General features: G+C 56.4%; 2 protein-coding genes and 2 long non-coding RNA genes across 4 annotated transcripts; 1 reads left to right on the plus strand and 3 right to left on the minus strand.

Annotated features, from left to right (window-relative positions):
* Window positions 1-292: 292 nt before the first annotated feature.
* On the minus strand, window positions 293-4,833 carry COPS9 (COP9 signalosome subunit 9). Its single transcript, XM_043462165.1, has 3 exons — window positions 4,678-4,833; window positions 2,801-2,873; window positions 293-570 (listed from the first exon to the last, which is right to left on the minus strand). Exons 1-3 carry the CDS (start codon window positions 4,738-4,740, stop codon window positions 533-535), a joined length of 174 nt encoding a protein of 57 aa, XP_043318100.1. The 5' UTR covers window positions 4,741-4,833; the 3' UTR covers window positions 293-532.
* Window positions 4,834-7,541: 2,708 nt separating this feature from the next.
* Window positions 7,542-11,094, plus strand: LOC122437320. The gene is made up of 3 exons (XR_006268221.1): window positions 7,542-7,776; window positions 7,982-8,085; window positions 10,957-11,094. It is a non-coding gene; the product is annotated as an uncharacterized LOC122437320 (long non-coding RNA).
* OTOS (otospiralin) lies at window positions 10,287-11,756 on the minus strand. The gene is made up of 4 exons (XM_043462164.1): window positions 11,628-11,756; window positions 11,185-11,273; window positions 11,069-11,095; window positions 10,287-10,550 (listed from the first exon to the last, which is right to left on the minus strand). The coding sequence occupies exons 2-4, from the start codon at window positions 11,240-11,242 to the stop codon at window positions 10,366-10,368; spliced, it is 270 nt and encodes an 89-aa protein (XP_043318099.1). The 5' UTR covers window positions 11,243-11,273; window positions 11,628-11,756; the 3' UTR covers window positions 10,287-10,365.
* A 10,934-nt stretch (window positions 11,757-22,690) lies between these two features.
* LOC122428395 lies at window positions 22,691-27,117 on the minus strand. The gene is made up of 3 exons (XR_006265694.1): window positions 26,773-27,117; window positions 23,737-24,253; window positions 22,691-22,865 (listed from the first exon to the last, which is right to left on the minus strand). It is a non-coding gene; the product is annotated as an uncharacterized LOC122428395 (long non-coding RNA).
* Between the last annotated feature and the right edge of the window lie 42,129 nt (window positions 27,118-69,246).

Consider the following 69,246-nt stretch of genomic DNA (forward strand, 5'->3'; position numbering starts at 1 on the left):
TTACCAAGCTACCCGTTTCCTGAAGCCTCGGGTCTGGGGGCAGCAGCTGCTCTGACGTCAGAGCCAGAGAACACGAGGCCCATGGGGGTAGGACACGGGGCAGGAGAAGGTCTCACACAAGCACCACCTCAGCAACTGTGAGCTGGCAGAATCACTCAAGGTCACAATGCAAAAAGCGCACTGTGTTTCTATGTGGAGACCTGTTTCTCTTAGCATGCAACACACACAGGAGCATACATACGCACGGGATGTCCAGGGATTGCAACATTCACTCAAAATGCAAGAATCAAAGTTACCCTGCAAGTAGTAACATCACTTTATTTTAACTGAAGTTAAGGACAAAAGCTGGCCACATTCAGAGTTTAACAGGCCTCCTCCAGATGGTTAAAACTTTCTTCTCTTTCTTGGCTAATCATCTCCTAAATTCTAGCGATTCCCACAAGTTCTCTGGAACCACCTGAAACTGTCCTTTAAGGAGACCCACCACACCACCACATGGCGAAGCTTCACCAAATGCACCGCTGGACACACCTCACTGGATATCATCATCGTCAAAGAGATCTTCAAAATCTACAAAATGAACAAAACCACAAATTGATCACACAAGGTCAGTAACTGAGGACATAACATAAAGGGGTTATGCGGTCGTTCAAACCAGAGAGAAAACAGAAGACAATCTGATCAACGACTTCCCCATGATGGGCTCTCAGCTTCGCCCAACTGGGGCTGACGCAGCCCAAGAGGACAGTGGTCCAGCGGGCACCTTCAGTCTGTTTCCATTCAGACGACAACCTCGAGAACACACGCAGCAGGCTCTGGACCCTGCGGGCGACCCTCACAGCCAGGACCGTGAGGGCAGCGCCTGCACCTGTGAGCCCGGCCAGGGCCCCCCTCGTGTGGACGCTGCGTGGAGGTGAAGGGGCGGCTGGCAGAAGCCCCCGGAGGCTCGCAGCCTGAGAGAGGAAACGCAGGGTGGCCAGGAGGAAGGTGGTGGAGGGAGGGAGCGCTGTGAGAACTCAGAGCCCAGGAGGCTCCCGTTAAGAGTCGGACCTATAGTTAGCTTGAAAGTCACAGCCCGAGCCCATTCCCACTGGAAGGGTGCACTCTAATCCCATTCCCACTGGAAGGGATAAAACCTAGTTCAGGGTTACCGTGTCCTTCCGCGTAAATCTTCTGAACGTCCCCCACGGGCATGTGTTACCTTCACAGTGAGGGGGAGAACACTAAAATCCCGCTCACGTGTACCGCGCACTGCGGAGGTGCTGAGTAAACGAGCCAGAAAGAGGGCCTGGCCCCCACCCGTCCCCCCAGCACCCGCCTCCTCTCGGGGCCTGGCCTGGCCTGGGGTCCTGCAGCCCGGACCGTGCAGATGCTGCCTCCTGAGACCCGCCCTGGAGGCACTATGCCTCCCCATCAGGCTCCCGGCCCAGAGCTGTCCCGGCCCGCACCCTCTCAAGCGCTGCTGTTTTCTAAGACGTGAGTGAGGACAGCAGGCCCGCTTCAGGGCCAGAACCCACTGCCTGGGGGACAAGAGACCATCAAAACCGTCTGTTCGGTGAGTGAAAAGGGCTCAGGACAAGCCCCTCCACACGCCACTGGGCTTCCTGGCAGGGAAGCGCCTCCCGCACACCAGGGCCGTCACAACCGGCCGGGCAGCGTGCCCAAGCTCCTTCCCTTTTCTGCCAGAATCGGCCTCTGGGGGAGAAAGGCCCTCAACCACCCCTGTGCTCATCAGGCAGGGCGGCCTGGGTCCCTCCCGCAGAAGCTTCTGTCAGAACTAAAGGGCTGCTGCTGAGAATCCATGAACGTGAACCCTAGATACAGCCAACTGCCTCCAAGCCCCCAGGCTGGCAGGTGGAGTGGGGTTGGGTCATGCCGGGTTGGCGAGCACACACCCTTGCCCGGGTGAGGCTCACGGGCAGCTCCGGAGAACGTCCAGACCGCTGCACCCCGTGCCCCCCACACCAGCTCCCTTAGAAAACTCAAATGCTACTCAGTTCTGGGGGCCCAAATGTCACTTCCTGTCCTCATGAAGCAGCCTGGCTTCTCTGTTAAGCCAACGGGGGCCTGAACAGAACAGAGAAAATGGGCTCAGGCATGAGAGCTGTCTGGGGCCAGCAAAACCCAACAGGGCAAGATAACATCCTAGCTGCCACTGACCAGTGACCAAAGTCCTTTGTAGTGACAGGCACCCTGCATGAAAGAAGGATGATGAGAGAGAAAACACCACTGAACTCTCCTGAGAGAGCAGTCTTGTGTTTCTACTTAAGATTTAACCCTCAGTAAGGATTAATAAATCTGTAGGAAAAACGTCCTAAGAAATCGGAAGGCAACAAGAGAAATACCCCCTCAAACGTGGATGAAGACTTCCTATAAAGTTTTTTTTCACTGTTATTTTGTAAAACTCCACCCACGTTCCTCAAACGAGCACTGAACTCGAACATGAACAGCTGCTGGTCTCAGAGAAGAGGCAGGGGGAGCAAGAGGACGGCTGTCACTCTGCATAGGCACCCAGGACAAGCACCCGGGCGAATAGACAGGAGCACAATCGTCAGGGGAGCGGAGAGAACCTGGCGGGCGGACACCGCCCCAGTCTCAGACTCCACACTTGGCACGCGGGACGGGAGCACCTCTCCCTCCTGAAAACCAGGGCTGCCCATTTCCCACAGCTGCACCGCAGTCCAAGAAAGACAGAGGACCTGGCCACGACCCACGTCACTCATCTTGCAAAGCCGCTCCACCCCATAACCTGCAGAAGAAACACAGGCTGAAACTGGTAGGCCAATCCCAGCGTCCTTACCATTGAAAAAGTCTGCGTGAACTGCCTTTTCATTGGCTGCCAAGTCCATCAGGAGCCCAGTGCTGCCTCCTGCCTGGGGGGGACGGAAAGGTTATGTCAGCGGGGTTTTCAGAGAGAACGAAGGATAAGTGCCTCATGGGCTCCACACCACTGCTGGGCAGAAAGTGTCCAGGTCAGGGACCAAGTTCAGTCCAGGGAGGGAAGTGGCTGGAGCAGGGGTGAGGGAGGCAGCATTTGGAGGAATGACGGGAAGGTCCCTCGGGTCTTGGGTTCCTAGGCTCGTCCTTGCCGTTTACAGAGACTCCTGCCTGGACGGCAGCTCTCCTGCACACACCGCGGGCGGGGGCTGCTGTCACCACTGGCCTGGCCACAGAGGCCCCAACTGAGCCCAGCGATCCTGCTGCTCTCGACGCCCCCTGCTTCTTCCGAGAAGTAAGCCGTTTCCCCTGAGAAACTGACCTGCTCACCTGGGGTTCTTCTGGTGGGGGTGTCATCACGGGCCACCCCTCAACGCGGGCAGTAAAACAAGGTCAGGATTAAAGCTGGGTGGCATCCTGAGGACTCCTGAGTCTCTCAGGTCACAAGGGGACGCCAGAGCAGAGGCCTCTGGGGGCGGCACCCTGGCCAGCCGGACACCTCCCAGGCTGTCTGTCCACCTCTTCCAGCTCAGACAGCTGAGCACCTCCTGAGTCCCCCATAGCGAAGCGGGCGGCTGCTCTCAGCAACCAAGGTTCTCACAGGCCTACTCCTCTCCTCAGTTAGCTAGCACCCCCGCCCCTCTGCACCCCACTGGAAGCCTGGCCTTCATTCAGAACCTCTTCCGGTCTCCTGTTCCTCGGTTCAAACCACCCCATTCTCTCTGCCCATCCGCGGAGCCCATCACCCCCACAGGATAGGCTTCCAGGGACCCCACACCTGCCTAAGGCAGCGCCTGGAGTGAGGGCTGAGAAGCAGGGTGAATGCAGGGGCGACAGCCTCCGGGAGCGGGGTATGGAGAGCCCGCCCACCCCAGGACAGCAGGAAGCAATTCAAGATCTGCTGCCCCGGGCCCGCGCCCCGACCTCCCCCCATCTCCCGGCTCCATCCCCTGCGCTTTCTCTCAGGCACATAAAAGCTTGGCCCGCAAGTTAAATCAGATGACTTTGCCTTCTCTTAGACGCCCTCCCCGTCCCCATCCCACCCAGCACGGCCTCCGGTATCTGGCTGCAGTCAGCTGCACTCCTAAGGCTTTGCCGGGCCACCCCTACGCCCCGGGGAGGGCTTCTATCAACCTGCACCGCCAACCTCTCCATACACTTGGGGCTGGCAATGACTCTCTCTGTGGCTATCTCAAGGAGAACGCAGGCTGGGGCTGTCCCCCCGCCCCGGGCTGTTAAGAAAGAGAAACGAAGGCCCTGACCCTGGGGAGCTGGCCTGACACCTGGAGACCACGGAACACCAGCACCACAGGAACCTCCTGTAACACACAGGAGCGGTGGAGGCAGAAATGCTGGACCGGGCACCGCGCTGCGCACGGCCCCCACAAACGGCCCTCTCCCCGCTCCCCGGCGGGCGCCCGCTTCCCTCCCGAGCCCCGCCGTCAGGCGGGCCCTCGCCTCCCCGCCTCCCAGACCAAGGCTCGCCCCCGCCGCCCAGCAGCACGCCCTCCACAGCGGGGCCAACACCCAGGGGTGCCCTCCAGGCGGCGGGCACCGACGCTCACCTCAGCCCCGGCCGCCGCCCATAGGCTTCCCAGGGGCCCAGCGCTAAAGCAGGCACCGCGGGAAGGGCGAGCGCTGGGCCCCGCAGGCCGCTGCCTTCTCTCGGCCCGGCCCCGAAGCGCGCCCGAGAGCCGGCCGTGGAGCCGCTCCCGCCCAGCCCGGCGCGGCCCGCCTCACCTCGTCCAGGTCCACATACGGCCCGGCGCCCTCGGGAAACATCTCATCCACGGCCGGCTTCATTTTCTCCCGCAGTCCCGGCGTCCCCAGCTCACTTCCGGCCCGCTGACTGCCTCTTCCGGTGCGTGCCCCATCGTGGAAAGTCTAGACGCTGGAGGGCGGCCGACTCTATGGTTCCCCCCTCCTCAACACCACCACCACCATTTGGCGAGTCTAGACTCCGAAAGACCTTCAACTCTATGGTCCCCTCCTGCCTTCGTCTCGACTAGGGCCGGTTGGGGGAGGACAGTCCTGGTCTGGTCTGGCCTGGGGTGGGCAGGGTCTTGGCTGCCTGTCAGCACGTAAGAGAAGCTGCTTGATGACTTCACAGTGACGCAGACAGCTTGGCCCTAATGGACTGGCACAGATAGGTGCCCAAGAAATTACCCTTTAAAAATGCGAGTGGTAAGTAGAGTGAAGGGCAATCAGAGAATGGAGAAAACATTTGCAAACTGTGTATCTGATAAAAGGTTAATATCCAGAATGTACAGAGACCTCCTAAAATGCAGCAACAAAAAGCAAAGTGGCTCATTAAAAAATCAGCAAAGGTCTCAAATAAACATTTCTCCAAAGCAGGTTTATAAATGATCAGTAAACCCGTGAAAAGATGCTCGGCGTCACTGTTCATCAGCAAAATGCAAACCAAACCATAATGAGATACCACCTCACACCATCGAGATGGCTGCTATCAGCACCCCAGAAAATAACAAGTGTTGGGGGAATGTGGGGAAATGGGAACCCTTGTGCCCTGCTGGTTGGGAGGTAAAATGGTGCAGCTGTTCTTGAAAACAGTATGGAGGTTCCTCAAAGATTAAACAGATTTGCCAAGCATTAGCCCACCAGGCTCCTCAGTCCATGGGATTCTCCAGGCAAAAATTCTGGAGTAGGTTGCCATGCCCTCCTCCAGGGGATCTTCCCAACCTGGGGATCGAAACCAAATCTCTTACATCTCCGGTGTTGGCAGGCAGGTTCTTGACCACTAGCACCACCTGGGAAGCCAGATTTGCCATATGGTCCAGCAATTCCGCTTCTGGGCATATATCCAGAAGAACTGAATGCAGGGTCTCGGAGAGATAGTATTTGTACATCCATGTATGTTCACAGAAACATTTATCACAATGGTTAAAATGTGGTTCTTCATGATGGCTAAAATGTGCAAGCAACTCAAATAGGCATGAATCAACATTTGAATGATTGAGCAAAATGCAGTGCATCCATGCAATGGACTATTTTTCAGCCTTTAAAAGGAAGGAAATTCTGACTGCTTCTGCCATGCAGAAGAACCTTGAGGACACCATGCTTAGTGAAATCACCAAGAAGCAAATATATGATTCCACTTATATAAGGTTTGTAGAGTAATCAAATTAATGGAGACAGAAAATAGGACAGGGCTACGGGAAGAGGAATTAGTGTTTATTGAGGACAGAGTTTCAGTTTGGGAAGAGGAGCTAGTCTGGAGGTGGAGGATGAGGACTGTTGCATAACAGTGTGAATGCACTTAATGCCTTTCAAAAATAGCTAAGATAATAAATCTTATGTTATCTTTATTTTGTCATAAGTTTTTTAAAAAAGAATGTGAATGAGAAGGGAGGGTAAGAGGGAGGGGCAAGAGGGTAAGGAAGAAGAGCAGGAGATGTTTGAGTGACAGGTTTAGAAGTGGGTGGGCTTGGGGGGCTGGGCTGCCAAGAAGTGGGGGTGGGGGGTAGGGGAGGGGAGGGTGGCTCCAGGGAGACAGGAACTGAACAGAGATCAAGCTGGGACTGTTGCCTGGGTCGGGCGTGGGTGGACCAGGGAGAAGGGAGAAGCGACTGGACGTGTGGGTGAGCCTCCGGTGTCACTGCGACACGAGTCACCTCAAGTTCCTGAGTGAAAGTCAGACCAGGGACGCTGGGGTCCGTGGCACCAACAGGCTCCCCTCCTGAGTGGTTTCAAAGCGTGGAGCCCCCATTCCCGTGGAGGGGAGAGGTCTCCGGGAGAGCTGGGCGCAGGGAAGCTAATGTTTACGGATGGGCAGAACCACCACGGTGATGTAGCAGAGGTGGAGCAAGGACGGGGCAGACTGGGGGACCCCAAGGGCATGGGGGCTGGGAGTTGCTGCTGGTGATCACATCCAGCCCACGTCTTTTGAGAGTCAAAGGGCCCTATTCATGAGTGCACCAGGACAGAGGTGTGGACGAAGAATGCGGTGTCATATTGGTAAATAAACGATGTGAGGCCATCGGGCCATCAGCCTCTGCAGCTGCCCCCGACCCTGCACCCAGAGGGGATTCAGAAGGAAGAAAGGCAGGATGCTGGCCCCAAATAGCTGAGGTGCATGTCAGAGCAATGGATTCAATAAGCCCAGATTCTTGTATCTTCCCAAACATAGAGAAGCACCAAATTCACTAACTTGAGATGTCCGGGTTTTCTTTAATTAGCGGTACTCTTTTTCATGTTCCAACTACCTAGTCTTCTTTGGTAAAAACTCCTATATATTCTGGCTCTTCCCTTACCTCTTCAGGACAGCCCGTCAAAGTGATCTGAGAGGCTGTCTCCCCAGCTTAAGGTGTCAGTATGTCTGCCATACTAAGATTGTGGCATCCAGTCCCATCCTTTTGTTTACATAGACAGGGAATAAGTGGAAGCAATGACAGATTTTATTTTCTTGAGTTCCAAAATCACTATGGACTGACTGGAGCTATGATATTAAAAGACGCTTGTTCCTTGGAAGGAAAGCTATGACAAACCTAGACAGTGTTTTAAAAAGCAGAGACATCACTTATTGATAAAGGTCCATCTAGTCAAAGCTATGTTTTTTTCCAGTAGTCATGTATGGATGTGAGAGTTGGACCATAAAGAAGGCTGAACACCCAAGAATTGCTGCTTTCGAACTGTGGTGTTGGAGACGACTCTTGAGAGACCCTTAGACAGCAAGGAGATCCCACCAGTCAATCCTGAAGGAAATTGACCCTGGATATTCACTAGAAGCACTGAATCTGAAGCTGAAGTTCCAAGACTTTGGCCACCTGATGTGAAGAACCGACACATTGGATAAGACCCTAAGGCTGGAAAAGATTGAAGGTAAAAGAAGCAGGTGGTAGAGGACGAGATGGTTAGATAACATCACTGACTTAATGGACATAAATCTGAGCAAACTCTGGGAGATAGTGAAGGACAGGGGGGCCTGGTGTGCTGCAGCCCATGGGGTTGCAAAGGGTCAGACACAACTTAGCAACTGAACAACAGCAACATATCTGCCAAATAAAACACGGTTCTCAACTTTTAGGTTATGCATCTTTCTCAATCAACATGGGCACCGGCTGCTGGGCACAGTGGACGTGTGGTCCCCCAGCCATCATCAACCGAGGCAGGGACGAGGAGACAGTGGCTGTGAGTGGTGCTTGTCGGTGAAGCGGGCTGTGGGGCGGGAAGTGGGGGTTCCGACTGTGGGGGGAGACTAGAGGGGTGCACAGAGGAGAAGTGAAGCTGTGTGTGTGCTCAGGTGAATGGGGAGGGTCACAGCCAAGTCTGAGTCCTAAGCGGGGAGTGAGCTGCTCCTGGGCCGCAGGCAGGCAGGTAGGGTGTCTGCCGAGGGTGGCTTGGGGATGGGGGTTTCTTCTGAGAACAGGAGGAGGGCAGCTAGGCCTTGAAGAAGTGGAATGCAGCCGTGTGTCCTGAGCAGCTATGGGTGTGTCCGAGAGGGGACACAGCTCCAGCCGGGGCACCCCAGGACCTTCCTTTGGAGGCACGTGGGGTGGGGTCCTTGGAGCAGCCTACGGGGGCATCTGGGGCCTTCACTCTCCAATGCTCGGCGTGACTGGGAGCACGAACATCCTAGTGGCATGTAAATGACCACGCACACACACGTACGCATTTATGAATTAACACACAGGTCAGTGCCATGGGAAGCCTGCTGTCCAGAGGGGCGAAGGTGCCTTTTGTCTGGTGTGTTTGGTAGAGGCCCAGTTGCCACAGGTGGGCTATCACAGGAGCCAGGAATTTTTGTGTGTCTGCAGTTAACTTACCCAGGAGAAGGCAATGGCAACCCACTCCAGTACTCCTGCCTGGAGAATCCCAGGGACAGAGGAGCCTGTTGGGCTGCCATCTAGGGGGTCGCACAGAGTCGGACACAACTGATGTGACTTAGCAGCAGCAGCAGCAGCAGCAGTTAATTTACAGAAACCAAACTCAAACTAGCTCAGGGGGAAAAAGAAACAAGGCATGTATTGGCTTCTCCCAGATCGACTGGCTAGGCTAGGCCAACAGACTCTTTCTCTTGAGAATTTAAGCTGGGGCACGGAAGGGAAGCTGCCCATTGACCACAGGAGGTGGAGCAGAGGGGAAGGCAAGAAGCCTTGCTGCATACCTGGAGCCAGTGGGTGGCTCCTGAGGTCGCCACCTGGACACCACGGCCGCCTCCTCCCTCACCCTTCCGGGGCCCCTTCCCCGCCTGGCCTGGTGTCTGTGCCAGAGGCGGGGAGGCAGCTCTCAGAGTGATCTTCCCGGTTCATACGCTAAAGGGGAGACCTTGAAACTGCACAAGGATAAATTCATTTCCGTCACATATTTCCACCGAACATAACGTGCAGCACGTAAGTTTCACGAGACCTTACACAATTCTTATTACATGTGCTAGTTTCTGTGGTTAAATGGTAGCACAAAAACTAGTGTCTAAAGTTAAATGGGCTTCCCAGGTGGCTCAGGGGTAAACAATCTGCAGGAGGCACAGGTTCAGTTCCTGGGTTGGGAAGATCCCCTGGAGAAGGAAATGGCAATCCGCTCCAGTATTCTTGCCTGGGAAATCCCATGGACCGAGGAGTCTGGCGGGCTGCAGTCCATGGGGTCGCAAAAGAGTCAGACATGACTTAGCAACTGAATAACAGCAAAAAAGTTAAATGGTAAGCACTTTCTGTTATTTTACTGTAAAAGAAAAGCTGGTTGCAGCCCATGAAACCAATTTCTTCACTGTCTGAGCAAGTGTGACCTGCAGCTCTTGCACCTGGGCAGTGGGGTCCCCGCCACAGAGCAGTGGTCCCGGGCGGGAGGACAGTCCCTGACACCCTGTCCGTGCTGTCTGTGAGGCCGTCAGCTCCTCAGTGCCCAGGATGGGCAGCCCACTCCCCCCACCCCCGAGTCCCTGAGCCTGCAGCGCTGGCGGTCACAGTCTGGGGGCCTTCTGCTTGCAGACCCAGTGCCCAAGCCCCTGGAGACCCTCAAAGACCAGCTGCCCCACGGTGAGCTCAGTGTGCCCGGTGGTGGCTGGGCAAGGCCTCCAGCCCAGGTCTGCTCACTGCCCAGCTTGGTGGCCAAAGGTGGGGTCCCTAGAGCAAGCCTGCCTGGACAGGATCTGGGTTCTGTCAACAAGCCAAGCAGTTGCCTGCTGTCTGTGTGCCTCAGTTTCCCCACCTGCGTCCCAGGGCCCCTCCTAGGTTCAGCATGAGGATGGGGGAGAATTGCAGCTGGTGCTCAGTGGACAGAGCATATTGTCTGAGCTCCCTGCCGGTCAAGAGGGGCCAGGCTGGTTCATCAAGCGAGAGGAAGAGGGGCTGAGCGGAGCCGCTTCTCCAAAGAAAACTGAGAACGGCGGCGGGTATGGTGCATTTGAGTCAGGAGTTTATTAAGGCCGAGGCCGCCCAGCTCCCGTGGGGCAGGGAGCCCTGGCCTGCATGCTCACTCCTCCCTGTAGGGGACGTGGAAGCCCAGGGTGGTCCCCAGGGGGAAGTGGGCGAAGAAGGTGCGGGCCATGTCCTCCAGCTGGGGGTAGGCCCCCAGGGCCTGGAAGTGCTGCACGTAGTTCCAGAAGTCAGACGTGGAGAAAGGCCAGTAGGGCATGGCTGGCAGCTCGGCGTAGGGGTCTGGAGGGAGGCACGCGGCTCAGGGGCTGCGCCAGCCCGTGGCGCCCGGGGCGCAGTGCCTGATCATCTAGGGAGCGGGCTGACTCGGCCCACCCCTCAGAGCCCCTGGCTGGGGGCAGAGGAGGGGAGCGGGGCCAGGGTAGTGGTGTCTGGCCCCATCGCCGTGAGCAGGGTGGAAACACCGTGGTGGGATGTGGAGGCATCGGAGGGGGGAACCCAGAGGAGACCCTGGCCCCCAGGCCTGGAATCTGGATGCTCTGCCCTGAGATGGGGAGTCTGAGGTGGGAGTGCCCGGTCCTGGGGCCTCAGGGGTCCCTCCTGCGCGGTGTGTCCCCAAGGAAGAGGCTCCAGTCCCTCTCCACGTGGGGCTTGACCTCCAGCCAACCCAGGGCTTCCCCTTCAGCAGCTTGGGCCAGAGGCCGACTCCCACCAGGACCCCGTCTGCTGGGACCGGACACCCGAGACCAGAAGCAGGACCCACACCACCCACGAGACCAGAGACGAGAGCAGTACGGTACCTCCCTCCTCCTGCACCGGCTTGGCCCCTGCGAGGAAGGGAGAGCAGTCACCCTGAGGCCCCCGGGCGGGACCCCACCGCCCACCGGGACAGCACAGGATGTCAGGCGGCCCCCACCTGCCAGAAGTGCCAGCAGGAGACAGAGCGCTAGCCCGGGCAGCAGGTGGGCCGGCATCTCCCCCAGCAACCGATGTGCTCCGGTCCACCTGCGGCCGGAGGAAGCCAGACGGGTGAGACCAACCAGGCCCCAGACCCCCGCCTCCCCCGCCACCCTCGGACTCCCGCTTCCCCCGCCACCCCCAAACCCATGCTTCCCCCGCCACCCCAAACCCACGCTTCCCCCCCGCCACGCCCGGGCTCCCGCTTCCCCTGCCACCCCCAAGCGGGCACCTCCCGGGAAAACAGCTCTAGTAACAAGACACGTTCTCGGTGTTCTCATGGCAGCTTCGATGTCAGTGGCCTCATCCTTCTGGGGCTAAACCCACGATTCAGAATCGGGTGGCCTTATCTCTCTGAACTACTTAAGGACGGACCCGGGCATCTGCCCTCCTGGTAGTTACCTTGCAGCTGCTCTTGCCCGGTCTTGCAGCCCGAGGGGCGCCTGCCGCAGGCGCTCAGACTCCTCCTTATAAAGGGACGGGGGGCGAGACGGCACCTCTGTGAACCATCAAACTATTTCATCCCCGCCCAGAGGACTGAGGGCGCCTGTGATCCTGGCACACTGCCAGGAGTCCATCCACTTCTGGGAGTCTGGTCCAGATATCAAATGGGAGAAAGTTGTCTTTGCACCGAACTAAGATTTTTTAGGACTGAATTCAACACCGTTTCCCAAAATAAACTGCTTCCTTTCTACCAGGAGAGAGACTGCCTAAGTCTGACGGGGTAGCAGGAACAGGGCGGTCACAGGGCTGCCCCAGGGACAGGCAGGCAGGACGGGACCCTTGGGGAGCCACCAGCAGCCCCTGCCCACAGGTCGCCGTTGAGCCGAGACGGCAGGAAGGGAGGGTGTCTCCAGACCGGCGCCCTCCAGCGTCCCTGCAGTGATGAAGTGTCTCCAGGCAAGACAGCTACTCAGGGGGTGACCATCACAGGTTCCCCAGGCGTGGGGTACCACTCCCCAGACAGGGAGGAATGATTGTTACCAAGTCCACACTCACTCTGCTGGCCAAGAGACAGGTGTTGAGGCAAGGAAAATGACTTTATTCAGAAAGCCAGCTGACCAAGAAGATGGCAGGTTAGCCCCTCAAAATAACCATCTTTGGGGGGTCTGGATGTCAGGTTCTTTTGTAGGTCAGAGATGGGGGGAGGTGAGAAGCAAAGTAAAAAGGCCATCAATCTTGCAAACTTCTCCTAGAAATGGCAAGCCTCAGGCAGGGGATGTGTTCATTTCTTCCTTCCTGTCATCTACTGGTGGACTGGGTTCTGAACAAAGGCACTTTGGTTTACAGTCAGGGAAGCAGCAGGATTCTCCAAGGCAGGCCGTTCTGTATGATCATAATCACAAAAGTGACAGAAAGCAAGTCAAAAAGTCCCAACGTGGAGTCAGAATTGGCCTCTTCTCTGCAACGGGGTGTCTTCTGGCAAAGAAGACCCAGCAGAGTTTAGGGGTTCTGGTCCCAGCTTCACCAGAAGAGGTGGTGTGCTCAACCTTCCTGCCATGAGGCCACACTCCAGACCGGACCCTAGGTTTTGTTCTTAGAAATCCGGATTTTGTTGTGCCTACAGGAGAGGAATTCTCTTAGTGCAGCTGTGCTGGGGTCTTCAGCTGGGCACTCTGTGACTGTATCAGGGTCCCCAGGACCACCCCCACGTTGGCTAGCCGGAGGGGGGTTGCCCGAGGACTCAGCAGAAATTCAGGACAGAGAAAGGATGCAAAGCAACATCAGTGAAAGGAAGAGGCAGGCGGGGACAGGTTGGGGACCAGGCGTGAGCTTCCAGAGCCCCTCCTCACACACAACCTGCCAAGCGCCGCCCCCCGCCACCAGCCAGCAGGTGCTGTCTTCCCCGGAGCCCAGTAGATACGCAGCACCGGGGGCTTTTGCTGGGGGTGGGAGTCACAGGCACCTGTGCCTGGGGAAGGTTCCAGAACCCCAGAGGAAGTGCTCCACTGGCAGGAGCCTCACTCGGCACAGACGTTTAGAGGCAGCGAGGCCCTCCCCAAGGACCCTCCCTGGAGCTCCAGCCCAGGGCCAGCCTCGAGGGCAGCCCTCCTGAGCAGGTCGGCGGCTCTCTCAGCTCTCTCGAGGGGGCAGGTGGGCCTGCCTGTTAACTCTTTTCTGCACGGCATAGTTTCCTGGTTCTTTGTCTCCTGGGCTGGAAATTTAAGCTCTGAGCTCAGTTTTCTTTTCCCACATTCTCCAGCACACATAGAAGCTGCCAAGCCCAATCCTTACTCCACGGCCTCACTAAAGGGCAGAAGCCACCCGGTCCCCTGCACCTCGGGGTCCCCTGCACCTTGGGGTCACCCACACCTCCCGGCCACCCGCACCTCCCAGTCACCAGCATCTCCTGCAGGCTCTTGGGTCTGGGACTTGACTTTGCACTTGGCGCCGTGGTTGACGGAGGCCCCTGACCACTGGGAACAGCAGCGTTGACGTCAGACCAGACAGCCAGCTCCCGAGACCGTCCTGACCCGTCTGGTCCCCTGGGATGCTCTCCTAGCTCCACTACTCTGCCAACAGGGCCACTAGTAGCCTAATGGGATGGCGGGGGGCGGGGGGGGGCGGTGTGTAGGAACAGGACTTCTGTGGAGTGTGTGTGTAGGGGGCAGCCGAGGAAGTGGAGTCTGGAAGGAGCGTGGGAAGCAGTCTCTGTGTGTCTCTCATGTCTGTGCCTTCAAGGCCCAGCATCTCAGTGGGCCTGAGACCCCAATGTTTGTGGGGGAGGCAGAGCTGGACGGCGGGCAGGGAGCGAGGACCAGCCCGCCAGGCCGCCATCCTCACCGCATGTTGTCCATCACTAAGGTTGTAGTGAAAAGGAAAGAGGGGAATGAGCTTTCTCTTTCCCCTTCCTGAGAACAAAGAAGATAAACAGCACAGTGAGCAGGCCTGAGCATTCCTAGTCTTTCTGCTTCAAGGGCTCCTAATGCTGCGTGTCTGTAACTAAGTTTGCTCTTCTACCCCCTAACGCTGCAGGAGCTACAAGTCAGATTTCCTCCTTGGACTGTATGCTAAATGCATCCCCTATCTGGTGTTTACCCTCACAACACGCTTCCCCTTGTAGTTACACATCAGAGAGACAGCGGCAGAGCCACCCCAACTGCCAGAGTCAGTTCCTGGGTGACTGGCGCCAGTTTATGACTGTCTTTGAAACAAGGAAGGAATCAAGATCCTATCCCCTTTGTTCTTATCACCGACTCCTGACCGTGAGCCCTTGACTTATACAAGCCCCTAGACTCCTCATGGGCGGGGTGGGGAGCGGGCACAGTTCTTGAGGCATGAACCTACTGTGTCCCCCTCTCTGCTGGCTGGGAGTAAAATCACCTTTCTATTTCCTCCAGACTCTGTCTCTGTATTTCTTATTTGGCTTCAGTGAGCAGAGAAGGCCAAGATTTTGGTGGCAACATGAACAATTTCATGTGTGAAGACGATGTGCAAATGTCCCTATGATGTTAGGAAAAAATGAAATAAAATTACCAATACTTATTTTACAACTGTTTACTTAACAAAAACACTCAATGTAGAAAAAGTCTACAATCAATGAGCAGTGATGATGTTGGGAGCTATGGGTATATATGCTTTTTCTTCTTTCTGGGTATAATATATTCCTTAATTTATTATTTTTTATTTAATTTTTATTTTATATTGGGGTATCGTTGACTGGTGGCTCAGTGGTAAAGAATCCGCCTGCCAGTGCAGGAGACTTGGCTCAATCCCTGAGTCAGGAAGATGCCCTGGAGAAGGAAATGGCAACCGGCTCCAGTATTCTTGCCTGGAGGATCCCATGGACAGAGGGGCCTGGTGGCTGCAGCCCTGGGGTCTCACAGAGTCAGACGTGGCTTGGTGACTAAACAACAGCAGCACAGTTGGTTTACGATGTTGTGTTGGTTTCAGGTGCATGGCAAAGTGAGTCAGCCGTGCGTTTGTCCTTTTCAGATTCTTTTCCCATCTAGGTTATCGCAGAGTATTGAGTAGCGTCCCCTGTGCTATACAGTAGGTCCTTGTTGATTGTCTATTTTATCTACAGAAGTGTGTATATGTTCATCCCAAACGCTTAATTTATCCCTCTTCCACTCTGTCCCCTTTGATAACTATACATTCGTTTACTTTTATAAAGGGGAAAAAATCTTAAAAAAAAAAAAAAAAAACCCACCGCCAATCGCTCCCTGTTGCTCCGCATTCTGACCTGCTGGCCTGGTCAACTGTCCAGGTCCCCCATCACCACCCCCAGGTCCTCCCCACACCTCTTCTCACCTCCTGAGTTCTTCAAGCTACTCCCCTGCTGGCCTGCGCGCAGACCCTCCTGGGCCCACCTGGAGGGTCCCACCTGGAGAACCGCGTCTGCAGAGCCCCACAGGGGCCCGCTCCTCTGCCCCCTCACCCGGTAGCCCTCCCGCAGTGACCCCCGTGGGGGTTGTGCCCACCCAGCCATGTTCGGCTCGTGTTCAGTGGGACCAGAGCCCTGCTTCTCACACGGCCCGGGACCCTGACAGAACGGAACGCAGCCGTGATTCAGCCGGTGGGGGCACGGGGCCCAGGACTCCCCAGGAGGTATCCGTGCGAGGGCTCCAGAGCACTCATAGGGAGGGAGGCCCGAGCAGGCTGTCCACCCGAACAGTGTCAGAATCGCCAAGGGGACGTGGCAGAATGCGCCTTCCCGGGCCCTGCCTCTCAGAGTTCTGATTCTAGAGTTCAGGGGTGGGCCCAGGACGCTGCACCTCGACTACTTCACCAGGGGTCCGAGCAGGTCCAGGGCCAGGCTTTGAGAGCTGCTGTCCAAAGAAGTCCTTGACCGTAGTACACAAGGGGGCCACCGGCAGACTTGTAACTAGGCGGCATTTCCAGCCCCTATTCTCCTGGGGCGGGCGCCAGTGTCATGGGTCAGGGATAGGGCCCGGGTCGCGGCAGTGAAATCTCTGGAGCCCGGTTGCCTATATCCGCCTCAGCCCCGCGCAGGACCCTCTGAAGGTCCCCCCCACCCGCCTGCCTTGAGAAGCAGCTCTGGTTGCAGGCCCTCCTGGAGGAAGTGGACGGAAGCCGCCCGTCTGCCTCCTGGGCTCACTGGGCAGAGAGAAGGGGGTGAGGGGTGCGGGGCTCAGGGGTCTCACCTGGGAGTCTTCCTCCTCCCCGCTCTACCTGCATCAGGTGAGGCTGGCCGGTCGCTGCCATCAGGCGGTCTCGGGCGCCCCCTGCCGCCCGACTCCGGCACACCAAGCGCGGCCGCCCACCGGGGTCTTGGGAAGGACCCGAGGGTGCCCGGGTCACGGCCCTTTCAGCTGTCCCCACACAAGTCAGGCCCTGGTTCATTATGAAGCCCTAAAGCCACAGGTTCCCCTGGACACTGCCTTCCTGCCCTTGCTTCCTGGAGGCTCCTTCTCCGAGCCCCTCCCAGGACCACCCTCAGCTCAGGGTGGTCAAGACACCCCCCACCCCCAATCGAGGTCTTGATCTGCCTCGGGGAGTCTCAGTCCTGGCTACTCGGTGGCTCGTAGGGCCCCTGTGGACAGCCCACCTCCGGGGACCCCAGGAGTGTGCCCGCTGCCTCAGCACTGGGGGGTCGGGGCCACGCCGGGCTCACCTGGTCAGCGTGGGAGCCGGGTCCTGCCGGCCACTCACCTGGCGGTCCCCGTGCCACCCTCGCTCCGCCCCAGGGCTCTTTCAGAAGCGCGCGCCCCTGCTCCTGCAAGGGGAAGGGGCACCGCTCACCCTCACCTCTTTGTTCCCGCGCCCACAGCCTCTGATTGCACTGGTCATTCTAAGAAAAGGATTTGTAATTCAACGTGACATCTAATGAACGGGAACAGAGTTAGGGGATTGAGGACTCAGTTGCCTTGGAAAGGCCCACTCAAGGTGGACACTGCCAGAAACTACGTCCAGGTGGACATGGACTGGGGATGCAGGAAGGCTGGAACCTGGACTGCCCCTGTGCTCTGAGGGATCCCACGCCTGACATCGTGGAGGACGCGTCCCGGAGTGGGCTGCAGGGGGCGCCAGGCCCACTGGAATCCGAGGAGAGCAGAGCCCAGCTGAGATTTGGAAGTTAAATGCCTAAAAGGCCCACGAGACTCTCCCTGAAAATCATTCCTGCCTTTAGGGGATTTGTGAGCATTTCTGGCCAGGTCCCGGTTCATTCCGTGAGAAGCCTTCTCCTGAGCCCACGGGACCCTGGCCTGGGGTCGAGGGAGGCTGGGCAGTGGGGACAGGGTGGGCAGAAAAATGCAGGATGCCCCAATACTAAAAGGCATTCATTGATTATTTGAGATTCTGGTCTACCTGGGCCTGTATTTGTATTTGTAGAAACGACAATCCAGCCAAGCTCAGGCCATGCCTGGCCCGCAGCGCCAAGCTCAGCCTCTGCCAGGGAGCCAGGACTCAGGGCTCAGGCGGGCAATGGGGACTCCAGCCCTGGAGGTGGAGCAGACGCTGGAGGGTCTTTTCTGAGCTGCTTCCTCCTGGAGGATCACAAGGACGGCACACAGGATGGCAGCTGGCCTGCAGCCCTGAGCTCCGGGCCCTGGATACCCGGAGTCTCCGCAGCTGTCTAGGGCTGGCCCAGCTCACTTAGCCATGGAGAGAACCTGATGGGGCCAGAAAGGTGAGCTGGACCGTGCTGGAAGAGCTCCCCTTCTCATAGGAGCCTAGGGACTGTGGGGCCAGGACGGGGGCACGGATGCCGTGCCTCAAGCTCCCAGGACTCAGAGAAGGAGAAGCGTCCACATTAGATGTGAGCCGTGACAGGGGCCTTTGACGCACCCGTGCTGGACAGGCTGTGACCCCAGGCCTCCGAGGCCCCTGGGCACCAGGGCCGTCCTCCTGGAGATGCTCCCCAAGAAGGCCTCAGGGCCTCAGCTCCATGGTGGTGGAGGACTCGTGTACAGGCTGTAGGTGAGGCCCTGGGTGGCTGGGAGTAAAGGCCCTGGAGACAGAGGCCCCTGGTCCCCACCTGTGAGAGTGACAGGAGACGCCAAAGGGCTACCCATTCCTCCTGCCAGGGTACCGAGAGTGCCTGAGGGTCTCCCCCACACCAAGAGCCCCACCAGCACCATCCTGCAGTGGGTGTGGCCAGCATGCCCTATCTGGGACATGGTCCCGGGGGACGTGGTCCGGGGGGCAGAGGCGGGCATCTGGGTGGGGCTGTGAACCAAAGGGGCGAAGCTGGAACAGCGATGACCTGCTGCCAGCCCAGATCCCAAGACCTCAACCCGCTGCCCACCCGGGGCTCCTGAGACCTCAGACTGGAGGAAGCACTGATTGGGGTCTTGTATCTTATGGGTTGGGGCCGCCCCTGGGGCTAACCCCCGACTCCAAGTGCCGGGTGTCCAGTGGGCTCCTGGGGTCTCTGAGAAGCACGGGGTGGTGGAGGGTTAGTGGTCGGTGAGGCCTGGGCGCAGCTGGGCGCTCTGGCTAGGGCTGAGTGGGTGAGGTGGGCTGGGGGCTGCCCGGGCCTGGGTGCTCCTCATCCTCCCAGCACACACGCCCCCAGGGGACACAGTGCAGCCCCCGAGGCCAGGCCAGAGCCAGGTCAGGTCTACACTGCCCTCGCGACAAGTCAGACAGCGGTCTGTGCGCTGGAGGGCACGGCGAGCCTCCAGGGCACGTGGTCACCGCCTCGCATGATAACAGGACGCTCACTCAGGTGACCCCATCCCTGGGGGAGGGTGGCACAGAGCCCATGGCATCTGCTGAAGTCCTGGCATCTTTTGGCGTTCTCTGTGCCAGGCCCCTCCGTGGACCATTTGCAGAAATCCTCGCCTCCTGGTGCGGCCAGAACCATCCCTCTCACCCCCACTTACTGGGGAGAAAACTGAGGTGCTAAGAGCTGGAGACAGGCCGGGGCACACCGTGAATGGTGGGGGCCCCAGGCAGCCCCACATGAGGGTCAGAGCGCCCTCCTTCCCCCACTGGCCATCACCCTGACCACGGGGACACCGTCCCCCAGCGGGTGGCCTCCTTCAGAAGCGTGGCCGTGAGCCCCTGCCTCTCAAGCCTGCTCCTGGGGGTCACGATGCCACTGGTCTTCTGAGGCCCCTGGGCGTCGGGAGCTGCTGCCCTGACCGAACCGCCCGACCCGTTGGCCCTCTAGGTGTGGCTTATGACCTCCTGCAGTGGCTCCGGGCCCACTGACCTCGGGCTGTGTCCACAAGGAGCCCAGAGGGTCTTTTAACCCCTGGCTTCGGGAGGACAGCCAAAGCGTTCCTGAGACTGACCGGAGCAGAGGGACAGCAGCTCCCCGGGCAGTCACTCGCGGTCAGCCGTGTCCAGCACCACAGGGTCCCGGCTTGCCTTCCCCAGGGGCAGGGAGGAGGCCACTCCACTGGCCCGGCTCGATGCCCCTGCCCACCCCCAGCCCCTCTTCTGCTGGGCTCTTGGCCCCTCACAGTCACAAAGCTGCTGGCAGAGGCTGGCTCGCAGCCCTCGGGTGGATCCCGCGTCAGAGAGGCGCATGTCCCTCCACTGGACGTCCTGGAGGGAGGGGTTTGGGGGGTGGGGCAGGCACGCTCCAGCCGGCCACTTGTGCCCACCCCCACTAGTGCCCCCCAGTCCACAGTTTGCACAGCCTGCCTGCTCTCTGCAAGCAGAGGGTGTAGGATGGGGGAAAGTCCTGCCTCCCCAAGGCTGGTGGACAGAGGGGTTTTTCTGGGACCCAGGTGAGAGTCGGGCAGGAGAAGGAAGCTGGGCAGGGTGGATGCAGAGGAGGGGGGTCCAGGCCAGGCTAGGGGTCCGTGTGCAAAGCTGGGGAAAGTAACAGGACCAAGGTGACCCCCGGGATCACACTTGGGGCACCCTGCAATTCGGGGAGTGTGGGGCGTCAGGGTCTGTGGACAGGCCCCGGGCCAGCCCCTCCCCAGGGAGCGGGGTCTGCCATGGCGCCTGGTGTCACTTGGGGCTGAGGTCACTTCCACAGCTCGCCCCGGATCGCTGCTTTCCAGACCTCCTGCCCCCTGCGGGGGTGCGTGGTGGGCCCCGGGGCCCGGGTGGGCGTGCCCGGCAGGGGAGGGTGGAACCAGGTGGGCACACAGGGTTGTCATCCCGGTAGAGGTGGGGGGTGCGCAGGAGTCCAGCAGGCGGGGCCCCAGGAGAAGCCGGCCACTGTGGGGTCCCCTCCCAGGCTCTGTCCTCCCCACAGTCCTGTCCCCGGGGAGGTGACCGTGGGCAGAGGACCTGGGTCACGTGTGCGTACTCCTCATTCACAGGGCCCCCAGTGCCCGCCGGGTCTGCTGGCTCACTGGAGGGTCCGGTGAGCATATCCGGCACTTCACCTATGCCTACAAGCCCCAAATCCCCAACACATTTCCAGTAATACAGTGAGGAGGGTGGGCATGATGTGGAAACTGGCCAGCTTCTTGGCCAGGTGTGAGGGTGTCTGGCCCTCCTCCAGGGCTGGCAGGCTGTGGGGGGTGGTGGGGAGCTGGGGGAGGCGGGGGGGCTATGGGGAGGTCTGGGGCGCTGGGCTGGAGGGTATATTACAAAGTGGAGGGTTTGGGAGCTTTGCTGTTTTATCCACGTTCACTGAGGTCATGGGGGGCACAGTAGAGGGGGGCACAGCTCACTGACCACACGTGCTCAGCCCTGGTCACCACCTAGGCGGCTGGTCGGTGGGCTGAACCGGGCACCTGCCGCCCCACCCCTCACACCAGCGCCCTTGCTTGTCATCAAACACCCCAAGGGCACAGCCTCCCTTCACTTTCGTGGGTCTGCCTTCTGCGTCCGGAGCAGGCTGACGTCCTCAACCACTGGACCCCCGGCTGAGCGAGACTCCTCCACCCTCCCCCTCGTCTCCCAGGAAAGTGGGGTGGGCAGGTGAGGTCCGGGAGGCAGTGCCAGCATGGAGGGGTGCATGCGTGGGGCGTCCCATCCCCACGCCGCAGGCTCCAGGACCTCGAGGCAGGTGTCCTGCGTTGCCCAGGCCCACCCTGCAGCCAGGGGCCCACTCGGCCTGCTTCTGCTCGGCCTGAGCCTGGCTGCCCCTCAGTCCCCGCGAGGTGCCCTGTCCACTCTGACCACAGGCTGCAGACCGGCCCCTCCAAGGCCCCTCTTTACAAGGTAACTTGTCCAGCCCCCAGAGAGTTGCCTGTCTCCTTCTTTCCAGACCTTTTCCCGTTCAAAGTCTTGGGGTGAGCCTGGTGCCTTGGAGGGGTCCAAGGCCAGCTCTCAGGGTCAGCCCTGCCCAGGGTGCCTGGCCTGGCCCCCCAGGGCTGCCCCCTGGAAAGCTGCGCCTCCCTCTAAGACCCGGGAAAGGGGGAGGGCCTTGGGCTGGGGCCTTCGCCAGAGGCATAGCCACGCGCGCCCTCCCGCCCCAGCCAGGCCCCGGACACCCAGCGGCTCATCCCAGATCAGAGGCGGCTCGTGACGACGGGGAGGGCACCTTGGCTTCTGGGCCTTCCTGCCCCCGGCAGCCATGGGACCCTGAGCCAGTTACCCAGCACCTGTGCACCCCAGTCCCCTCATCTGTGAAATGGTGCCTTGGGCACTGAGGTCTAAGGGCTGTGGGGGTCCGGAGGGGAGGGTCCCCGCACACAGGGGGCTCCCAGCCAGGGTCCGCACCCTCACCCGAGCCTCGGGGCCAGGCTCTGCGCCAGGGACGGACAGCGCCCTGGGGGGCGGGCAGGGAGGGGGCGTCGCAGAGCCAGGAAGACCGCCGAGTCCCCCCTCCCGGAGGCCCGCACACCTCTCTGCAGCCCCACGGCCCGGCCCCCGCTGGCTGGCTGGAAGGACTCGCGCTCCGGAGGGGTGGCGCCTGGGCCTCGGGCAGGGACCAGCGCAGCGTGGACCATGATGACCATCCATCCTGCCGCCCGGACCTGCAGGAGTGAGGCGCCTGAGGCAGACTGGTCCAGCGGGCAGAGGGGGCTCAGACGGGCTCCTACTCTCTTGGGTCTGGCCCGACCTCTGACAGACGGTGAGGCTGGGCGGGACACACACCCTCTCAGGGCCTCAGTTTCTCACCTGAGAAATGGGCACAGTCACAGGATAACATTGGAGTCTGGCCAAGCTATTACCGATATGTACAAGATGAAAGGTCTGAGCATAAATTTAAAGGAGCAGGAAGGAAGAGGCTTAAAACACTAACACTATCACTGTTGGATACGATATTGTGTCCACGAAACAGAACGGGATGTCACAACAGAGGTAGCATCCTGAAAGCAAGATACATTATTGGAGATTCAGAATATTAATACAACTTAAAATTTAAAAAGTCAACAGAGAGATAGGAGAGTAGAGCGATGAAAATCTGAAAATACAACAAAAAGACAAAAGCGTAAATCACAGGAAAGCCAGGAACTGCAAGAGGATGAGTTCAGGAGATCTGACATGAATGACAGCAATGGCCAGGCAAGGGGGTGGTCCTCGTGGGGAAGGCCTGTGCCTCCAGAGACACAGGGCTCCGCCCTCCCAGGGGAGGAGGAAGGCCCACGGAGACACGGCTGTGGAGACTGCAGGGCACCGGACAAAAAGCGGGGAGCCTACACGCTTCCAAGCGCAGAGGCAGATCACGTGAAAAGAATGAATCCCAGGGTCACTGGCTCTCTCTAGCCACCGCGGAGGCTGGGGGACACAGGAAGCCCGGAGAGACAGGAAGGTGCTCCAGTCCTTGGACCGGGGCCAGGACACTGTGCCTGAAAGATTGATCGGCCACCACTGGAAGAGAACAGGGTACGTTTGGGCCCACACAGACTCAACACTTTACCTGTCAGGCTCCCTGTCCCACGCCTCGCTGACCCCGAGAAGCTGCAGGTTGAGCACTTCCAAACAAAGGTGGGGGAAGTCCCCGAGTGACACATGTCCTGCAGGCCCAGGGATGCCAGGAATGGGCGAGATTGTCAGTGGAAAAGGAAAATGGAAACAGTAGATCATCTGCGCATCTGAGCACTTGTGCAGATATTGATGGCATTTGAAAAATTCTGAGAGAGCACTGAAATTATAAATGGGGCTTCCCTGCTGGCTCAGACAGTAAACAATCCGCCTACAGTGCAGGAGACCCAGGTTTGATCCTTGGGTTGGGAAGATCCCCTGGAGAAGGGCATGGTAACCCACTCCAGTGTTCTTGCCTGGAGAATCCCATGGACAGAGGAACTTGGCGGGTTACAGTCCATGGGGTCACAGAGAGTTGGACTGAGCGACTTTTAATCACTCACTTGCATGGAAAACTATGCTTCCTCTTCTTTTTTTTTTTTTTTTTCCCCCGGTAAAAGCAAGGTAGCAACTAACTTGGGTTGGGGATAGGATTTAAAGAGAAGGAAATACCATCGGAATGCACAACTTAGTGCCGTGGTTTTGCATTGGCCAAAAAATTCAGTTGGGTTTTTCATAAGATCTTACGGAAAACCTGAACAAATTTTTTGGCCAACCCAGTGCATTTTCTTTACTGTCGTAATACTTTGAGGCCTGAATATTATTTTACCCAGACTTTGAGGTTTGCTGTGAGACGGGGAGAGAGAATCAGAGTGAGACAGGAAGCTTTCAACAGACAAGGTTTAAGATGATAAAGAGGGAGGCGTGTGTGCCTTACCTGCTCCAGGGTGACCAACCACTCCTAACGACAGACCCCGCCCGGCAGACCCAGGCTGAGCAGGGGAGGAATCCAGGCACAGGAGGCAGCAGGGTCTCCTGACCTGGGGTCTCGAGGTATCGCCGGGAGGCCTGGCTGGAGAAGGAGCCCCCTCACTCACAGGGCTGTTGTCGCTGTTCAGATGCTCAGTCGTGTCCGACTCTTTGCGACCCCATGGACCGCAGCACGCCAGGCCTCCCTGTCCATCACCATCTCCCGGAGTTTGCTCACACTCATGTCCATTGAGTTGGTGATGCCATCCACCCTTCTCATCCTGTGGTCCCCTTCTCATCCTGCCTTCAGTCTTTCCCAGCATCAGCGTCTTTTCCAGTGCATCTGCTCTTCACACCAGGCGGCCACAGTATTGCAGCTTCAGCTTCAGCAAGGCTGTTGCCAGGATTCAGAGCCCTGTTGGCCACCAGGGCCTCTCCATGGGGTGGTTCCCCTCTGACCATTGGGTTCCCCTAGAAAGAAGGTTCTGACCCCAGAGAGAGAGAGAGAAAGAGAAGGTGGGCACGATGGGTCTTTCTGGGCCCACATCCCAGAGGTGAGTTTGCCCGTCACAGCTGCCAGGCTGTGCCAAGGATCCTGTGTCAGGATCCATCACCAGGCCCCACCCGTGCTCACGGGAGGACACGGACACCAGCAGGCCAGGGCCATCAGGGACCATCTTGGAGGCTGCCCACCGCGGGGTGTGGGTTAGTCAAGGCCTCCAGAGAAACAGAACTGACAGAATGGGTGTATAAGGACACAGGGAGAGAGGTTTAGCTTAAGGAGCTGGTTCATGTGAGTGAAAAGCCCCAAAACTGCAGAGCAGGTGGGCAGGCAGGAGCCCCGGGGAGAGACGGGGCTGCAATCCGGAGACCAGCAACAGCCTGGAGACCGATACCTCCTTCTTGGGAGACCTTGGTCTTTTCCCTCAAGGCATTCAACCCATTGGACGAGGCCCATCTGCAGTGTGGAGGGTCGTCTGCTTCCATTTAAAAAGCACCTTCCCAGCAGCACTAGACTGTGCTTGAGAGAATGCCTGGGCGCTGCAGCCTGGCCAAGTGGCACGCAGAATCAGCCAGCACAGGTGTGACCCTGTTCCTCAGACGTAAGTAGGTGAAGGCCAGAAGAACAGCTGGCAGAGGTGAACGTGGCTGCTCCCAGGAGACGCGGGCTGGCAGCCTTTCTACCCCCAGGTGGGGGTGTGGGGGTGTGGCCAGGAGGCCTGGGGCTGGGGAGGGCAGTGTGGCACCAAGGGCCCTCTGCCACGCCCGTCCCTCCCTCTGCCTAACCCCGGGGAAGGCTGGGGGCCCACGTGATGAGGGTCTGGAGGACGCACAGTTTACCGGGACACTTGCCCGGAGGGGTGCGGTCTGAGGTGGGGAGGCCTGTTCTGTCTGGACCATGGTGGGGGCAGGGAGGGCTGCTGCGTAGCCATGGCCAGCGTGTTCCACTGGGCACGCGCAGTGCCCACCCCAGCGGCGGGCTGAGTGTCCGCAGGCAGTGAGGAGCTCGAGGAAGCTGACGTCGCTTCTGAGACGTCTCCGGGGTGGGCTTTCAGCGGGAGTGGGGTGTCCAGCAGAGGCTGGCCATGGTGGGAGAGGGGGCCCTGGAGGAGGGGGCGGTTCCTGTTCTGGGAGCAGGTGGGGGGGACACCACGTGAGGCCCAGGGCCAGCCCTGTGCCCAAGGAGATGGGGAGGTGGGGCGGTCACCACCCGCTGGGCCCTGCTGGCAGCCGGGGCTGCCAACAGCACTTCCTCCCGCGGTGGGAGAAGGGCCTGCCAGCAGCAGACCCCGAGGAGGGTGGAATCTCCTCCCCCAAGCCGGGCAGGACTCCGCCTTTGTGAGGCCTCCATGCCGGCCGGGGACTCCAGGCCCCGCCATGTCGAGGCTCCTAATTGCAGGAGGGAGACCCAGGCTGGGCCAGTTTCTCCACAGCCTAAAATAGATCCATTGTCTGCCCCTATTCATCGCCACATAAAAGCCGGATTTATGGGAACCGGGGCTTGGCGTGTTTCTCAGCCCGAGTGAGGCGTCCGGGCAGCGGGGCCCCGTCCCGCGCCGTCGGGGGGCTCCCTGCCCTCCTGCCTTTGAGGGTCTCTGCTGGGAGCTGGGCGCCAGCCTCCTGGCTCTCCCTTCCCTGGTGACGGTGGGAACAGGTTGATAACAGGGCAGGTTGCCTGGCTCCCTTCTCGCCCGTCGTCCTAGATTCGTTGATTCATCCGAGAAGCAGGTATTGTGAGTCTGCGACGCGGGGAGCTGGAGGCCAGGGCAGGGCCAGAGCCGCGTCCAGGAATTAAAGGCTGGAAATGCCTTTTGAAGCCGGGCTAAATCCGGCTCCTTGGATGGCCGGGAGGCAACCAAGGGCCTTGAAAGCCGAGCCTCGCCTCCTGCCTCGCTCCCGGGGAGATGTCAGCCGCGGGCCCCCTAAGCCGGCCAAACAATGGGAACAGGCTGCACACAGAAAACGATCTTTCCCGTGAAACGGAGAGGCAAGCTGGTTACCACCCCCTCCGCACGCCCCAGCTCTGAGCGCCTCCTGCGGGTTCAGGGCCCGGCCTGGACCAAGCTCTCGCGTTCCCGCCCCGCCCCGCCCAGCGCTGTGCGCACCCGCGCCGGGCGCCTGGTGTGTGTCCTGGCCTGCAGCAGCCACCCGCACGGCTGCATTTCCTCCTCGCATGATACACTTTGGATCTCTGCCAGGCCTCCGGATGCTAGACTCATCCGTCCTCTGCAGCAGCTGCGGAGACTCCAGGGTGGAGCTCACACCACGGACTGGGAGGGGATGGCGCCCGGGGTCCGGCCGTCAAGGGCTGTTCAGCGGGACCCCCGGCCTCCACCCCCGATGCCAGGAGCGTTCCCAGTCAGGACAGCCCAGACGTCTGGACGCTGTCCCGTGTCCCTGGGGGCAGACGCACAGGGTGAGACCCTTGCCCCACTGTCTCCCAAAGCCACGTCTGCACAGCAGGTCCCCTGTGATCCCAGGACGAGCTGCCCCTGGTACTCACGGTTTCACTGGGTGTGCGAGATTGATCCCTCCATGGGACTCCCCGCAAAAGCGAACCTGCTTGAACCTGTGCAGCTGTAGCATCGGGACTTGTGTGAACCTGCTCCAGGGCTCTGGGAAGTCCCAGCATTGAGTTCACAGTCCCACGGTTTTGGAAATTATGCAAAGAACAGAAAGCAAACCAGACCCTGGCATTTTCCCGACAACGGACTCAGCCTGTTGTCTTTGCTCTGGTGTCCGTGTCTCCGGAGGCGGACTGGCCTCGGGCACCCGGGGACTATGGAGGGCATCTCCAGCCCGGGTCTTATTGGACCCGTTCAGAGGGTCTGCAGTCCCTCTGGGTGAAGGCGAGTCATCATCAGCCAGCCTGGGATGAGTGGGCTTAAAGGAGTGGTCCTGCACCCGCCCTGCTCGCCTGGAATGGTGGTGGGGAAGGGCAAGTCCTTTCCTGCCTGGGTGGGGAGTCGGCTTGCCTGAGCAAGGGATGCTGGGACAGGTACACATGCTTTCTGGGTGTGTCTGTGGGGGTGTCAGAGGAGACCGGCATTTGAGTCGGTGGACTGAGTAAACGAGGGCCGGCATCCCGCCGTCCACTGAGGCCCACGTGAGACAAATGGCGGAGGAAGGGCACCTTTGCTCTCTGCTCCCGCTGAGACCACACGGACATCCGTGCTCCCGGTTCTGTCTTCAGACTCGGACCCAACTGACTAATTAAAACCTAGGTGCACAGTGAGAGACTCACCTTTTTTTCCCTTAAACAGAAATGTGCAAAATAAAACCTCAGAATCCCCGTCTTTAGGGCAAGTCTCTCGGTTGTGGTGTCTGGGTAAGAAGGTACAAGCAGGGAGCACCTCCACGACAACGCACCTCACCTGCCTGACACCTTCGTCCTGAGCGAGCCTGGGGGCTCCAGACGCAGACAGAGGGCGAGATGTCCATGACGCGGTGGGACGGCTGGTCAGGCCGTCGTGGGAAGGCTGGTGAAGGTTTTGGAGACGGGCTCTGTAGCCCAGCCCAGACGGCTCCCCCACCCCGCTGCCCCTGCCCCTCCCCCCACAGCTGCACCCTGCACAGAGCACCCCCTTTTTCTGCACTCGAGAGAGCACCCCTCTTTGACTTCACACCCCCAACCATGCAGCAAACACTCCTGCCACCCCCTGAGCTCCCCGACCTCTGCCCTTTGCCCTCCTGCCCCCCAGACTCAGAAGACTCCCGCCCTCCTCGGTCCCTCAGATGCAGAAATTATCGACGCAGGCCAGCCCTTGAGAATCAGAGGACCTGGAGCTGATTACCAACCGTTTCTTAAGGACAGAACCTTCCAGAGGCAGTGACCTCCATCCACTCTCTGATCTGTCTGCCTGTCCCATCTGCTCCAGCGTTCACTCCTGTTGACCCCCCTGCCCCACTGCCACTCTAGGGACCCTTGAGGGGATGCTGGGCCCACTGGACAATCCGGGACCACCTCTCCCTCAGGGGTCTCGCCTTCTCCGCAGCCTCAAAGCCCCTTTTGCCGCATGACCTGCTGGGTCTCAGCTCTGGGATCGGGACATGGACCTCTCAGGGCCATGGATGTCCCTCCAAAGGCCCAGCCCTTTGCCCAGGAGACTGTAAGACTCTAATTCAAAGACAAGGTGGGCAGGAGCCTTCCTGAGACGATATTCGAGGGTCTCAGCCGGGGAGTGGGGATCTTTCTGGAGAGGAGCCGGAGGCACCTGGGGAGACGGCGCTGGCTCTGACCTCTGGGCTGGGGGCGACGCGGGGCAGTCCGGCCACCCCAGGAGGCCAGCCCTCCTCCGGGGCTGTGTCTCCCCTCCCCTCCCTACCCCTGGCTGGTGACTGGGGCCCCAGGGAGCTGTTCTAGGGTCACAGAGGCCTCGCGTCCTCCAGCAGCTGTTCCAGAAAACGGTGCCCCATGCAGCTGAGGCCCACAGCGTCCTCTTGAAAAGGATGCTACCCCCAGCGTGGCTCGGGATCAGGGCCCTGAGGCCTCTGCTTGCCCTCTCTGCCTCGTGTCCACATGCCTGCCGCTGTGCCAGCCTGGGTCTCTAGCCCTTGCTGCAGACAGGGTGGACAGACAGATAGACAGACGGAGGCAGACGCACCTCTCCTGAGTCCCGAGCAGAGCAGGTGGCCCCAGGCCGGCCCTGCGGCTCGGGCGATGCCACTGGTCCTGGGCCTCTGCAGGCCGTGAGGCTCTCTCTGCGCTGGGCAGTGGGGGCACCTGAGGGAGACGCCGGGTCCCTGACTTGGGGGTGGGGGTCATCAGCATGTAGGGTGGGGGAGGGAGGGGGAGCAGAGCAGGCCAGAGCAGGAGGACCCCGAGGGTGTGGCCGTGGGGGGCCCAGCCGCAGGGAAGCGGGGGGCATCAGAGTAGGAGCAGCCGGCCACCCAAAAGGGCCTCAAGATGGGGGCTGCCTCTCTGGTGAGGTGTCCAGGGAGAGAGCGAGGGTGGGCAGCCAGAGTGGTCAGGAGGGAGGCCGGCTTCCCCAAGCAGGGGGCTCTCGGGAGGGCCCAGGAGGGGGTCAGAAAGGAGGAGAAGATGGGAGCTGGGTCCGGATGCTGTCCGCAGACCACCCGGAGACTGGGGCTTAGGGTCAGTGGGCTCGGGAGGGACATGTTCAGGGTGGGGGGTCCCCTGGGGACCACGTCGGGGGGGCTAGGATGCAGCCTCTGGGGGAGGCGCAGGCCGGGGCGGGCCACCTGCGGGGGGAGGGAGAGGGGGTTGTGTGGCTCAGGGCAGCACATTCCTGGGGGGGCTCCCTAATTCCAGTGCCTCCCCCCACCCCGGGGGGCTGAGTCCACTTCTCTGAGGGTCTGTGCTCCCTCAGCGCCGAGAGCCCCTCCACCCAGCGCACACAGGTCACAAGCCTTGGGGTTCTCGGTGATCAATTGCTCACTTGGCCATCCGCAAATTGCCTTTCAGGAAATTGATTTTCAGTGAATTTCCCTAAAGTGGCCAGTGGCATGGTGACGGATAGCCTCATTTCCTGACACAGCGTGAGCCTGGCCTTCCTCCAGGAGTGACCGTGAGGGGTGGAAGGAGGGTCTGGGGTGGAGTCCCCATAGCTGGAGATCCCCTGCCTGGCGGCCAGGAGGACCCGGTGCCCACGCCAGCCTGGGGACCCTGCAAACCTGTCCCAATATGAGTCAGACGGTCAGCCCAGAATCCAGCCCAGAGGATGGAACTCGAGGGGCCTGCGAGGGCCAAGGCTGGGCCCCAGAGCGGCTGCCAAGCAGGGGAAGGGGCGCTGCAGGCAGAGAGGGTTTGCAGAGACGGCCACCTGGTGTGAGGCTTCAGAGGCCAAACCTGCAGGCAAGGCCGTGGGGGGAGGAGCACAGAGGAGGGTCTGCCGTGGGGAGACCCAGGTCTGTAAGGCGGGGGTGGAGGGGGCAGGGCCCAGGGTTCCCTCTGCTAGCAGGGCCAGCACCAACCTGACCCGCAGGGGAATCTGCCCTGGAGACCCCTGGGCAGCGGTAACGCCCCCAGAGAGACGTGTGGAAGTCCCGTCCCCAGTGCGGGAATTTACTAGGAAATAGGGTCATCACAGGTGTGATCGGCGAAGGGAAAACGGGGTCCCCTGGAGGAGGGTGGGCCCACAGGGACTGTGCCGAGTGTCCTTGTAGGAAGAAGGACGCTGGGACTCAGACACACGGAGAGATGGAGGCCGGGGGAAAGACGTGGGCTGCCAGAAGCTGGGAGAGGCAGGAAGGGTCATCCTTGGAGCCTTTGCAGGAAGCCTGGTCTTGCCAACACCTTGATTTCATACTTCTGGCCTCAGAACTTTGAGACAATAGCTTTCTGTTCTTTTAAGTCCCCCGTTTTGTGGTGTTTTGTCGGTGGTGGCCCCAGGAGACTACCATGCCCACTTCCCCCCGGTGTGTCCTGCATACAAGAGGTTCTCTGGCCTTCAGAGGGACCCTCAAGGTGACTGAATTCTTCCCTGAGAGGGGCCACGTTCGCCCAGGTAGCTGATGGGGCGTATGCTGGGCCATCTCCATGGTAACGGAGCACGCCCACCAATCAGGGCTGGAGGAGGCTGCCCCCAGACGATGCTGCCCTGCTCTGAGGGGAGGAGGACAGGGGACCTGCAGGGACCTTCCCACAGGACCCTCCTCGGCCTCCCTGAGCCTCAGGAGCCCTGGTCCAGGCAGTCCAGCCCCACAGTCTCTTCCCCCTCACCTCCTCCCTCCCTGTCTCACCTCCTAAATCCCAGCTGCTTCAGGACACCTGAAGGGAAACCTAAGCATACTGGAGTGGGTAGCCTATCCCTTCTCCAGCGGATCTTCCCGACCCAGGAATCGAACCGGAGTCTTCTGCATTGCAAGTGGATTCTTTACCAACCAAGCTATCGGAGAAGCCTGTAAATCAACTATACGTCAATAAAGAATAATTTAAAAAAAAAAGAAAACTAAGCATATACCAAAAAATATAAGGTAAAATAAAATAGAGTGTGTTTACAAGCTCAAAAAACCCCACCACCTGGCAAAGAGAAGCAGCAACGCGGCCTCCCTCTTAGGCAGCGTCCCGCATGGGCCTCTGGGCGTGGTCCAGACAGCTCCTCTGACGGGGTCCAAGGCGGACACGTGGCTGGTGGGCCTTCAGACTCCCTGGCCCGGGCGGGGCCACTGACAGACCAGGGCGTGGGCCCCCTGCCAGGAAGACAGCCCGCGTCGGAGTCCACCCTGTCCACCTGTCCCTCCTTCTCCAGGCCCCCCACCTCTTCTTCCCTCTATGTCCATTCCCCCTCCTCTCCGGGGCCCGCCACCCCCACCTCCAGCTTTGTCTCTGGGTTTCTGGCCACTGGATTTGGACACAGCTGTGAATGGCCCTCAGGGTTGGAGATTCCACGTGGATCCTAGTGCCAGAGTCCAAGGCAGCTAACCACCCTGGGCAACTTCATGGCCTGGAGAGACCCTGTCCCCTGCCCCCAAGTCACGAGCCCTCCGGGGACAGGCTGTGGCCCCGGGAGCAAGCCGCCTGGTCCCCGTTCTGTCCTATGAGGTGAGCCACCTATCTCCCCCAGGCCTTCAGCTCCCACCTGTGTGATGCCCGCTGTGACCTGGAGATATAGAGCTCGCTCTTGCTGTCGAGGGCATGTCCCTGCTGCACCCTCTGCCTGAATGGTCCCACAAACTCCCCGGGGCCCAGGCCGGGCCGTCAGGGAGGCCTCCTCCCACCATCAACCCCCTGCGAGGAGCCTACTCGTCACACAACAGGGCTGAGCCGCGGAGGACCCATGGATGGGGGCCCTGGGTTGGCTTGGGAAGGGTGGCCCCGGCCTCCCCGGGACGGCTTGTGCACACCTGCTGTCCTGTGTGTGTGTGTGTGTGAGTGTGTGTGTGTGCGCACTCAGTCGTGTCGTGATCACAAACGTGCTCTGGTCAGTGGGGAAGGGTGTGTGGCCCGAGACCAGGCAGCTGGGATGTGACTTGAAACCTGAAGGCCCGTGAGGACCTGCTGAGAGGCCAGGAGGTAGACCCGGCCACAGCCCCATTCCTGCACACCCTCCCTGCCTCCCCTCGAGCCCAGAGTCAGAAACTCCACCACCCTGAGCCAAGCTCTGATTTCTCAGAGTGGCCCATCGGCTGTCCCCCGGCCGAGCTCTGTCCGTAGAGTGTCTGCCAGGGGCCACGTCCCTTCTGCTCCAAGAAGCAGGAGATTTTCTGAAGAGGCAGGATGCCTAGCTTTCTTCAGTCTCAAGGGGCAAGTGGTTAAGAATGTGATTACAGGCGTGTTTACTGAGATTTATCTTGCTGCTTTATTAAGTCAACATCATCACGTCAACTGAGAATTTTACTTTCCAGGCTGAGGTAGAAGTTTGTTTGTATAATAATAGTGACAAAGATGAACCAGTTATTCACATATTATCATTCACTTGATTTTGGTTAATAGATTAAAGACTCAACTATGACCCAGCTGGGCTTCCCTGGTGGCTCAGACGGTAAAGAATCTGCCTGCAGTGCGGGAGACCTGGGTTCAGTCCCTGAGTTGGGAAGATGCCCCGGAGAAGGGAAAGGCTACCCACTCCAGTATTCTCGCCTGGAGAATCCCATGCACAGAGGAGCCTGGCGGGCTACAGTCCATGGGATCACAGAGTCAGACACGACTGAGCAACTTAGCACATACGGATAATCTGACTATGCTTTGGTTGCTGAGTTGGTTTCTGATAGTAGTTCCTTTAATTATATAAAAATAAAGAGCTAGTCGTTCAGTCATGCCAGGTGGGGTAATCCTGACACCATTTCAGAACCAGTAGGGGCCAGTTGTTGCTCTTCAAAGTTAGTATGAAGGTAGATAGTCAGTGGGATTGTTCTAGGGAAGGACCTTTGTTCTATTGCAAGTTCAACTAAAGGGATGTTGTCTGTGCACTGAAATTATACACAGTAACCCATCTCTAGGAACCCTTCCCCCAGGCAAGGAGCTTTAAGCTAAAATACCTTTGTTTAGCTCACAGGGAACATCCTGACCAGGCCCACCTGTGAACCACTGCAGGAAGGAAGAAATCAACACCGCCCTGATGGGAACCAGGAAATGTTTGACTTTACTTCCTCTTCTTTTATTAATAGTATAAAAGAAGCCTGGATTCTAACTCTGGAAAATTGGGTCTTTGGGACACAAGTCCACCACCCTCTCAGTCTGCTGGCTTTCTGAATAAAGCCAGTATTCTTTGCCGACTCTTGACTTATTAACCTGTCTTGATGCGAGCAGTGTGAGCTTGGACTTGGTAACAGAATTGGGCCAGGAACCTGACTTCCTTGGGTTATGGAACCTCCGAAGAGGGACCCCCCACCCCACCTGTGCAGTCCGGCTGGCCCAGGTGGCCTGAGCAGCCCCCACCGCTGTCCTGGCCTGGCCACATTCTCGCAGTAGTCAGGTTAGGCAGAGCCCGCGGCTTTGAAGTACCTCCCTGGTCACCCAAACCTTAGGCTTCTACTGTTGTTTCATTGCTAGGTCATTTCCAACTCTTTGCGACCCCATGGACTGTAGCCCACCAGGCTTCTCTGTCCACAGGATTTCCCAGGCAAGAATACTGGAGTGGGTTGCCATTTCCTTCTCCAGGGGTTCTTCCCGACCCAGGGATCGAACCCAGGTATCCTGCATTAGCAGATGATTTCTTTACCACTGAGCCACCAGGGAAGCCTGAACCTTAGGGAAATGAGTTAATTAGACTCTGGCTGCTGAGTGTTCTGCTCCTCCCTGCCCCCACCCCAGGATAGGGCTCTGCCGTTTACCTGAGTGAGGCATCCATCCTGCCATGGGGTGCTCAGGTTCACAGCGCTTCCCGGAACCACAGTCACGCCATGGTCTACTGCCTGGGGCTCTCTGCTCCCCTCACCACCCGCCCCCTCAACAGGCATCGCTTAAAGGACAACTGCCATCAACCAAACACGCCTGCCGCAGAGAGATGCCCCTGTGCGAGGCTCTAGCATTTTCACGCATTCCTCCCGGGCCCCCGGTGGAACGAGAACAGGCTTTCTTCCTGATCTGGAGCTTATCTTCTACACACATGTTTATCCACGGGCTAGCCAAATGCAAACGAGCCTTTGCCAAGAGGGAAAGAATGCATAGCAAATGGGAGAGGTAGGGAAATCAAGATGATTTCAGTGCTTATTTTTCAAGCATTCTTAAATAACAAAGAGGTTTTGGGAACAAAACCAAGCATCTTCTAGTCTTTTGTTTATTCTTAAAAGTTGCCTTCTTGGAATATTTAGAAGACCCATTGCAAGTGTTTCCTTGCTCTATTTCGTCTCTGCCCCCCCCCCCAAAAAAAGGAAATACTGTTATTATTCAGTGACGATAAATATAATACATGTTTGGCTGAAAATGGTTGAACTTTGCAGAAGTGTAAAACGTAAGAAGCTACAAGTCCTCCACAATTCCACCATTATCTAGTTAACTATAATGAACTACTGTTGATGTATTCTTTTGAATAAGTGGGTGGCACCAGTGGTAAAGTATCCCCAGGAGACGCAGGAGACCAGGGTTCAATCCCTGGGTTGGAAGATCCACTGGAGTAGGAAACGGCAGCTCACTCCAGTTCTCTTGCCCAGAGGATCCCCATGGATAGAGGAGCCTGGTGGGCTATAGTCCATTGGGTCACAAAGAGTTGGACATGACTGAGCACACATGCACGCATGCACAGTTCATTTTGTATATCTGAAATCCTCTCCATATTTGCTCAGCAAACTGCTTAGCTTACTTACCATATCTTGGACATCTTTCTAAATGCAGGGACAGCATTTTAAGGTTCTATTTTGGCATTAGCTAAGTTAGAGTTGAAATAAAAATTAGGGAGGTGGGTGTTTACCCGATTTGGGGAATTTTCTCTTTAGATTTTATTACCTCTTGCTAATGTTCAGAGAAACAGAGAATACAGTTTGACTCAAAAATGCATCACAAATAAGCCAGAATTGTCTGGTTTGTATAAATTTTTCTGCCTAATAAAAACAAAAACAGGAGCTGGAAATGATAAATAGGCCCAGTTCCCACTTTCCATTCACTTCCCTCATTTCTGATCTGACATTCTCAGGGGAGGGGGAGGGAGGAAGGGGTGATGGGTAGGGTCAGCTCCCTGGCTGTGCGCTGAAGAGGCAGCCCCAGAGCTCAGGGTGGGGCACGCTGTGGGGCTGCCACGGGTGGAGACAGGTCTGAGCTGCTGGCAGGATGTCTGAAGGCCTCCTGGGGTGGGGGCCCGGGAAATCCACGAGAGAGACCTAGGAGATGCCTTTTAAATAGAGGCTCCTGGAGACGGACCAAGCAGAGCGGAAGGCAGTATGAGTAAATGTGTTCCATCCTTTTAACAGTTGAGCAACGTCCCACTGGGGCTTCCCAGTTGGCACTAGTGGCAAAGAACCTGCCTACCCATGCAGGAGACATGAGAGACACCGGTCAATCCCCGCTTTGGGAAGACCCCCTGGAGAGCCCTGGAGAAGGGCATGGCAACCCACTCCAGCCTTACTGTCGGGAGAATCCCACGGACAGAGGAGGCTGGCAGGCTACAGCTATGGGGTCGCAAAGAGTCGGACATGACTACAGTGACTTAGCACACAACGTGCCACTATGCAAACATTCCTTTAGGGAAACTGATCCTAAAGAAATGCTCCTAAAGCATTTCGTTGGTCATTTTGTTCATTGATGCAACATGTGTACTGAGTGTCTCAAAAGTGACCATCTGTGTTCTAACCTTTGAGAACACAGCAGGGAACATGAGGGACAAAGGTGCTTGTTTTTCTGGAAGGTATATGTAACGGCTTGTGGGAGGGTGACAGGAAGTGAAAAACATAGAATATTAGCGGGTGCCATGAGAAAGTGTGTGTGTGTGTGTCTGTGTGTGTGTAGACAATGGGAAAGTGGATCAGGACTATGTGTGTGCATGTGTGTGTGTGTGTGTATCATGGGAAAGCAGATCAAGACTGTGTGTGTGTGTGTGTGTATGCGCGCGCCCGCGCGTAAGGTGGAAGGTGTTGATTTTAAGTAGGATGGCCAAGGAAAGCCTGTGAGTAGTCACATTTGAGCCAAGACCTACAGAGGCTGTGGTGGTGAGACTGAGACAGCATGTTCTAGGAGAAAAGCATCCAGACACAGGGAAGGGCATGTGCAAAGGCCCGAGGTAAGGGGGGGCGCCGAAGAGCAGCAAAGCGTCCTCTGTGGTCAGGGTGACAGAGTAAGGGACAGAGGGGTGGGAGGTAAGGTTGGGGAAGGGGGGCAGGTCACACAGACAGGGCCTTGGTTTAAATTGACATATTGTTGGTTTACCGTGCCGTGCCGATCTCTGCTGGACGGAAAGTGGCTCAGTTACACTCTCTCTTGAAAATTCTTTTCCAATATAGTTTATCCCAAGAGATTGGATGTATTAGGTTAGTGAAAAAAATAATTGAATTTTTGGACCATGAATTTTAAACCATTATAACTAGGCTCAGGCACATCATTATTAATCAAAATAGGAACCATTTCAATCAACACATTTTTGCCAACAAGATCTAAGTTTGTTTATTCCTGTAGCATAAAAATCCATGCTTCAGGATTCAGTGAACTCTTAGAAAGCGTCTTCTGCATTCCGCTGCTTGTGGAAGCATTTCCCCTGTGAAAGGTTGTCAGGATGCTTAAAGAAGTGATGGTTGGCGAGGGATCGGGTGAACATAGCAGATGAGAGAAAACTTCCCAGCCCATTTCATTCAACTAATGAAGCATAGGTTGTGTGACATGTGGTCAGGTGTTGCCATGGAGAAGAACTGAGCCCTTTCCGTGGACCGATGCCGGCGGCAGACGTTGCAGTTTTTGGTGCATCTCATCAATTTGCTGAGCATACTTCTCAGATGTAATGGTTTCGCTGGGACTCACAAAACTGGTGGATCAGAGCAGCAGGAGACCACCACAGTGGCAATGACTTTTTTTTTTGGTGCAAGTTTGGCTTTGGGAAGTGCTTTGGAGCTTCTTTTCAGTCCAATTACTGAACTGGTCACCGTCAGTTATCTTATAAAATCCACTTTCATCACACATCACAATCCAATTGAGAAATGATTTGTTATTGAGTAGATTAAGAGAAGATGACACTTCAAAATGATGGTATTTTTGATTTGTGGTCAGCTCATGAGGCATCCACTTATTGAGTTTTTTCACCTTTCCAATTTGCTTCAAATGCTGAACGACCGTAGAATGGTTGACACTGAGATCTTTGGCAAAGTCTTGTGTAGCTATAAGAGGATCGGCTTTGATGACAACTCTCAGTTGGTCGTTGACAACTTCCCGTGGCTGACTACTGGGCTCCTCATCTTCAAGGTTCTCATCTCTTTTGCAAAACTTCTCTAACCACCACTGCACTGTACGTTCACCAGCAGGTCCTGGGCCAAACATGTTGTTGATGTTGCGAGTTGTCTCTGCTGCTTTACCACCCATTTTGAACTCAAGTAAGAAAATCACTTGAATTTGCTTTTAGTCTAACATCATTTCCCAGTCTAAAATAAATATAAAATAAACAGCAAGTGATGTCATTAGCAAAAATACATAAAGCTGGAAATGCACATTAAAATGATATGTAACATAGCCATTTTTAAGAATGTATTCCAGTATCAAACAGCAAAGTTCGACAGTACAAAACCGCAATTACTTTAGTACCAGAGCGTGCAAAGTTGGTACTGTGGATAGTAGTTCCCTGTGCTATATAGTAGTACCATGTTGTATATTTATTCTAAATGTAGTAGTTTGTCTCTGCTAATCCCAGACTCTCCGTCCATCACTGTCCTCCACGCCCCCAACCTTGGCAATCACAGGTCTGTTCTCTATGTCTCTGAGTCGGCTTCTGTATTATACTTAAGTTCATTTGCGCCATATTTTAGATTACATGTATAAGTGATATCATATACTTGTCTTTCTCTTTCTGACTTACTTCACTTGGTATGATAATTTTTAGTTGCATCCATGCTGCTGCAAATGGCATTATTTCATTCTTTTTTATGACCAAGTAGTATTCTATTATATACATGTACCACATCTTCTTTATCCATTCATCTGTTGATGAATATTTAAGTTGTTTCCATGTTTCATTTTGGCTGTTGTAAACAGTGCCGTAATGAACATTGGGGTGCATGTATCTTCCTGAATTGTAGTTTTGTCTGGATATGTGCCCCAGAGTGGGATTGCTGGATCATGTGGTAATTCTATTTTTTGTTTTCTGAGAAACCTGCACACAGTTTTCCATACATTCTCACCAACAGTGTAAGAGCGTTCCCTTTTCTCTACACTCTCTTCTACATTTGTTATTTATAGACTTTTTAATGATGTTCATTCGGACCTGTGTGAGGTGAAACCTAATTGTGCTTCTGATTTGCATTTCTCTAGTAATTAGTGAGGGCTTCCCTGGTGGCTCAGTGGTAAAGAATCTGCCTGCCATGAGGAGACACTGGAGATGAGGGTTCAATCACTGGGTTGGGAAGATCCCCTGGAGGAGGAAATGGCTACAGACTCCAGTATTCTTGCCTAGACAATCCATGGACAGAGGAGCCTGGTGGGCTACAGTCCTTGGGCGGAGGTGGGGGTGCAGAGCCGGACACGACTGAGTGACTGAATGACTGAGCAGGAACACAATAGTGATGTTCAGCATCTCTTCACATGCCCCCTGTGTATTGTCCTTGGAGAAATTTCTATTCAGGTCTTCTGCCCATTTTTCGATTGTCACATAGGGTCTTAAGGGCAACTTTTAACATAAAATAAGCTTCTGGCAAATAGATGAGGAAACAATGGAAACAGTGACAGACTTTATTTCCTTGGGCTCCAAAATCACTGCAGCTGGTGACTGCAGCCATGAAACTAGAAGATACTTGCTCCTTGGAAGAAAAGCTAGACAGATAGACCAACCTAGACAGCATATTAAAAAGTAGAGACACGACTTTGCCAACAAAGGTCCATTAGTCAAAGCTATGGTTTTTGCAGTAGTCACGCGTGGATGTGAGAATTGGACTATAAAGAAAGCTGAGCACCGAAGAATTGATGCTTTTGAACCATGGTGTTGAAGAAGACTCTTGAGAGTCCCTTGGGCTGTGAGGAGATCCAACCAGTCCATCCTAAAGGAGATCAGTCCTGGGTGTTCATTGGAAGGACTGACACTGAAGCTGAAACTCCAATACTTTGGCCACTAATGCAAAGAACTGACTCACTTGAAAAGATCCCGATGCTGGGAAAGATTGAAGGCAGGAGGAGAAGGGGATGACAGAGGATGGGAAGGTTGGATGGACTCGATGGACATGAGTTTGAGTAAACTCTGGGAGCTGGTGATGGACAGGGAGGCCTGGTATGCTGCAGTCCACGGGGTCACAAAGAGTCAGACACGACAGAGGGACTGAACTGAACTAAACTGAAGCTTCTCTTGTGGCTCAGCTGGTAAAGAATCCACCTGCAATGCAGGAGACCTGGGTTCAGTCCTTGGGTTGGGAAGATTCCCTGGAGAGGGGAAAGACTACCCACTCCAGTATTCTGGCCTGGAGAATTCCATGGACTGTATAGTCCATGGGGTTGCAGAGTCCAGACACGACTTAGTGGCTTTCACTTTCACTTTCAAGCACATATTAAGAGTATAACTTGACAGTTTTTTTACATGTATAACTTGTAAGATCATCACCACTATCAAGACAGGGACATGCCCATCCACCCCCACTAAAAATTTCCTGTGCCCCCAGTGACCCTCCCCCTGATGGAGATATTTCTTTTCAAATGGATGTCCGATTACTGCAGGATCATTTGTGAAAACTTCCCTTTCACCATTGAATGAATGACCTCTGGACCTTGGCTGAAAGTCAGTTGTCCACATGAATGTGGGTCTACTTCCAGAAGCCCTGTCCTGGAGCACTGACCTATCCATCTTTGCGCCCATATCACAGCGTCTCGATTACAGCAGCTTTATAAGGCTTGAGACCAGGCAGTGTGAGCCTCTCCCTTTGTTTTGGCTCCTGTAATTCCCCTACTATTCCATACAAATCTTAGACTTGGCATTTTCTTCAGAAGATCTTGCCAGGATTTCCGACGGGAATTGCACTGATGGTATGGATCAGAAGGCGGGGACGTGGGATCTTGACCGCCCTGAGTCCCCTGGCCCGGGAACATGAAATGTGACTCCGTTTTGCAGTTCTTTCATTTCTCTGAGCAGTGTTCAGGGTTTTCAGAGAGCGGGTTTTGCACCGTGTCAGATCTGTCCCTAAACATTCCACATTTTGTGATGCTATTATAAATGGTTTTCGTTAAATTTCAATTTCCAACTGGCTGTTTCCAGCAGATGGAAAGGCGGCTTACCTGTCTATGTTGACTTGCAGCCTCCTGGGAGGAGGCACGGGGCTGGGCGGGTCCTAAGCCCAGTGGATTCTGGTCACAGCCTCAGCTGAGTGGCCCTTCTGGAGCAGGTGCTGTCCTCCAGGAAGCGGAGACTTCGTTTCTTCCAACCAGGGGCTTCCCCAGAAGCAGACGTGGTTTTCACGGTGTGTTGTTTCCAGTGGACTCACAGTGGGTGTGGACAAGAGTTGGGCATAGAGTTCCAGCACACACTTGGGGCTCAGGTCTGTGGTGACCCTGGGGACTGGTCCAAGGTCCCAAGGTGGGATTCAGGGATGCAGCTGCTCAGGGGTCAGGGAGCTTGGGGGTGCTGAGAGCATGACCTGGGCATCCGTGCCCCTCCCAGCAGGTCATCCAGCCTGGCCCGCGTGTCCTACTCTGACCACGTGCCAGGGGAGCCCTGAGCTCTTCAGTCATGGGGACAGCAGCAATTTCAGCTCCTGCCAGCCGGGCAGCGGGGGAAGGGGGCATGCACAGAAAAGGCTGGGATTTCTCTCTATTCCTGGCCCCTCAGGAGTGCAGGTTCCCTGGGGACAACTCAGAGGACTTCTCTGGTGACTCAGGAGTCCCAGTGCTGTGACTGGGTTTGGGTCTGACAGGCCGTGGGAAATGGCACCAGGAGCTCTGGGCAGTCACCCCTTCCTGTCCAAGCACCTCTGCCGGGGCTGCCCCACCCCCATCCCGTCCTCCCCAGCATCCTCCAGCCAGGCCAGCCTTTTCTTTTTATTTTATTTCTTTTTAATTTCTATTGGAGTTTAGTTGATTTACAACGTTGCGTAACGGCAACGTGTATGAGTCACACATACATGTTGTTGTTGTTTAGTCGCTCAGTCGTGTCCGACTCTTTGCAACCCCATAGACTGTAGCCCTCCAGGCTCCTCTGTCCATGGGATTTCCCAGCGAAGAATACCGGAGTGGGTTGACATTCCTTCCTCCAGGGGGTCGTCCCACCAGGGATCAAACCCGGGTCTCCTGCATTGCAAGCAGATTCTTCAGCACTGAGCCGCCTGGGCAGTCCACATATATTAATACATAGATCCACTCTTTTTTAGATTCTTTCCTTTGGAGGTCACTGCAGAGTATTGAGTCGGGTTCCCTGTGCCGTCCCGCAGGTCCTTATCGGTTATCTATTCTTCACACAGTAGTATGTGTGTATGTCAGTCTCTTCCTCTGCCAGCCTGGCGCGTGCACCCCTCACCCCGCTCTGCTCCCTGGGCTGCTTCTGCCCTGGCGAGCCAGCGGGTCACCCGCCCTCTGCATTACCCGCCCTCTGCACCCCGCTGCATCCTAAACCTGAACTCTGCCTCAGCCCAGGAGCGAGACCCCTGGCACAGCGCACTGGGGCTCCAGAGGAGACCCGAGTGGGCAGACCAAGACAATGTGTCCAGTGGGGCAGCTGCCCAGCCTGGGAGCGGTGGGGTGGGGCTCAAGGGAGGGTCAGCGGCTCAGCGAGGGCGGGGGTGGCAGAAGGCTGTGAGGAGGAAACAGGCTTGGGTCCAAGGACAGGACCAGCAGGGGAGGTGTGCGCAGGCTCGGGACGGGCAAGTTGAGGCACGTCTGCACCCGAGCGGCTGCCAGCTGCTGGCCCGGTCCCCGTCACCGGGGTGGCCCCGCCGTTTTCACAGGTTTAATTAAGTCTCCTCGGGACCTTGGACTTGTCAAGAACTCTTCAAGATGACCTGGCAGGTTTCCCCAGTGGACGCCTCCTGATTAAAAGGAAAATTGAAAATCTTCACACCTTCTGCTTCACTGTAATGAGGACTGAGCTCTGGAACCCGATCAGCCTCTTGTCAAACAGCCTTTCCCAGGCAGCAGGTCAGGGGATCGAGGGCAGGGATGATGAGGTCTCCATGCCAGCAAGACGAGGGCCGCATCTGTCTCCCTCGAGGCAGAGGTGTCACTGGAACCCTGGGGTTCACGGCTGGAGAGCACCAGCTCTATGAGGCTGCTAGGAAAGCAGTTTGGGGTGGCCCCCAATAGCTCCACCCCGTTAACCTTGGGTCATTCCTGCCCTGAGTGAGGCAGGCCCGTGAGTTACTTCTAAAAAAAAAAGGACAGTGCAAGGAATGGGACGGCCCTTCCGAGAGGAAGTGTGAAGGACTCCAGCTCCTGTCCTGCCCGCTGGAGCTCTGATGCTTGATTTTCTAGGGAAGCTGCCCACCCTGCAGTGAGCTGTCCGGCAGGGGAAGGAAGGACGGACAGTTGGCCAGGACCCATGTCTGGGCGGTGACCACCTGACTGAGCCTGAAGGTGGACCATGTCTAGCAGAGCCTTTGGGGAGACCACAGCCCTGCTGACAACTCAGCCGCAGCCTCAGGAGCCATCCCGAGCCAGAGGCGCCAGCTGAGCGGTGTCCAGGGTCCTGGTCGCAGAAGGAGCTGCTGGTGCTTAGTGTTAAGTCGCTAGGCTTGGGGCTGTGGGGCAGGAACTCCAGTGTGACCTCGGGAGAGCATAACCAGGACCCCAGGCAGTGATGGGGGTGTCGCAGGAGGTCACACCCTTGCTTCTCCTTTCCCTCAGTGGCGGCCCTGGATGGGTCATCATCTTGCTCAGAATGCTCGTCTGGACCTGGGGTCTGTGACCTGGAGGCTGGGAGCTGGGGGGAGCATGGGGAGACAGAGGAGGTGGGCCTGGGGCACACTGGCGGGAGCACCTGCTCTGTGAGCGGACGCGGCACCCCCAGGTCTTGGGACCGAGATGAAGGTGCTGGGTGCTGGCCATTCTTGGCCCAGGACATAAGGACACACTCTGGGTGTTGGACCAGCTGCGGCCGGGGGAGATGACAGCTCCAAGGAGGTCACATTGAGGACTCCACGACCCAGGTCCGGGTGGTAGGGCCCCTGCCCCTGGGAAGCACTGCTCACCTGCCTTAGAGCCGGGGGTGTACACGGCCAGGCCAGGAGGACCCAGCACCCTGTTCACTGCTCAGAAATCCTGCCAAACACTGCCGGTTTCATGGTGGCAGCAGCCAGGCACCTGTTCCACCCTGCACCCTTCTCCCTGGAAACTTCTGCCCAGCCATCAGCAGCGGGGGGAATGAACCCAAGCAAAGCCCACTCTGACCCCAGCCCAGCTTGTCCTTCCTGCCCTCCCTCAAGCCCAGAGGGACCACGGGTTGGAGCCGTGAGCAGGGCACCCGGCCCTGGGAGAGGGGTGGGCGAGTGGGAACATCAGAGCCACCCAGCTGGGGTGGGGGTGCCACACTCGCAAGGCCCGGAAGGAGGCTGGGGAGGGGGCCACCTTTCCTTCTCTCAGTCTGCAGCACAGAGCGCCTGGTGGTGGGTCTCCTGTACCTTCTGGTTCACCACACGTGGCTGGGGATGGGCAAGGGGCTCTGCTGTGAGTGGGCCACGCAGTGGGGAGGGGCTTTAGCCTCAGCTGGCCATCCAGTCTGACCTCCACATGGCCCCTCCCCCAGAACAATCCAGAATCCCAGTGGGATCATGTCCCTCCCCTGCTAACAGCCTCCCAATGCTGCCCACCACCCTCAGAGGAGTGGCCATCTGCCACATGCTGGGGCTGGACAAATCCCTGCTGTGCGTGATGGAGCAAGTGATCCTAGGATCAACCGTGTGGAGAAATCCTGAAAGAGAGATGGAAAAGTACGGAACAACTTAGGGACGTTAAAAAAGTCTTCAATAGACATAGAGACACACTCTGCTCAAGGCTGGAGTGACAAGATGAATAGAATCGATTCTATTCTATGAGCACCATTCTTCCCTAAACTAATTTATAGCATTTTAATAAAATTCTTTCAGTCTGTCTGCCTTCTGATGGATGAGGATAAGAGGCTTGTTCAAGTTTCCTGATGGAACAGACTGGCTGTGGGGAAAACTGGGCCTTGCTCTGGTAAGCAGGGCCATGCTCAGTAAATCTTTAATCCAATTTTCTGCTGATGGGTGGGGCTGTGTTTCCTCCCTGTAGTTTGGCCTGAGGCAGACCAGTCCTGGAGTCCACAGTCTCTATGGCAGGGCTACAGGCTCTCAGTTCAGTTCAGTTCAGTTCAGTTGCTCATTCGTGTCTGACTCTTTGCGACTCCCTGGACCACAGCACACCAGGCCTCCCTGTCCATCGCCAACTCCCAGAGTTTACTCAAACTCATGCCCTTTGAGTCGGTGATGCCATCCAACCATCTCATCCTCTGTCATCCCCTTCTTCTCCCACCTTCAATCTTTCCCAGCATCAGGATCTTTTATAATGAATCAGCTCTTCACATCAGGTGGGCAAAGTATTGGAGTTTCAGCTTCAACATCAGTCCTTCCAATGAATATTCAGGACTGATTTCCTTTAGGATGGACTAGTTGGATCTCCTTGCAGTCCAAGGGACTCTCAAGAGTCTTCTCCAACACCACAATTTGAAAGCATCAATTCTTCAGCACTCAGCTTTCTTTATAGTCCAACTCTCACATCCATACAATGACTAGTAGGAAAACCATAGTCTTGACTAGAACGAACTTTGTCGGCAAAGTAATGTTCTGCTTTTATATGCTGTCTAGGTTTCACTAACTTTCCTGCCAAGGAGCTAAGTATCTTTTAATTGTCATGCTGCAGTTCACCATCTGTCAGTGATTTTGGAGTCCCCCAAAATAAAGTCAGTCACTATTTCCACTGTTTCCCTATCTATTTACCATGAAATGATGGGACTGGATGCCATGATCTTAGTTTCTGAATGTTGAGCTTTAAGCCAACTTTTTCACTCTCCTCTTTCACTTTCATCAAGAGGCTCTTTAGTACTTTTTCACTTTCTGCCACAAGGGTGGTGTCATCTGCATATCTGAGGTTATTGATATTTCTCCGGCAATCTTGATTCCAGCTTGTGCTTCTTCCAGCCCAGCGTTTCTCATGATGTACTCTGCATATAAGTTAAATAAGCAGGGTGACAATATACAGCCTTGCCGTACTCCTTTTCCTATTTGGAACCAGTCTGTTGTTCCATGTCCAGTTCTAATGTTGCTCCTGACCTGCATACAGGTTTCTCAAGAGCGGTCAGGTGGTCCTGGTATTCCCATCTCTTTCAGGATTTTCCACAGTTTGTTTGTGATCCACACAGTCAAAGACTTTGGTGTAGTCAATAAAGCAGAAGTAAGATTTTTTCTGGAACTCTCTTGCTTTTTTTTTTTTTTTTTCGATGATGGCAATTTGATCTCTGGTTCCTCTGCCTTTTCAAAATCCACCTTGAACATCTGGAAGTTAGTTCATGGTTCATGTATAGTAAAGCCTGCTTTGAGCATTTGGCATTACTTTTACTAACGTGTGAGATGCGCGCAATTGTAACAATAGTTTGAGCATTCTTGGCATTGCCTTTCTTAGGGATTGGAATGAAACTGACCTTTTCCAGTCCTGTGGCCACTGCTGAGTTTTCCAAATTTGCTGGCTTATTGAGTGCAGCACTTTCACAGCATCATCTTTTAGGATTTGAAATAGCTCAGCTGAAATTCCTTCACCTCCACTAGTTTTGTTCGTAGTGATGCTTCCTAAGGCCCATACAGGCTCTATGGTAGGGCTCAAAGCAAGTTCCTCCAAGAGGACTTATGCCAACATGCCACGCCTCTCAGCCAGTGCCCCTGACCCTGCAGCAGCCAACGTTTTGGCCACCTGATGGTAAGAGCCAACTCATCAGAAAAGACCCTGATGCTGGTAAAGATTGAGGGCAGGAGAAGGGGACCACAGAGGATGAGATAGTTGGATGGCATCATCTACTCAATGGACATGAGTTTGAGCAGGCTCTGGGAGACAGTGAAGGACAGGGAAGCCTGGTGTGCTGTAACCCATGGGGCCACAAAGAGTCAGACACAACTGAGCAACTGAACAGCCACAGCAAAATTCTACAATTATCTCAGTGAACTTACACGTGGCTGTAAATTATATAAGCTTATTTATAATTTCTGTTTTAAAATAATAATTACTTTTTCAGGAAGAGGCATGAAGAGCGACCAGCCCCGGCAGATGTTCAATTCAGTTCAGTCACTCAGTCGTGTCTGACTCTTTGCGACCCTGTGGACTGCAGCACGCCAGGCCTCCCTGTCCATCACCAACTCCCGGAGCTTGCTCAGACTCAGGTCCATCGAGGCAGAAATTAGAGCATTATAATGGCGCAGTAAGGAACCTTGTGTGAAATTGGCATGAAAGTCAACTTCTAGGGCAATGGGACAGAACAGATGATCCTGAAACCGAAACTGGTACCCAGGAAACTCGATCTCTGATGCAGAAGCAGCCCTAAGTCGACAAGGAGGAGAGAATTTAGTCAATAAGTGATGCTATAATAAAGGATACTGTTACTTAGAACAAAACTGGAAATTTTATTTTTCACCTCACAGGGTTTTGCAGAGAAAAAGTAGAAGAATGAAATGCAGTAAATCTAGCCACTGAGGGAGCCGAAAGGGAGATCTTGTCGGGATGCTGCCTCTGAATCTGGTCCAGCCTGGGGGGAGTAGGGAGGACTGTGGGACAAGAAGGAGAAAGACAGACGTTTCACACAGCTCCCCAAGTCTGTGGTAGTCGACCAACTTAAACACAAATGCCTTTCCAACTTGCAGGTGTTAAGTGAAAGCCTGAGGGCCAAGCCTGGAGAAAATAAGACACTGAAAAGAGACACTTCTTTTTAATCTGGTTTGGTTTAGCTGCTAAGTGGTGTCTGACTTGCAATTCCATGGACTGCAGCCCATCAGGCTCCTCCGTCCATGGGATTTTCCAGGCAAGAATACTGGAGCGGGTTGCCATTTCTTTCTCAGGGGAATCTTCCCAACCCAGGGACTGAATCCGGGTCTCCTGCTTTGCAGGCAGATTCTTTACCAACTGAGCCACCAGGGAAGCTCTTTTTAATACGCAAGTGCTCAAATCAATGTGTAAGGGAAGAAGTTTCGGAAGAAGCTCTTGAGTCTGGTATATTTGAATTTTTCAGGCTAAGCCGGTGACTCTTTTATAAGGAATAGTCCCCACTTGATCCAGATAAACTAGTTGCCAGCTCATCTCTCCAGGTGGGTATTTGCCACGAGCACCTTGGTTCCTGTGAGCTGTTTCCACAGTGTGGACTCCCAGGTGTGGCGTCGCCGGGGACACAACGGTCTGTTTACCCAGGGGTGGCACCAGCTGACCTTCCTGCAGCCGTTCCTTCGGCTCCATCCACATCCTCCCCGGGCGGGAGGTGGGCGTGGGGCTTGGTGGGCTGGCGGGGTCACAGGGGTGTTATATCTGGTCGTGCTCTGTGTACTGATGAGGCTGGATGCTGGTCTTGTGTTCTGATTGGCCAGTGAGACCCTAGTGTTTAAATTCACACCAAACTGGTCTTGGTCTCTCACAGATATCTTTGCCTGGTTTCCACATAGCCTGGGCCAGTGTCCTAACAACCTGGGAGGTCACCCTCCAGCATGTACGGAGATGACCACGCACTTGGGAGAGCCGGCAGCGTCCTACCCACCAGCTTCCCCGCACAGATGTGTGTCCAGCACACACGGGGTGTTGGTACAGGGTGGTCTCTCCACGGGCCACGGAAACTCTGACGTTCCGTGAGTCACCAACAAAGACTCCACGTAGAAGCCTGTCTCCTCCCCACTTTCTCTGCTCAGAGTTTAAACATCCTGGCAACTCAGCCTCTGCAGGGCTTCTCCACTAAATGCTCCAATCCACAGACCTTACAGAATTAGTAAAATGCTCTATCTATCAAATCCCTCTGTCCCTCAAAGTCAGACTCCCTGGGGACCCCCAGTCCCTTTGCCAGATCCCAGGTTGGAAAACCTGATGTGGGACTTAGAATCTTTGCAACAGAGAGAGAACTTCTTGATGTCATTGTTTGCCAGCTTGTGGGCTGCCCATCCGGTGGGTATGGGATTTGATTTTAACGTGATCGCGCCCCCTCCTATGTCTCGCTGCAGCTTCTCCCTTGTCCTTGGACTTGGGGTATCATTTTTTTGGTGGGTTCTAACATCCTCCTGTGGACGGTTGCTGGCAACTAGCTGTGGTTTTGGTGTTCTTAGAGGAGAAGATGTGTGTACGTCCTTCTACTCTGACATCTGACAGTATCTGTTTGAGTTTGAACCTCACTCATGCTCACTGTGTTACAACAACCCCTAAGAAAGAATAAAATGATGATATAAACATGTGCTGCCCTGACCCCCAGGTTATTTCCACTGGTTTGGGGGTGTGTTTACCCAGGTTCTCATTTCCATCCCTTTAGTAAACTGGGTGCTCCATTCTTATAATTCCCTACTCTGCATTTTGTTCCATAACAGCGTTTCTCCTCTTAGGATATGTTCTGAGCAACTTCCCAAGTCAGTCGGCTGCATGTGCATCATGGCCCCTAGGGCATTCGGTGCCCTTGTGAGGTTGTACCATAGTTTCCCTCATCCCTCGTGTACCTCTTTCCAAGCTTTTATTGTGTGGACAGTGTTACAGATCTTTGACTACTGGTCTGCTCAATTCCTTTTCATGGCTTTCTAAGGACAGAGTCAAAGTGTTAGTCGCTCAGTCGTGTCCGACTCTGTGTGACCCCATGGACCATAGCCCGCCAGGCCCCTCCGTCCATGGGATTCTCCAGGCAAGAATACTGGAGTGGGCTGCCATTCCCGTCTCCAGGGGGTCTCTCAAGCCCACGTCTCTTGCATTGGCAGGTGGATTCCTTACCCCTGAGCCAGCAGGGAAGCCCCCTGCACACACGCATGGCAGTGTTAGCTGCTCAGTCATGTCTCTTTGTGACACCGTGGACTGTGGCCTCTGTCCATGGGATTCTCCAGGCAAGAACACTGGAGTGGGTTGCCATTCTCTTCTCCAGGGGATCTTCCTAACCCAGGGATTGAACCCACATCTCCTGCATTGCTGGTGGATTCTTTACCACCGAGCCACCTGGGAAGCCCTTTCTAAAGACAAACGCCTGTGGAACCCCATTTCCCCACCTCCACAGGTGGCCCTGAGCATGCTCCACTCCTGGGCAGCAGGACCAGCCTCAGGCCAGCCTGCCGGGGTGACGGGTACAGAGCTGCACCTTCCTTGTCCTAAAAGCGATGCGTCACACTCTCACTGATCCTGTTATCTTTCCACTGTCCCATTACTTCTCAGAGGTCTTTCTGGAGAGCTGATGTTTTCTGGTGGATCTGAAAGAGTTCTCTTTCCACAATGGCTCCAGAGGAAGCCCCTCACGTCTGCCGCCCTGACGTGACCCGTGATGCCTGCCACAGGCGACGCCTCGCAGGAGGTGAGGACTCAGGAGCTGGGGCTCTGACTCCCGCCTGGACGCTGCTGCCCAGCTGCCTGTGTAAGGCTCCGTGTCACAGAAAGGCAACTAACCTTTAAGACCTGTGTTTTGTTTATTCTATGTAATACTAGTGAAAACAACAAGATCTATGAAGGTTTTCTGATAAATGTTAACCAGAGATATTGGGTGAGTCTTTGAAATGGGGCCTAAGAACTTCTGATCTATGGATATAATATAATGTCAAATCAGTCACTCCACCCTCTGCCCTCCTATGAGCCCTCACCCAGCCCCCAAAGTCAGGGTGTTTGGTGGTGGGATGGACGGGGGCCTGGGACCGCCGCTCTCCTATTTGGGGTCACCAAGTGTTTCTAGGCCAATGGTGTCCCGGGTGGACACTCACTTATCCAGCTGACAACTGCAGACCACTGACTGTTAGGACAGAGTCAGGGGCAAAGTCAGGGATGGTTGTTAATAGACAGAGGGGAAAGAGCCAGGGGCAAGGCCAGGGATGATTGTTAGTGGACAGAGGGGAGAGAGCGGGGGTCAGGCCAGAGACCACCGGTAGTGGTTCCCCAGCAGCTGCAGGGGAAAGATGGACATCAGAGCGCCAATCAAGTGCCCAAGGAGCACTCTTCAAGGAAGCGACCTCCAAACTGAGAGCTGGAGTCAGGCGAAGGCGCGGGATGGCGGGGCTGAGGAAGGGGCTTCTGGAGGAGGAGGCCCCTCGCCTGCTCGCCTGTCCGCCCTCACAGGGGCGGGTCCTCACCAGGGCGGGTCCTCACCGGGGCGGGTCCTCATGGGGGGCGTGTCCTCACCTGGGTGAGTCCTCACAGGGACGTGTCCTCACCGGGGCAGGTCCTCATGGGGGGAGTGACCTAGAGGGGGCGTGTCCTCCACCGGGGCGTGTCCTCACCCGGGCCGGGGTGGGTCCTCACCCGGGCGTGCCCTCACCTGGGTGAGTCCTCACAGGGGCGTGTTCTCACGGGGGGCGTGTCCTCGCGGGGGCGTGTCCTCACCAGGGCGTGTCCTCACCGGGCGCATCCTCCCTGGGGCGTGTCTTCACCGCATCTCCGCAGTCCAGGGTTGGGGGACTCTGACCCTCAGGGACTGCAGCCTCCTCCCTGCCTATTTGCCCACCTGCTTCCTGTTTTCGGTCTTCTCTGTCTTTTCTCGCACGGTGAGCATCCATCTGTGGGCAGCCCCCTGTCAGGGTCATCCAGGGTATCTGAGGTCCCCTCTGCCCACAGACTTATGTCGGCCTTGTAAATCCCAGTCATTCAGTACACTGATTGCGGCTGAAGGGGTTTTAATATGTAAGATTCTTAACTGTGGTAAAATACACTCTCTTGGCCTGCCCTGGCTTCTGTAACAGAACAGCACAGCCTGGGGGCTTATAAACAACAGCATGTGTCACAGCTCTGAGGCTGGGCATCCAAGATGAAGACAGAAGGCTCCCTGGTCTGGCGAGGACCCACTTCCTGGTCCCTGGATGAGCGGCCGTCCTCCCTCTGGGGTCCTCACATGGGGAGGGGGATGAGGGAGCTGCCTGGGGATCTGTCTGTTATTAGGGCAGTAATCCATTCCTGAAGACCCCACCTCCTAACACCATCACACTGAGGTTTGAGTTTGAACACAGGAGCTCATGAGGAGATTAGCATTTAGTTTATGGTATATGTATGACACAAAGTTTACCATTTTAACCACCTTTAAGTGTACAGTTCAGTCGTATTAGGTGCCTTCACGCTTGATGCGGTCATTACCACCACCATCTCCAGACTTCCGTCCACCTCCCCAGACCGAAACTCTGTCCCGTTAAACACCAGCTCTACCCTCACCCCACCCCATCCCACTCTGTCCCTAAGACTTTGACGACCCTGTGCTGTGCTGTGATTAGCCTCTCAGTCGTGTCCGACTCTGTGACCCCATGGACTGAAGGCCGCCAAGTCCCTCTGTCCATGGAATTCTCCAGGCCATACTGGAGTGGGCTGCCATTTCCTCCTCCAGGGTTTGATGACCCTAGGGACCTCACACAAGTGGAATCATACATGCTTGACCCTTCGTGACTGGCTTATGTCACTTAGCATAATGTCTGCAAGGTTCATCCGTGTCATAGCTGGTGTCAGGATTTCCTTCCTTTTAAAGACGGGGTGATATCCCCTCGTGCAGATGGGCCTCATCTTGTTTACCCATTTTCTGTCCATGGACACTTGGATGCTTCCACTTTTGGCTGCTGTGGACAAGCAGGTGCAAGTGTCTGCTCCAGACCCTGTTCTCACCTCCTCTGGGCACACGCCCGGCAGTGGGATTGCTGGTCCCAAGGTGGATCCATGTTTGGTTCTGAGGAGCCCGCAGACTGTTTTCCACAGCAGCTGCACCATTTTCCGCTCCCACCCGCACTGCACTAGGGCACCCGTTTCTCCACACCCTCGTTCCTGCTTTTGGATCAGAGCCCTCCTAACGGGTTTGCTGAAGCTGCACTGTGTGTCTTGGGGCAGGTGTCCCTGAAGCAGAGCCTGGGATGGGTGTTCTTGTGATGCGGCAGGAATGGGAAGCACGGGAAGCAGGAGGGGCGGAAGACGAGCGGCTGTCTCGACTGCGGGCAGCCCCTCTGAGGACCTGCGGGTGCTCCAGGGTGCGGACTGCACACAGAGCTGCCCCTCCCCGAGACAGGGAGACAGGGAGACAGGGAGATGGGCCCAGCCCATCAGCCGCTCCTCCCCACTTGTCATCCACCCCAGCGGGCACCGGGTGAGGTGTTCCACTTGGCTTCAGGAGGTCATCCAGGCACCTGTGAGTATGGACCAGGGTGGGCTGCAGCCAGGGGCTCAGCAAGGGGGCCCTGAGCTGGGGACCACAGGCCACAGGTACAAGCCTTCGATGCCAGTGGGATGGGGCACCTGCCACACCCTCACCTGCCCCTGGACCTGCTCTCCTGTTCCCGTATTCAGCCCCCTTCCTATTGGGCCATCTGTATTCACTGTTGATTTGTTCTTCTGTATTCTTTGCTGTTTCGTGCATTGCAAATACCTTCCACCTGCTTTGGCTTATTATGGACTTTCAACCCATAGCATGGATCAATCTTATTATTAAAGATGCCCTCCCTGTTCTTCACAGGAGTCAAGGAAGGCACTGGAAGCACCCATCTCCTGTCTCCATGTCCGAGCAAGCAGAGCCTTTACGCCAGCACATCCACCTGAACATTATGAAATGTGATTAAAGTATGAAGGGAGTAAACAATTCTCACAATACTTTCAGCTGGAAATAATATTTAAAGTAACTCGGTGTGCTGCAGATTTGATGAAGATGGGTTGCTCAGACTGGAAACGATATGACTCCTCAGTATCTGGCCTCCTGGAAACCTTCTGAATATGACAGCTAAAACTTGCTGCTGCTGCTGCTAAGTCACGTCAGTCGTGTCCAACTCTCTGTGATCCCATAGACAGCAGCCCACCAGGCTCCGCCGTCCCTGGGATTTTCCAGGCAAGAATACTGGAGTGGGTTGCCATTTCCTTCTCCAGTGCATGAAAGTGAAAAGTGAAAGTGAAGTCACTCAGTCGTGTCTGACTCTTTGCGACCCCATGGACTGCAGCCCACCAGGCTCCTCCGTCCATGGGATTTTCTAGGCAAGAGTACTGGAGTGGGGTGCCATTGCCTTCTCCCTCTAAAGGAACTTTGTTTGCCAGCTAGGTTTTCATGTGGGTATTAATCTGATAAATTTCACAAGGTATTTGCCAGCCCCTCTGATTTTCCACTATAACAATGTCTGATGGAGGAAGCGCTGTTGATGGGAGCTTAACCAGAGAGCTGGAGGCCTGGGCTAACCCTTTAGCCAGGCCCCTGCCTCCTGGGCCTCTCTCTGCTCTGTGCCCTGAAGCCCTTAGGCCAAGCTCACCGTCCCCAGAGACCCGGCCAGGCACTGACCACAGCTGAGCACAGAGGGGGGCCAGAGGGGCCCGCACAAGCTCACCGTCCCCAGGATTCTCACCCCACGCTACTCTGGAAAGGTCTAAGCATGTCCACTCCCCATGGAGCCCCTGTTGCAGGTGGGCAAGCTTTCCTGATCACAGCCCCTAGCCATTTAGGGAACATGACCGCGAACTCGGATCGGTGGGGATTCCCTGCTCACTTCTAATCCAGGCAGACTTTGCCCAGCTGCAGAGCAGTGTACTCAACCTTTGATGGTGTCTAGAGACACCTCTGGTCGTTCCAAGTGGGGTGAGTGTGCTTGGCCTCTAGCGGACAGTGGCTGGGATGCACAGGACAGCCCCCACAGCAAAGAACACTCTGCCCAGGAGGCCGCTGGTCCAGGCAGGGAAGCCCGCTCCACGACAGCCCCAGCCGCCCAGACCCCTGACCATCCCCTGGGCTCACGGCCACAGGCCTCTGGGAAGGGTTCCCGTAAGTGATGGGGTCTCCTCGGCTCCCCACCTCCACCCCCACTGGACTCTGACCTGGCTGATGAGAAGGGTCCATGCGTGGGCTGGCAAAGCTGGACAAACGCTGTGGCTTGAATGTGGGGGCTTCCGCACTTCCCAAGTCTCTAACATGGGACCCGTGTGGGGACAGCCGGGAGGCTGGGGTGCACCCTGAGTGCCCAGCCACGTGGCCACATTCCAGGGACTCTCGTGATCTCCCTGAAAGAAGTAGCCAGCTCTGGCTTCACATTTCTGTGACTAGAGGACCCTGACCTTGACCCTGGGGACCTTGCGAGGGCCAGGGCCTCCCCCCAGAGCCCTCCCCACCTTTCATTGTCAGGTCTGCGTGTGACCACTTGAGCCATACTAATAGAATTTAAGGAGCGGCTTTAATTAAGTCCCATTAATTTCCCAAGACCTTGTCTTCAGTGGCACCGTAATTCAATCTGCACGTTAACAGCACAGTGCTTGCTGCTGTCCTCACTAATATAAGATGTAATCCACGCCATAGTGCCAGAGAGGGCTTCCTTTCCCACTTCCCATGAGAAGTTTCACCCCTACATGGGATTTAAAGTGTGCCCGTGCCTTCTCGGAGGTCAGACTCCTCCCTGCTGTCGGGCTGCCCTCCCCTGGACTCCACGTCCCGCACACAGTGTCCAGAGAAGGGAAGGGAAGTCCAGCCAGACGGCTTTCTCACCTCCCGCCCTGGGAGGAGCCAGCTGCCACCTCGAAGGACCGCGGGAGCCCCGGCAGGAGCTGAAGGCTCACCCATGGGGACCACCTTCCCTCCCCACACACCACACTGGGCCTCCCCACCCGACCTTCGTATCACAGTTGAACTGACTCCACACCGGTGCTCACTCTGTGACGACTATGGAGACGCTCTTCACCACTGAGCCACGGCCCAGACAGGGAGGTTGCTCTGTGACACGGGGCTTCAGGGGTCTGTTGGTTCAGTTTTCTATGCTTTTCCAGTTCACAAAAGCTCCCCCAATGCGGACCGACCCCCGCCTGGGGGGCACGTCAGAGACGCACTGGTTCCACGCTGCATTTTTCCTAGGCCGTCTGCCTTCCTGTCCAGCTGGCCGGCTGTCTGTCCAGAGCGGCCGCCCCAGGCCACCTGGATTCCCAGGAGTTCCTTCCACATCTGCCCAGGAAGAGGGGAGCCCTTGTGTCCTGGCGCCCATTTTCTCTTGGCGTGTCCCTCGTTTGGTGACGTTTGCTGTCCCAGCCCCTCCTGAGAAGGAGGCAGAGGTGGCTCTTTTAGTCCATCAACTAGACGTTCATACCATTTATCCATGGTATCTGGTGGGTTTTCACTATTGTTCATACTAAAATGTGTAAGTTACTTTGCATTTTCTATTAGAATCTCTTTCCCATCTTGCTGTGTCTCTTTCAACTTCTTTGCCAGGCTGTTTTGGCTCTGTTGGTATAACTCTTGTTTACTTGGGAATACTAACTCTATAATACAGTCACTAAAGTCCACCTGCAGTGCTGGAGACTTGAGTTTGATCCCTGGGTCGGGAAGATTCCCTGGAGAAGGAAATGGCAACCCACTCCAGCATTCTTGCCTGGGAAATCCCACGGACAGAGGAGCTTGGCGGGCTACAGTTCATGGGGTCACCAAGAGTCAAACACAACTTAGCAACTAAACATCAAACATTTACTTTACTGAATTTTAAAATGCAATCAAATATGTGCCTATTAAAAATACTTTCTGGCCTTATTATGCTAAGAAAAGATTTTTTTCCCTCCTTACCATTACTACATGACATTACTTTTATGAATTTTTAAGACTTGCAAATCTTTCATCCATCTGAAATTAATTTTTCAAACATTTTTTACTTATTTAGCCATAAAATATAGCCCATAAACATATGAAAGCATTTTCATCTCATAATAATTTTAAAAACTCAGGCTGAAGTGACGAGCAGGCATTTGTTGCCTCCCAGGCTGGCCTGTGTGACAGAGGTTGGTGTCTGTCATCTGATGCTGACAAGGTGAGAGGCCACACACGCTGTGCACACTGATGGAAACACGACTTGACTGCCCATCAAACTGTAATTTATGCATGCTTTTGACCCAGCAGTGCCACCTCCAAAAATTTATCTCCGGAAATACCCACTCAAGAATACAAAGATGCTCACTGCTGTGTGATGTTTGATTCTAAACAAGTAGAACCAAGCGAAGTGTCCATCAAAATGACATTGGTTAAATAAACCACTGTGCATCCATAATTTAACACAGCCCTTGACACAGATGGAAATATTTGGTATGTGTGTGTTTGCATACATATTATACAGAGTATGTGTATGCAAAAGCATTGCATACAATACACTTTATATAATTGATACATTTATATAGTTTATAGATATATATGAGCTGCATCTTTATATTTTTCCATAGTTATCAATGTGGAAAATTATTCAAGAATGTCTATACAAACTTTAATTGATAGAATAGCACTGATAATATAAACCCACTCTTTAAAAAAGTGTGTCTTCATATATTCAGTGCAGAGTTTGAAAGGAAATACACCAAACTCTTCTCTCTGACTGATGAGGTTTTTTTTTTCTCTCTCTCTTTTTTCTTACACTTTCTGAATTTGTGACTTTTTGAAAACTACAGTGAGCAAGGTTCTTTTTTAAAAATAAAAGCAGCACGGCTTTCTCTAAGGAGCTACGAAATTATAAATCAGAGTAACGAGAGACATGACAGACACCAAATAAGAGTTTTTTGTTTTGGTTTTTTCTCACCAGAGAGGAGGAGCGTCCTGGCAGCAGGAGAAGCACCAACCGTGGGAGCTGTGCTGGGAGCCCTGGCCTCTGCAGAGGGAGCTGGCCTTGGTGCACCTCCCCTGGGACCACTGCTGCGGTCCTGGACACCTGAGAAGAGAAGGCTGGGGATGAAGGCACCTGTGTTCACTGGACCACTTGCTTCACACCCACCCCACACAGGCCACATCTGACTACCGCCCCCAGACACACCCACGGCCCTGTGATCCCCTCTGCCTCACTGGACCTCTGAGCAGAGCTGGGCCTGCCCCTCACTGTTTACCAGGGGCCAGCACCATGCAGGCAGGGACCCGCGGCTGCCCCAAGAGGTGTGGGCACTGTGCAGGGAAGGATCAAGGCACAGACATGATCACTGAGGCGTAGAAAGGAGACCCAGGAGCTGTGGGGGTGCAGAGCAAGTGTGGGCTTGAGTTGGGGTCAAAACAATATCCAGAGAATAAAGACAGGAGAAGAGCAGGTGGGCAACATCAGAGCAGGGGCCTCCTGGATTCTGCCTGGGGGCCCCCTGCTCCCATCGGGGTCTGGTACTCACTAAGCCCTGGGGACCCCTGTAACCCCTGGGGACCATGGGGCATGAGGGCACAGCCCCCACCCTTACCCTTTTTAGACCGATTGCTGTGGGCGGAGGAGGGCCATACACCCAGCACCTGGGCTGCTGAAGGTGTGGAATGTCCACAGTGGGAGCAGAGAACGTCTGGGGCACCTCACACCTGACAGATGGCAGCATGTCCCCTGCCAGGTGCCCAGGGTCCAGGACAGCCGTCCGCCTCTGCTTCACACGGGGTCCCTGAGGGTCCTGGAGAGAGGGGTGTGGGGAGGAGGTGACAGCCAGGAGAAACGTGCCCGGGACTCTTATCAACCACAGTCGGCACTGATATTAATTACACAACAATTAAATTGGCAGCAACTCGAGCAGAAATTCTCATTTGACACCTTTTACCGGTTCCCCGCCAAGGAGCTGCCTGGTCTTAATTAGCACAGGAGACTTTCCTCCGTCCTTTGTGTCCCAACGCATCGCCTGCCCATGTCTCAGCACCCTCAGAGCCCCAGGGCTCTGCCATCTGGAAGAGTGAGGTCGGAAACCTGCCTCTGCCAAGTCCAGCCAAGCTTGGAAATCCCGCAGCATCAAAGGACATAATCCAAGCTGCGATGCGATGGGACAGACGTGTGCCTTGGGGAACAAAGACGGGGGTGGTGCTTGGAGGGCAGCGAAGTTCCGAGCATTTGGAGCCGGCCCGCCTCAGGGCCAGCCTGGGTCTTGGAAAATATTCCCTGCTCAGCCAGCCTGCCCCCTGCTCTGTCAGCCACTCACTGCTCTATGCAGAGCCTCCTGGTGCTCTAAGGGGAAGAGATGGCAGGGGATTGTTCAAAGGGAAAAGAGGTCACTTTAGAATGACCAAGATCACAATCCACTCCAAAGCCATTTTTGCTCACAAACAAAATACAACTAATGAAAGGCATTAAGCCATAAAAACAAATGAAAGCTGTGTAAAGAAAAGCCCACAAAAATCTGATAGGAGTGGGAGGCATCTTTCAGTCTTTAAAAGATCAAGTGGATTAAAAAGCAAATGGGAATTTAGAATGTAAGCATAATAAAATTAATGAGAGATTATGTCAAGTATTATTCTGCATAGAAAAAAAGAAAACACTCATCTAAGTACACAGGAAATATTCACAAAATAGATCACAAATTATTCACAAAAATAGATCATGTGCTATACCAGCACATCTAAACATTTTAGGTCACGCACTCCATCAATAAAAGTTTTAACCATGTGTCGCAGTACGTGGATAACTGTAATTTATTCCTAAATTATAATTCATAATGTATGATATGAAAATATAATACATCGTGTCCATTATAAAACACACAAAGGCAGACGCAGCACAACGCTCTGATAGCCGCGAATGCTAAGTGGAAGTTTCCACATTTCCTGACTACTGTGGATTGACCTGTACACCTGCTGGGGTGTCCACACCTCACCTTGGAGACTTATACCACGGACAGAACCTCAGCAGACCCCCAGAACCAGCAATCATAGAGCCCACATACCCTGATCACCGTGCAAAAACAAAACCAAAACAACAGCAAGCTGGAAATCACTGACAAAGCTAGAACCAATCAACCCCTCAACAAAAGTAATACTGAAGTCTAGAAAACAAAAACACTTAGAAATTTTTAATGCTCTCTCAAACCAACCCAGTGTCAAAAAGAATGACAAATTACAGAAGAGCTGGAAAACATGGATTATAATACGGCCACCTAAAAAAACCACAGAGATGAAGTTGGCTGGTAGCATGAGTCTAATGTGTCTTGTTAATACACGTCTGTGAACAAAATGAATCATCACAGTAAGCAACTTCAAACTTCTAACTCAAGAAATCAAAGAAAGAAGGAAATTAGAAAAACAGGAACAAAATGAGCCTAAAGAAAACTGAAAAATTGAAGTTATACAACCAGAAAGTAATGAATTAGGAACATGCATTAGAATTGATAACTAAATCTAGGTACTAATTCTTTGAAAAAATTAGTAAAATGGATAAATTGCTTTTTTTTTCCATCCAGCATAACACTCTACTAAAAGCATATTACAGAAAAAGAGAAACTACAGCCTTTTGATATAACCCTCATAAACAAAAGATTAGAAAGCAGAATTTATTAGTGCACTGAAAAATGTAGGACCTGTGTTATTCACTCTGAGAGTGCAAGGATGGTTCAGTGCTGAGAAATCTATTTGTTTCACATATTAATAGGTAAAAGGAAAAGTTCATGTGTTTGAAGCAGCATTCTGTACAAGAGTGAAAAATTGGACATGAGCCAAATACCCATCAAAGGTAGAGTGGATAAAAAAGTCATCAGGCCATCCCCACAGTGACCTGCTCCGTAGTCATCTGAAAGGGTTAGAGAAATCTGTATGTCTTGTGTGGAAAGAGTTGCAGCATAAATTATTAAGTGGAAATAGAAAGCAGAAAAGCAGTGTGAGTGTATTAATACATTAAAACATGAAACATAAATATGGACAAAACTCTTTCTGTGTTTAAATATAAATATGATGTATAATTTATATATAAATTGTGTGTATATAGTTCACAACCAATTGATATATAATACAAGATGTAATTTACATGCATAATTTATATGTACGTATATATGCTTATGTTCCAGGCATCAACAACAGCCTGGGAATACAAAAGAGCTGCATTTTGTATTGTGCTGTATTGTACCCAATTATGACTGACCCCAGGGCCCCCTGCAAGTGGTCCCCCATCCTTCCCCAAACCATCCGAGGCCACACGACAAGCGCTGTGGGTTCAGCTCCCAGGTTCCTGTCCCCTCCCTATGTGGCCTCTGAGCAGGACACGACTCTCAGTGTTGGGGGACGGGGCAGGCTCTGCTCTTGCCCCTGGACGCAGCATCCAGCACCGCTGCAGGGTGTGGGCCAGGCCCCCACCTCTTGCCTCAAGCTTCCTCTTGCCTGCCTCACATGGGCCCAGCTGTTGGTGACATTAGCAGCCTTCCAGGGAGTCTTCCTGCAGCTCCCCACCCAACACACTCCCCAGGGCCTGGGCACTCCCCTGGGACACATGGCCGGGAAGACGGGTCTTGCTCAGAAGGGCGTGGAGGCCGCTGATGACCTACGTTGTTGAGGATTTCAAGATGGGGCCCTTGTGTGGGGTAAGCTGGGCCTGCGGGTCCACCAGGCTGAGACAGGAGAGGCTCTTGGAGGGCGGTGCCCATCGGGGCCCCAGAGGATGGAGTGCAGGGGAGAAGGGTCCATGAATACCCCCTAGTCAGCGTCATGCTTCCTGTCCCCTGTCCACTCTCTCTTCCGTGACGTCTTGTTGCTAAAGTCCTGTCCAGGGAGGTATTCTGCAGGCGTCTCCCTGACCCTCAGCCCCCCAGCTGCCTGCGTGGGTGTGGTGGCTATGAGCTCAGCCCCTGCCCATCCAGTTCAGGGGACCTGCTCGTCCTCCGGCAGCGCCTGGCTCCCCCAGCTCCCTGGGCTGCACCCTACCTGGGCATGTGCCAGGCTCCTGCTGGCTCCCTGAGCTGCAGCTCACCTGGGCATGTGCCCAGCTGGTCTGCACCCCCACCTGGGCATGTGCCAGGCTCCTGCTGGCTCCCTGGCTGCAGCTCACCTGGGCATGTGCCCAGCTGGCCTGCACCCCCACCTGGGCATGTGCCTGGCTCCTGTGGACTCCTGGGCTGCACCCCGACTTGGGCTTGTGCCCGAATCCCGCAGGCTCCTGGTCAGCAACCCACCTGGGCATATGCCCAGCAGGCAGGCAAGGAAGGGAGCTCCACAGCTCCTTCCACCTGGAGACACCAGAGCCCCCAACAGACTCCCCCATCCTCACCACCTCCACCCCAAAGTGAAAGTAAAAGGGCAACAGATCAGGGCCCTGGCTGGCAGAGCTGTGGCTCTGAGCAGAGGGGAGGACTCAGAAGCTGGGCAGGAGGGTGAGCACCTGCCCAGGGCCAGGGAGGGGCCACTAGGAAGCAGACCCCGAGCACATCCAGCGGGTGAGAGATGTCACTGACCGCCTGCATCTCAGTCTGGATACATAAAAGCCCGACATCCGCCGCCAACCCTCGCCCTCCCAGGAGGCAGAGGAGCCACTCAGAATGTTGCAGTTTTTCATCCAAATCGATCCCTGACGAGCACAGATGACAAAAGCTTCCAGGAACAAGAGGGATGTTGGACACGCGGCCATCTCTCCCCATCATGTGGGCAGCAGTCCCGGCTCAGACCAGCGTCCACTGCGTCCTCTGGCCTTCCTTGATCACCCTGCATGCATCCAGAGTGCAGACTCTGAAAAGTGTCAGCAGAGCTTTTTGCTTCATGTAACGCCAAGTACCATGATTCCTGCTTCTATTTCGTGCCATTCCAACAGGTGCTGGTCCAGGGCAGCGATCAAGGTGACTGTCCCTCGTCCAGAGTCCTGCTTGCCTGGCCTTCGGGGTGGTCAAGGCCTTGGCAGACCCAGCCTGCTCACTGCCGTCAGCGCTTGGTGCAGCCCACAGACAAACCCCGAGGGCCGGTCTCCTCGCTCAGCAAAATCGCACTCTCCCCACAAGGGCCCCCGGTGCCCACCCAGCCGCCCCACACACACCTCCCAGGCCCCATCCTCACGGAGACAGTCATGGCAGGGTGCTGGGGCGGCTCCCCTCCCTGCAGGGTGGGCAGGGTCCAGGGGGCAGGGCGGAAAGTGCAGGAGGGTACCCACTCCAGTCAGACCCTGGGCGGCCTGACCTCTGAGGACTCCAGGTGGCCACAGCAGAGGCTCTGTGAGTGGCCAGGCCCCACGATGGAGGCCTCGAGCGAACATGCCTGCTGGGATACTCAGCGTTTGGTGGTGATGCTGCTGAGCCGGGGAGTCAGGGCCCATTGCCCTGGGGGGAGTCAGAGCAGGGCAGGAAGCCTGAGGGGCTGACCTAGACCTCCCCGGGTTCCCGGAGAACAGGAGGGCTGGTGGTGTGGCGGGGACGTGCAGGGTGCGCCTGGAGGGGAGTGCCAATCTGTGAGCCCGGGAGCCCCGCCCTGGGGCCCTGCCTGGCCAGGAAAGGAAGCTACCCTGTGTCTGAGTCTCCTCCCGAGCTGAGGTCTGTGGGGCCAGCCTCGGGGCCCTAAGGTGCAGGAGCTCCAGTCCTGAAAACACCAGGCCTCACTCGGGCCCAGGGATGGCCACCCGTGACCCCGCGTGTGCTGGGAGACAGCGCGTTGGCGGCGTGGCTGAAGGAGCGACGCCTGTAGTTCAGGGTGAGAGGCACCTGGAATCTGAACACCCAGGTCTCTCCCAGACATGGGCGCTGTGCCGTGAGGACGGGGAGGGCAGAGGGCCCTGCAGCCAGGCCGCAGTTCCGCTGAGCCTCCAGGCCCTGGGCGTCCTGGCACCCCCTGCATGGAGGCCAAGGGCATGCTGCTCCTGACACTCGGCCCGAGGCAGGACTGAGATGCGGGGACGGTGGGGGGCGGCGCCTGGGTCAGCGTCGAGGTCAGCCCCAGGCACACGCTGCATTGACCGACGTGTTTCCCCCATGGCCCTTTGGGCAGGGACCCAGGACGAGGAAGGAGAGAGCAGGCCCTGCCCTGGCCGGGCCTCTGCGTGCACGGCCCAGTCATTCAACAGAGGAGGGTCCGGGCACTACGGGGGCTGCTGAAGGTGCCCCCAGGGGCGGCAGCCCCCGCCAAGCAGGTCGCAGGGTCAGTCTGTCCTTCACTCATTCCCCGAGTCTGGCTCCCACCCCCAGTCATGCCGAGCCCAGCTCAACCCCCAGAGGGGCAGCTCCGGCTCCCCCACGGGAACGCTGGCCTTGGCCGCACCCCTGAGCACAGCGTCGGGAAGGGACTGGGGTGCTGTCTTCTCCCCCCTGCCCGCCCCCGGGAGCAGTTTCTCCTTCACCCCACTCACATGCCCACCCCAGCCTCAGCATTTAAGTGGATGAAGCCGGGCAGAGATCAGAGCACCAAGCCCAGAGCCGACACGGGGCGCCATCTGGGTCTCCAGCCCCCTCTCCTGGAAAATGGGGAGACAGTGGTGCCCGCTCAAGGGAGCCGATAGGAAGCCAGTGGGTCCTGCCAAGCCCCTGCCCCGACTCCCAGGGCGTGCGGTCCTGGCTGGCTGGTCTCATCAGGATGGGTGTCCGTTTGGCTCAGCGCTGGGCACCGGGCGTCGGGATTGCCTGGGCGTCAGGGAGGGACTCACAGGCCTGTTAGAGGCAAGGCAGTGAGTCAGGTCTCCAGCAAGGACGCCAGGGGGACCAGACGGGGGCAGGAAGTGCAGCTGGGGCGGCCCCACCCCTCAAGGAGCGTGCTTGGTTCCAGGCCTGAAGCCTTCCGCCCGGGGCGGCCCTCAGGCTGCTGACCACCTTGTGGAGTGCAGGGCACAGGCCGTGAGCGGGTGGCCTGGCCTGGACTCCCTCCTGGAGCGAGGTGCCCTGCGGGTCTGCTCCCGAGACCCGGAAACGCTGAGCGGGTGCTACATGGCCTCCCCGCCACCAGACAGGCCGGCCCATGGCCACCGTCTCTGGCCGGGGAGGTCGACGCTGCTCGGCCTGACCCTCCAGCATGTCCGGCAGGCCTGTTTGCAGCCCCGGGGGGACCTGAGGAGGACAGCACAGGCAGAGCTGCTGGCACTTCCTTCTGGAACGCACCAGGGCACCCGGGGGGCCTGGGGCCTCAGGAACACCCACCCCTCCTGGGGGCTGCAGCTGTGTGCATCTCTACTGAACAAGAGATGAGCGGGCGTCCCCTCCGGGGGGCCAGAGCCCTGGGGGGTGCATGGGGTGGGAGGGGGTGCAGAGGCCCCTGGGTGAGGCTGTACATCCTTAGGGTGAAGTGGAGGTTGGCGGCCTAGAGGTCTGGAGAAGTCTCTGACAACAGAAGGTCAGAGGTCAGCGGTCAGGTGGGCCCAGCCGGGCCCCGAGGGGAGCAGGAGGCTGGCCCAGGGCATCTGGTCTGAGATGCAGGTTCTGGGCAGGGGTGCAGGCTCCAGGCAGGGGCCACCCCAGCCCGCTGAGGACAGGCTTCTCACGGCTCCTCACCAGCCACAGAGACAGAGCCTCCTTCTCAAAAGGACTCGGGTCCCATCACGGCCCCACCTCCTCAAGCCACAGTCGCTTCCCGAAGGCCACCCGGCAGACACCACCACAGTGGGTGTTGGGGCCTCAGCACGCAGGCTGGGGGACACACGCCTTCCGTCCACAGCGCGAGTTCCCGCCGTCCCTGGGCCTCAGCTCTCGCGGACATCTCAGGCCGGCACCCCTAACAGACAGGGGGCTGCCCCGACCGGGACCTGCTGCCTCCAGCCCACACACGGGAGCCGGCCTCCCTGCAGGGCTCCGGGCAGCTGCCCCAGTGACAGCTCTGAAGGACAGGCCGGGCCGGCCCAGCACAGCAGGCAGGACGGCGGGACGCGGTGCAGCCGGGCTCCGTCTGGCCGCACCCCCCCCCCCACCTCCCCGCACAGCAGGGGCTCGCCGCTCTTGTCCCGGTTCTGCGGGCGGCAGGGGCGGCTCTTCTTGGACAGCCTCTGGCACCGCAGAACCTCGGGAGAGGGGTCAGAAGGTCAGAATCCCTGCGGGGGAGTTATCGCTGCTTGAACATCCTGCTAGACTTTGAGAACACAGGAAATACTGGGGACAATATGTGATCCTCGAGATGAAAGTGACTTCAGAGGACGGACGGCTGACAAGCCCCACTGCTGAGGCCAGCTCCTCGGAGGAGAGGCAGGAGGGCGTCCAGGAGACCCCACTGCACCCCCAACCTGCTCACTGGTTCACACCTGCCCTGCTGCCCCCACCCCAAGCCATCCACACGGGAGGCACACGCAGACCCTTCCTCCAGCCCCGCAGCTGGCTGGTCCCAGGGCTGCAGGAGCTGGGGGCCGTGTAGAGGGGCTGCCCCCACAGAGCCATCCCGGTCTGCGGAGGACGGGCAGGAGCAGGGCTGCCCCCCCACCCCGCCCAGCAGTGGGAGCGGAGGCACCTGGTCTTTCCTGGAAGCGACACCACCCAGTCGCCTTTCAGCTTCCAGCCACCCCCAGGGAGCCATGGGGCTGGTGAGGGTCTGCCCAGTGGTGAGGCCGCCCTTCCTGACAGTTTGGATCCCAGGTGATGGGGTGCTGGCCGAGGCCCCACAACGCGCCCCAAGCAAAAGGGTGTACAGCTTAGGCTGGTCCTGGGACCAGAACACAGCAGATGTCATCTTACGCCCGTTTTCATCAACTGGGGGTCTGCCACCTGTGCTGGGCTGAGGCTGCATTCAGACCCAGGGTCGGTAAAAATAAATAAGGAGAAATTTAGGGTCCGGATGGAAGGAAGGAGGTTCATGTGTGAAAGACCCAGCATAACCCTCGGTCGGCACTCAGAGATCTCATGAATGGGCATTGAACAACAAATGCCTTTCTGACAACTCAAGAGTGTGATTTTGATGAAGCCATGATCATGTGTTTCCCAGCTGGGCTCCTAAGAAAACTTCAAGCGTTAAGCTCCTATGCACCTGCTGGACTTGCTGAGTGGGGCCGGGGAGCTGCACCCCGAGGGAGCTCCGACTCCCGTAGGCACTGCCGTCAGCACTCAGAAAACCCGGGGTCTGCTGAGCCACGGGCGGCCCGGGACCTGCTGGCATCTGCCCAGCTGGCCCGTCTGCGGGGGACCTCCTCCCCTGTGCACCCTCCTGAGGCTCTGCAGGGCCCCGACACCCCTGGGCGGGCAGCCCCACACGGACACGGTCGGTCTGCAGGGAGACCCAGGGCTTGTGGCGGAGCAGGTGAGGAGGGAGTCGGCACCTCCAGTGCCTGGACGAGGAGCCGGGGTCTCGTGCAGACAAGCTACTGCAGAGCAGGACTCATCCTGAACCAAGGCTCTCTCGGGCTTCAAGCTGTGACCTTAAACTGGCCTGGGTCACAGTGAGGGAGTTCCAGCCAGGCGGGAATGGTGCAGAGGACATGGGGGCCGGGGTGAAAGGCCTCCTGCGATGGGTCATCCGCCACTCCAGCTCCCACATCCCCTCCCAGGGCATGGAGGTGCTCGTGGAAAATGGCTCAGGGGTGGGTCAGTGATCAGGTTATCAGTCACCAATCACCAGAGAGGGGTCTGTTTGGGTCAGGGGTTTCTAAGCAGTAAAGACACAACGCTTTGTTCCAAACTAGATGAACTGGCTGAATACTTCATTTGATCAATAGATAAGCTAAAGCTCCCACCTCATCTGATTATTTCCAAAGCACTGACCCCAGATACAAAGATGGTGCCCCCTGAGCAGTTGGTCAGGGGAGGGAGGGGTACTGCCTTGGCAAAAGCCAGGATGCCTGCCGCCCAGCGCCCAGCCTCTCTCTGAACCATGGATCCCCCAGCATTCAAAGGTGCTTCCCCACACCTTTCAGCTGTGCCTCCCCACCCCAGCACCCCCACATGGAGACCACGAGGTCATGGGGAGTGGGAAGGCCTTCAGAGGTCACCAGGACCTCCCCTCCTGCAGGGACAGGGCCCCCAAGACCACAGAGAGCTGGTGGGGAGATGAGTGATGCGCTCCCCCATCAGACCCTGCTCCCCACTCCCCGCGGTTCTCCGGGAACACTTCCCAGGGGCCCATGTTCCCCCGGGGCCCACTTCAAGAGGAGCTTCACCGTGCAGTCCCGCAGGCCAGCAGCGGTGGGCAGGCACACCTGGGCTTCCTGCTTCGTCTCTTGGCAGCTCGGGGCCCGCTGGTCAGAGGGGCACATGCCCAGGTGGGCTATGGGCTCCAAGGACCTGCTCTGAATCGAGGTCTACCGGGGTCCTGGGAAGTGGCCAGTGGAAAGGACGCCCGCACTGACCTGCAGACCAGTCCTGGATCACGAGGGCCACCTTGACCCTGCTGGGCTGCACGGGGCGGCAGGACCAGCTCTGCCCCCTGCGGCAGTCTGTCCAGGGGGTCTGGGAAGAGCCTGGGTCCCCACCTCCAGCTCCGTCACCGCACCTGCCAGCCTGCCCACCCCAGGAGGTGGAGGTCCAGGCGCACAGGTCTGAGGCAAGCTCAGGGGCACCTTGCTTCCCAGATGGCCCAGTTTCCCGTCTGGGGAAGAGTGAGGCTAGACCACGTCGGGACGGGAGTGCTATCGGGGTGGGGGTTTGGGGGGCCGGTGGAGGCCTGGGCAGCCCTGCACACCTCGGGGAGGGGGTCAGCCGACACAAGCAGGCCTCCCCAGGCCACAGAGCCTGGCGCTGCGAGCTGGGCAGCATGCCTGGTCCCGAGCGACCGCCTTTGGTCTGTGAGTCAGGTGGGAACAAAGGCATCTCATGACAGCACCTGGGTGGGCATGGGAGCCGACGGTCCACAGAAGCGGCACCCTCTGCGCCCAGGGCCAGTGGCAGCAGGCACCGCAGGCCGCGCATCACTCCCTCGCCCCCTCATGGAGATTCTGGCAGCTGGTGCTGACCCGGAGGTCCACCTGCTGACTCTGCCGGGCAGCTCCCAGGGCTGCAGGTGAGGCGGGGAGACCACACTGTGGCTCGGGGCCTCACTCTTCCCCGAAGAGCTGCAGCCAAGCAGCTGCCACCGAGTCGAGTCTCCGGGCCACTTGAAGCAGGGAGGGGGGCGGGAGGCCGCAGTGGGCGGGGGCTCGGGGGGTGAGCTCAGCCTCACCACAGGAGGCCAAAGCCCCTCAGGGTGAGCTCAGACCACCTGGACCCCACAGATCATAGCACAGATGGCGATGTGAGAGACCCAGGGAAGGTGAGAGACGGGGGAGGCCCGCCAGGAGGGGCGGCAGGCAAGGTGAAACGCCCCCTGAGCCCCGCGGGGAGGACCAGGGGGAGGAGGGGGCCGGGGGTGGTCTCGGCAGGCCCCCTCTCTGCTCTAAGCAGCACCTGCCTGCCCTCCGGGGCCCCGCTGATAACAGACACAGGAGAGATAAAAGGGGCGAGTGGCCTGAGACAGGCTCTCCGAGGGATGGGGTGGACAAGCACTGAGCGCTTCCCCAGATGGGTGCCCAGGGTCCCAGCGCCTGGCCCCACCCACCCCGCCTCGGGCAGCTTCACGCCAGCTCTGTAAGGGGCGGTGGCCTCCGGGGGGCCATCTGAGTCGCCCAAGACCCACATGGAGCAAGGTGGGTGCCAGGACCAGGCCAGTGCTTGTTCCACCTGCCGTGAGGGTGCAAAGGGTGTGAGTCAGAGCCTCGGGCGCAGGTCCAGACCCGCTTCCTGAGCTGTGTCTCCAACTGGGGGCCCCCGTGGTTCCCAGAGGCAGAGCAGACCAGAGCCAGGGCTGCCTCCGCCCCTCAGAGCCCCCCGCTCCGTGCAGGGCGGCGTCAGGCTGGGTGGTCGGGCTGCTGGGCGCGGGAGGGGTGGAGTCGCTGCAGGGGCTGCTGCTCCTGGGGGCCCTTCAGGGGCTCCACCCCGGGTACCAGATGGCACTTCCACGGCCGAGTCTCAGGGAGGATCTGACACCTGTCAAGGGCTCGTCACAGCACAGGGCTTCAGGGGGTGGAGGGGGTGCCAGGCAGGGCTAAGGAGCCAAAGCCTTTCGCGCGTCTCCACTGAGCAGATCTGGGAAAGCCACAGGAGAGAATCATTTACAGATATTCGAACTTTTCAAGGGAAAATATTAGTGAAATATTTTTTTCCATTACAAAAGTCATATCTATTCATTACAAAATAGATACAACACAGAAAACTTCTAAAAATAAAGTAGTCATCAACCATTATCCTGTCTCCTAATGCTGATATTTTTTTTTCATTTTTATTTCTTGGTAGTAGTAATATGTGTGCAAAGAGCCG

This window comes from Cervus canadensis, chromosome 2, assembly GCF_019320065.1.
Source record: "Cervus canadensis isolate Bull #8, Minnesota chromosome 2, ASM1932006v1, whole genome shotgun sequence".
NCBI lineage: Eukaryota > Metazoa > Chordata > Mammalia > Artiodactyla > Cervidae > Cervus > Cervus canadensis.

Bases quoted from the DNA above. Each gene is read 5' to 3' on its own strand.
- COPS9 (XM_043462165.1), bottom strand. From the start codon at position 4,740: ATGAAGCCGGCCGTGGATGAGATGTTTCCCGAGGGCGCCGGGCCGTAT. The intron at 2,874-4,677 runs GTGAGGCGGGCC...CGTCCCCCCCAG, and splicing joins CGTATGTGGACCTGGACGAG to GCAGGAGGCAGCACTGGGCT. The intron at 571-2,800 runs GTAAGGACGCTG...TTCATTTTGTAG, and splicing joins TCACGCAGACTTTTTCAATG to ATTTTGAAGATCTCTTTGAC.
- OTOS (XM_043462164.1), bottom strand. From the start codon at position 11,242: ATGCCGGCCCACCTGCTGCCCGGGCTAGCGCTCTGTCTCCTGCTGGCA. The intron at 11,096-11,184 runs GTGGGGGCCGCC...CCTTCCTCGCAG, and splicing joins CCTGCTGGCACTTCTGGCAG to GGGCCAAGCCGGTGCAGGAG. The intron at 10,551-11,068 runs GTACCGTACTGC...GCCTCCCTCCAG, and splicing joins GCCGGTGCAGGAGGAGGGAG to ACCCCTACGCCGAGCTGCCA.